The sequence below is a fragment of the Bactrocera tryoni genome, chromosome 5 (assembly GCF_016617805.1).
Source record: "Bactrocera tryoni isolate S06 chromosome 5, CSIRO_BtryS06_freeze2, whole genome shotgun sequence".
In the NCBI taxonomy this organism is placed as follows: Eukaryota; Metazoa; Arthropoda; class Insecta; order Diptera; family Tephritidae; genus Bactrocera; species Bactrocera tryoni.
The window spans coordinates 59,308,450-59,360,204 of record NC_052503.1 but is presented as its reverse complement, the minus strand read 5'-3'; the positions used below and the strand labels follow the sequence as shown (position 1 = coordinate 59,360,204).

Here is a 51,755-nt window from a genome sequence, read left to right as displayed (position 1 = left end):
GTGAGGATACCATCTAGACGAGAATGGAGAAGAGGTTCAATAGTAGAGGAAGATACCACCTCAGTCTATACCGACGGGTCCAAAATGGACTGCGGAGTGGGCACGGGGTATTCTCCGCTGATCTAGGCATATCTCTCTCTATACGTCTACCGAACTCGGCTAGCATCTTCCAAGCAGAAGTACTAGGCATAGAAAAAGCCTGCGAGGTTCTATTAGAAAACTACGGAAATATACATAAAGCAACTATATTTACGGACAGCCAGGCGGCCCTCCTGGCATTGTCTTCACCCATGACAAATTCCAGTATAGTTCACAGCTGCAAGAGAGCACTAAGCTCAATAAAAGACAAGCTCCAGCTAAACTTGATCTGGGTTCCCGGATACAGGAACTTTTTCGGTAACGAAAAAGCAGACGAGTTGGCAAAGGCAGGAGCTTTCCTCAATGAATCCGAGGCGGAGCTAATACCAAGCCCGCTAGGATCGATAAAAGGTGAGATCAATAGACAATTTCAGCAAATTGCAAACAACAGGTGGAAAAACATTACAAAATGCGTCATAACTAAACAATTATGGCCAACATATGACAGGAAAAGAACAAATGATTTATTAAATAGGTCAAGAAAAAGTATTTACAGAATAACAGCTACCACAACAGGGCACTGGCCATTTGGGGAACATGCGTCCAAAATGGGATTGCCCTACAACGATATCTGCCGTGGCTGCGGAGTAGCAGGGAACAAGGAAACAATTTTCCACTTTCTCTGCGAATGCCCAGCTCTAGCACAGATCCGACACAAAACACTCGGAATCCACCAAGCACCAAATCTTGAATGGATTTCCACCAAAAGCATATCGGACATAAGTAGTTTCATCGAAACCTCAAAATGGTTTGAGAGAGAAGGTGAAACGTAATAGCAGATACAGGTGGTTCTACGAATAGTGTATCAAAATGGCACATCAAGTGCTAATTGAGCCCGATAGGGCTGCACTCCTACCTACCTACCTAACACTTTACTAATTCGTTTCTAATCGTTTACTTTATATCTAATAGTGCAAAAATAACTTTTATTCAACATTTAACTTTTGTTCATTTAGTTTTGTTCATACAATAACAAAAGGGTTGCATTCTAACTAAAAATCAGTGCTACCTTACGTTCATATTTTACAGAAGAACCAAAAGAAATAAAGAAAACAAATAATACCCCAATGACAGGAAATATATAACACATTAGTTTTCCGCATAGAATTCCTTTCTGCATTGGCGACCTTCGTCCGCGCTTCAAAAAAATAACCCTCGGTCGGACAAACACCTGGGCGTGCTCAGTTTTTTGCGTCCTTTCTGCCCGATCCAAAACCGGGATTTATCAAGATAATGAGAATTCTGAAAGATTTTACATTACTCATCACACGATAATGAATTTATAGCCCTGACAGACGACGGCGCTAATATGCATTAGCGGGTTTAATTTACATTTACTTTCGCATTTGACCCATGTTAATGCAACTTTGTAATGCACAAGAATTTCGTACATTTATCTGAATTTACCAAATTTGAGTACGCAACACTGCTCAAAAATGGCCGATTTTTGCCATTTTTTGATGTCGCTTGAAGTCTGCTAATCAAATTATGTGCAAGTATATTAACAAAAAAAATTTTAATATTTTTAAATGGCAGAAAATAACGCACAGTTTGCTACCCATTTTTCCAATATTCTCAACTTTTTCGCACACTTTTTCCGCATTACAATCAATTATTGCTTTTAATTTCACTCTATTGTCTTTTAACGTAGCTAATAATAAAGGAGGATGGAGTCATGTGTAGAAGTTCACGCAAGTGAGGAAAGTTCTCCGATCGCCATTCACTTGGGAGTGGCCAGAAACGATTCTTTTACATATGACTCAAGGAGCTCACGACTTCCGGTCTTTGACCAAGTATCCTCTGGGTATCCTAATAACATCCGTTTGAAGGCGAGCTCAGGTGAGATGGCGAAACATCCCCTCCGCAGTGTTTGGGACCCGCCACGTAAAAAAAACACCCCCAGTGAATAGGTATGACTAGCCTCGTATGAGAGACCCCCCTTTTGATGACGACCATGGCAAATGAAATAAGGACTACGAATTGAGGGCATGCACCTGGAATGTCCGGTCCCTTAATTGGGAAGGTGCCACTGCCCAGCTGGTTGATGTCCTCAAGAAAATAAAGGCTGACATCACCGCCGTCCAAGAAATGCGATGGACGGGACAAGGACAGAGACGAGTAGGTCCTTAAGGCATTTACTACAGTGGCCATATAAAGGAACGCAAGTTTGGTGTTGGATTCGTGGTGGGAGAGAGACTTCGTCGCCGAGTACTATCATTCACTCCGGTGAATGAACGTCTAGCCACAATCCGCATCAAAGCGAGGTTCTTTAACATATCGCTGATTTGTGTCCACGCCCCGACGGAAAAGAATGATGATGTGAACAAAGATGCCTTCTATGAGCGCTTGGGCAAAGGGTGGGCAAAGAAGGTATATTTGGCACTACGGTCAGTAAATTCAGCCTCCACGACGAAACATGCCCAAATGGGTTGAGGCTGATTGACTTCGCCGGGGCCCGAAATATGGTTTTCTGTGGTACTAGATTCCAGCACAAGAAGATACATCAAGCTACCTGGCTGTCTCCGAATCGAAAAGCCACCAACCAGATCTATCATGTTGCGATAGACGGAAGACACGTCATCATCCGGGAGTGCAGGCAGAAGTGCAAACTTGAACTTATATTTTTATTGTGTTCTCTGTATCACATACCCAAGAATATGAAGACATAAATATACATATGTATGCATGCCCATGATGATACTCCCAACCACAGCATTGTGATATTTTCATGCTTCAATATTTTTGCTTTGAACCAGGCAATCGCAATGTATGCAAATATTTACATATACTTTTGCGTTTGCCGTCGGCATTTCCATATTGGCATGTAAACATATGTATGTAATTATGATATGAGTACAATTTTTTATGAATGCATGAATAGTAATATTTATAGCCAATTTGGACTTGCATATTTAATAATTTTATTTGATTTTTACATAATATACTATACTAATAAATATTTTTGTATTATGTTTCTTAGTAATAGAAATTGAATTTATCACAACAATATATAAATATATCGTCTATCATATTAATCTTATTATCTGCTCATATGATTGCATGTATACGCATGTGCGCATTCAGAAATTTAAATCATGATTTTATCACTTATCAATATATTACATGTGCGCGGATTGGTCTGCATGTTCATATACATTCATTTATACTTATATGTACATATATTTGTATACACTTCCGAACAAATAATGCACAAGCATACAAACATACATACATATGCGTACACATGTGAATATGTCACCAAAAAAACTTTAAACATTGTTCCACAAAAACAATTGTTTCAAACAACAGAAGCATCACAAGTCAATATGGCAGCCAAATTGGCGAAAGACAAATGTAGTAAATTTTACAATAAAAACGATTTCATTCATAAACACAGGCGCAAATTCCACAAGCGACCTCGCTTCATTCAAACGCCGTAACATCTCCCCGAGCATACCTTTGCCAACAAGCGTCTCATAAATTGAACAACTTTCTGATGCTTCTTCACAGAAAGAAGTGAGAAAAGTGGCAACAACGCAGTTGTCGATTTATAATATTTATCTACTCTAAAATATTTTTCCGCGACTCGCAAAAATTTGCGTCAATATGTATTCACGCTCATACGTATACATACATACATATTTACGCACGTTTGTAGGCAAAGCTGTTACAGCGGCAAGGGAAGCGTTGACAATCGGCGGCCATTCGTTTATTTTTTTCGGCACAGCTTGGATTTTCTATCATCACACAAGTGCTGAACACAATGAGCGAGTTAAGGATTGTATCCCTTATAATAGTAACAAAATCAAAACAACCTTTTGTTTCAGTAAACAGAATGCAGAAACAACCTTGAGTTTCAACAATTGAAATGCACTATCACTACAACAATCAATCCTAAACAAACAAGTATCAAAACAACATTGAGTTTGAGTACCGCAACAACCTTATCTTAAAACAAAGCAAATGTTTTTAAGCAAACAATATATACAAGTATGTAAACAAACCGAAACATATAAAACAATCTGTATTTAAACAAACTATCAACTAGTAATAAGTAAACATACTAGTTAGTATAAATAGAAGTAAGAAACATGTAATAAGTTAGTCTTAAGAGTATAAATAAAGAGTACACATTTCGGTGCAGCTCAAAATATATTCTTTTGACTCATTTTTACTTAATGTAAAAATTAACTAGCGCGACAGACTGCAAACGACATCTGTCAAATATTAGGGACACAGTTATTGAGGCAGCTGCACAACTACATAAATGTGTCCATAAGAACGTGTGTATTTTAATATTTGACAGATGTCGCTTGCAGTCTGTCGCGCTCAATGTGTTCAGCACTTGACTCTTTGACAAAACGCCAGTTTCGGCCATTGGTTGACCGACAACGGAGATGCGTGCGACACTTGTTATTATGAACGTATGTACATACTTATACTTATACTTATATGCCATAGAAATTCTATTGGTGCAAACATGGAAATGATAACGAAATAATGCGAATATGCATATTTCATGAAGCTCATCAATTTTCTTTGAAGAAATCTATATATTAGGCCGGGTCGATTTGTGGGGAGGCAAAAAAATCGCCCATTGCTCTATGAAAATCATATTCTAGGGATCAAAATAAGAAACTTTGCCGAAGGAACCATACCTCTAAAACGAATTTTGATTTCCCCCAATTTGGGTCGAACTTTTGGGTAGGGGCAAATTTTGAAAAATCCCACTTTGACCCATTTAGAGTGCTCCAATCGAGTCGAAATGTATGACCGACCCCCACTAACTTTGGACGGCCGATCCACCCATGCCAGTGGCACACCCCCTGGAACTCCCCTGGGGGGTTCCCCATACAATCATTTAAAAAAATCACCATTTTTGGTGATTTACATGAAAATATCAGCTAAATTGCAATGTTTTTTCTTTATTTATTTATAATAATATCTATTTTTTCTCTTAAGAAATATATTTAGTCAGAACATATGTAAATGAAAAAATTAATTTAAGTGAGTAATAGAAAAGAAACTAAAAAAAAATTATTGTTTGAAGTCTTTTTTACTTTCAAGTCTGGGCAATTTCGCACGGCTCTCTAATGTCGTCGCCATAACAGCCTCTATATTTTCCGGTATAACCCGTTTGGAAACGCTAGCTAGCAATTGAACATGTCGTTCCGTTCCTTGTATGTGTGATGGAATTTTTGGATCATTAAACGGTGGATCATCTTGATTTAAATATTCTTTCAATGTATCGTACGGAATGCTTCGCGTGAATAGTGGTTCAAATACGATATTTATATCATTCAAATTGATCATTTCCGTATAACTTGTGCAATTAAAGTTTATATCTGGTTTTTTATAAACTCTAAGTTCCATTGGCTCGTCAGTCGCGCTTTTCTTTCCTATCATCAAACAACATTGATAACAAGATATTATCCGAATGCGCATAATATGAATTATCTTTAATTACTTGATTGACAATTTTGCGTAAACGAGGTTCTAGAAATCGTGACCAACCAATGAACTTGAAAAATAATGCACTGCCGTACACGACAGAGCTGTAATACTTGATATTGAAGTACATTGGCACATAACATTTAATTATAAATTCAACCAGAATTCTTAAATTTGCATCTGGATTTTCCGTTGTTCCGTTCCATATAATCGCAATAATCTAGCGGCCTTGGTGAGCCACCGAGAATGTACAATTTTACCTGGTTTGATGTTAGCCAGATCCACCGGAACCACACCGCTAGAAATTGCATGGGCCATGTCGTATAAGTACTTCGAATCAGTGGAAAATTCTTTTTTTTCTGGAGCAGGGGGCATATTTTGCAACTAAATTTTCTGGAAGCCGTCCACCACCTAAAAATATATAATAATAAAATAATTAAAAATGGTTGACAATTATAATAAATGAGTAAATGATAGCAATAACTTACCGGAAGAGTTTCACAAGTTTCGATTTGACGGCTCAGTTTTCCGTTTGTCGATCTTGGTCCAGTGCTGGTTGGTTTATCCAAAGCTTCAAACAAATGCCGAAACGGAAGTTCGTTGAAGTGTAGAAGGCAAACAAACCAATGCAATGGTCTTTTTAACAGCAATTCGAATCGTCGTATAATTCCACCGTGTGGGCCAGTGTTTGTTGGCTCACCGTCAGTGCATATTCCAATTAATGTATCCAGTGATATATTTTTATCGTTAAAAAAACCATTTAATTTGGTTGTTTTGTATTCAGCGGTTTCATGTTCCAGTCTTACGTAACCAATCAATTCAGAATTGGGTTCTCTCAAAATAACAAGATGAGGTTCTTTTACCATCCTAGCATGATACTTCTCATCAATTTTATCTATCGTTAAAGTATAATCTTTTCTGCCATCGAATGAAAACGCTAACAAATTGGTATCATCTAACCGTTTGCGAAGCACTTCTTGTCTGCATTTCTCTTTTTCTCTGCGAACTTTCGATTTATCCATGATGAGAGGTTTCCCATGCTTATCTTTAATTTTAAAATCTTGCAAAAGAGCGGTTCCCAATGCTGATGCTACTCTGTCAGGCACACCAAATCTGTCACATACCAAGGCAAAGTTAAAACAATCGTATCTCTCTATGTATTGTGAACTTGTGCTTCTATCCATATCTTCTTGAACCGGTGGCGGTGCGTATGTTGAATCATCGGGATCTTGGTATGTTGGAATTGATGACATAGACGTTGCTCTTTGCTCTTCAGTTTCCATCATAAATGCATTCATTGTTAGTCTTCTCTGATTATGTTGATCGTGCATGAACTCTTTGAGGCGTTCGGGAACCCAGCCGCATGCACATGGAGCTGCCATCAAATCGCATTTACATGTTCCAATGTAAAAAATTGTTTCCAGAGATTTTACATACTCTGTAAATTGTTGGGTGTTGTTTCTTCTCTTGATTTGCTCTTGATACTTGTCAAGCAATTTATTCAATTTATTACATACACTTTTTTCAGCATTATTTCCATACCTAGTTTTTCCCAAATTCCAATCAACTTATCTTGTACTTGAATAGTGAATGATTTATGGGAGAGGTAATAAGAATGAAATGGTAATTGTAAAGTAAGACGCGTAGGGTTTCGGTTGTTAAATAGAACTCAGCTCTGGTTGGCCAGAGCTCCTTTATTTATAGCATTCCTCAGAGCCGTAACTAGGGCGTGGCGAAGGTGGCACCCGCCACCTGCGCAACAGTCGCAGAGGCGCAACGTAGGTTGAGCCTACATACGCCTGACGAAATATCGGTTGCTGAGCGTCTGAAAGAGCTACCGTCTGAAACTGGCGCGTCACCCACGGCGGGCGAAACAAGAGACATAGGGCGCGAACGGACCGAAAAAACTGCAGCGCCAGAGCCAGTGCAGTGGGCAGCAATGCGGAGTACCACACGTGCCAGTGCGAATGTAATCGTCGCGAGGCGCGCACAAAGCAAGGGCACCCGTGGACGTGTTATTCTAGAAATCGGGGGCGCCACGCTATTAGTGCGAGTCTGTCAGTCCTGTTTCTGTGCCCACTGCCGGCCGTGCCGTGTGTTGTGCTATAGGCCAGTCAGCCACAATCTGTGTTCATCTGTGATCCAGGTGACAAAACGCATGCTTTTTTCAATAAAATATGATGCAATGATGTAAAATTGTGCAAATTGTAGATTTTGTTTTCCATAGACAATGAGGACTGTCGGAAGGTGCTTTCTGATTTTCGGTATAACTTCCGGTTTAGCCGGAAATACTATCAATTTTTGTCTTTCAAACGACACATACATGTTTTTTCTTCAGTTTTGGAATAAACATTCATTCCCCTCTAGAATAACATACAATGTGCATAAATTCCAAGAAAATAGTATTTGAAAATTGTATCCTAATCTAGCAATATCAACTACACATCAAGGTTCCTATTTATAATATCCATGGAAACTTGCCATTAGTCGTTTTACGTTATTGTATAGGATAATTAGTTTCTATTCCAAAATCAAGAAAAAAATATGTAGGTGCCATTTGAAAAACAAAAATTGGTAGTATTCCGGTCAAAGCGCAATTCACTCAGGTCGAGTACAGATGACTAGTGACGGAGAGATTGCAAAATGTAAATGCAATTCTTTAGAAACACTGGGTTGATTCCTAATATACGGTATGTTTTCCCGGCTCGACTCATAGCCGAGCGAACGTGAGTGGAAAGTGCGCGGCGCGTGATTGATCTCCGCTCCCCACACTTGCGTATTCCACAAGCCGCAGGGTGTAATGGCAAAGCGCTTGCTTACGGATCCAGAGGTCATGGATTCGAACCCTACCCCTCGCATTCTTTCTACTTTTTTCCTTGATTTATGATTTTTTAATCGTTTCACTGCCTTTTTTCTAGTTCTATTTTTCATTTTACTCTAGATCTCAAGATTGAATTTCTAGTCTGATAAGTATTGCAGTGGATTCATCACCATACCATATTAGTACTGCCAGGAAACATTTGGATACTTAACGGAAGAAAATTGCGAGTGAGTATACCTACTGTAACTAATAAAACATACATAGTTATTAAAATTTTCTCAACTGTATTTTGAACAATTATTTTTTATAAATATTTACTTTTTTATAGAGATGCCACTAAAGAAGAAATTGTCGGGTGCTCAATTCAAGCAGATTCGCGAAGAGAAAAAGGCTGCAGCAGTAAAAAATAGTGGTAATATCCAGCAATTCTTCGCGAGGGAATTGCCATCAACGCAGACTGCACAATCGCAATCAGAAGACGAAAATGATGAATTGAATAGAGAACAAAACATGGAAGTGGAATTCAACGATACGCTTTCTGAGACGGATTCCTCAAATCAGCACAGAACGGCTTCAACGACTGGCAACATCTCAATCCCTATTTACCGAGACACGAAAACTCGACGTCTCATAGATCCAATTATATAAAAATGAAAACATTTGAGAATAAGTTGAAATGTGGCGGTTTCATCGATGACCATCTTCTCAAAGAATTTGATAAGGAAAGAGCAAAGTGGCGACATATTTTAAAAGTGATACTCGATGCAACTTTCCACTGCGTCAAAACCAACGACGCCTTTAGAGGTAGCAGTGAAGTAATTGGGCGACCAGACTGTGGAAAGTTTTTGAACACTATTGAATTGATTAGCCACTATGATGCCACAATAAAAAAACATATCGAGACACACAATAAAGGCACAATCTCATATTTTTCACCGGCGATTCAGAACGAATTGATCAATTTGGCTGCCCAGCAAGTGCAATCACATATAATTAGCGACATAAAAGCAGCTAAATATTTCTCAATCCTCTTCGATTGTACGACCGACATTTCTCACAAAGAACAGATGGTTCAAATAATTCGGTACGTTAAAATCGAAAACAAGAAATGTACAATTGAAGAAAGCTTCATCACGTTTATTAACACCGAAGAAAAAACCGGTGAAGGTCTTTCGGGAGAAATTCTTGATAAATTAAGAAAAGATGGGCTAGACATTGCAAATGTACGAGGACAGTCTTATGACAACGGAGCTAATATGGCAGGCAAATATAAAGGTGTGCAGTCGAGAATATTAGCTTTGAACGTGAATGCTCGGTTTATTCCATGTACTACTCATAGCCTAAATTTGATTGGGGTCAATGCTGCCAACGTGATACCGCAAATGCAAACTTTTTTGGTATCATCCAACAAACGTATAATTTTTTTTTTGGATCGGCAACTCGTTGGAAATTTTTGCAAGCAGAACTAAAAATAACGTTGAGTAAGCTAAAACTCATCAAATCTTATCTTCGTTCCTCTTTAGGCCAGGAACGGTTGGCGAATATCTCCATTTTGTCGATTGAGAAGGATACTACAACACGTCTCAATTTCGATAAAATAATCCATTTATTTGCAGAGGCGAAATCCAGAAAAGTATTATTCTGAATGATATAAGCGATCCTTGTATAAATTATTATTGAAAATAAGATGTACGTTCTTTCACTTGTAAATATATGATTTTTGATTTGGACAACATCGGTTTCCATTATACTATATGGTAAGGGCGCAAGCAAGGTTGTTGCCACAGGCGCTGAAGCAGCTAGTTCCGGCTCTGGCATTCCCTATCCTAATTTATGTATGCACCACATGCTGAGTGCATACACACATCTTAACACTAATCTACTGTACATACCGACAGTATGTACACATATCTTAAGCATACATAAGTGTTTTCAAGGGCAAACACAATTGTCTATTGTTAGTTTAAGATCATCACTTAAATTAATTTTTTTCATTTGCATATGTTCTGACTAAATAAATTTCTTAAGAGAAAAAATAGATATTATTATAAATCTATATAAGTAAAAATGAATCGCCAAAATGTATGTACGCTCATAACTCAATAACGCCTGTACCAATTTGGCCAATTCTTTTTCTTAAATGTTCGTTGAAGTTCAAAGATGGTTTTTACGGCTAGAAAAATTCGAATAATTTCCGGAAAACCCCTAAAAACAGCCTTTTTCTTTTCCCCATACAAACGTTACATACATACATATGTATGTACATACATATGTATATAAAAATGAATGTTTGTTTGTTAGTAACACTAAGAGAACTGTTGATGAAATTTTTAAAGGTTGTTTGTTGTGGATCGGGAAAGGTTTAGAAACAAATATCTACCTTATACTTTTCATGAGGAGAAGTCGGAAAATTGGACAATTCCAAAAATTAACATTTTTCATACAAATTTTTTTCAATTTTTGTTTGTTTTGTTTTTCAATATTTTGATTTGTAAATTATTTGAATCGTTCAATTGCGGTCGCTTGCTTTTTTATTCCGGCTATTCAAAGGAAAAATTATTGAAAATTATTCAGTGAAAACTTTATGTGTGTTTCAGACGAAGTGATCAATTACTGATTGAAACTTTGTTACGAAGCTACGAAGAGGTCGTGCTAATATTTGTCGGCGTTCTTTTTGCCATCAACGTATGGCAGCCCAAAGAAAGGCAAGAAGTACTCCCAAAATGCGATGACATATGTACGTGCGGAATTATGGATCGCGGTAAATCAGCTAGCGATCGTAACGATATCACAGCACGACTTATTAAACAATAGCTGCGATGTTTGACGGTCTTTATCTTGAAGCAACCTATGGTATATATGGTGCTGTTAGATGCTGAATGTATTCTGTTGCGTGTTGCCGCACGCACACATTCTTCTTTGGATGCGGATGGTGATTACACCAGATCAAATTGATTAAATCATTTCAGCGGAAATTCCAGATATGTAAATTCAGAGATATGTAGATCCAGAATTATACGAAGTGGTGAAAACCAATATGGTTCATAGACTTTGGGAACCTTACAATCCCACTTTGGTTTGTATGTCTGACAATAAATGCACGAAACACTACTCATGTGCTTTTCTTTCGGAAACGGAAATGGGAAATGACGGATATTCACTGAATCGGCGGCGCTCACCCGACGACAATGGCAGAACATTTAGCATGTAGAGGTGTGAATATCGACGCTAACAACACATCGACGTTGAAAACATATGGATCGTACCATATTCGCCACTTTTGTCTAATTCACATTCAAAACTCATGTCAATGTTGAATATTGTAGATTGGTGAAATCGATCAAATACGTTTGCAAGTACGTCACCAAAGAAAGCAACATAGCGGTTATTGGCCTAGAACAATATGAGATCAGCAGTATCAAATGGGTCAATATGTGAACCGCAGTAAAGCGCTTTGTAAGATGTTTACTTTTGCAATTCATGAAAGTTTTCCGACTGTTGTGCGTCTCGCGGTTCAACTTCATTTAAGTCATTGCGTATTGTGAATGGTACAGTGTGTGCAACTTTTTGAGAAGCATGCCAGCAGTTGCATTTGCTGGAACATGATAATCACTGGAAACAGACGAAGGACAATGCGATAGTTACTTCGCATGCCACTGAAGTTCGCATACTTTTCGCGAAGATCATTTCGACATATCAGCCTTCGAATTCGCGTTAATTATGGGATACGAAAAAATGACATTGCCGATGACATTTTACATTGTATTCGCTAAGAATTGGAATTGGGCAAATTTCGGTTGATACTTCCAGTGGTTTGATATCAATTTCACATCCCTTTTGTCAATTCATTTCAACGGAAGATGAACTCATCACGAATGTTTATCCGCACATTGGCAAAATTATCGTAAATGCTATTGCTTGAGTGCACGCGCAATTTTAGTTGCCAAAAATACCGATGTTAATGACTTAAACTGGAAGATTCAAAGTCAAATTTCGGGAGGTTTGCGCTCATATAAATCGATCGATCGTCTTGACAAGAAAGACGAAACCGTAAATTATCCAGTGGAATTTTCAAATTCTTTGGAATGCCTTGGTATGCCCCAGTATCATTTGCGTCTCAAAGTTGGATCTGTCATTATTATGTTTCACAATCTTCATGCGCCGAAACTGTGTAATGGAACCCGACTGATTATGACGCAGTTATCGAATACAAGGGGCATCCATGTCATTTCAAACGTATTTAATTTCCAGGGAAAATTGCCTTTGCGTTGACAATCAACTGGACACAAGGAAATCGGGAAATGCTTTGTTTTTCGCACGGCCAGTTATATGTGGCGTGTTGACGAGTTGGAAACCGATCTTTTCTGTATATTTACGCACCAGAACAGAAATTAAAAAAATTATGTTTATTAAGCGGCGCTACATTAAAAAAATGTAGAAAAATCGAAAATAAATCATTTTCGACACAATATAATTTCAACTTTTTTCATTTCAAAGCATATAATTTCACGCAGGACAACGGCTGCGGGGTCAGCTAGTAAATAAATAAAAATAAAGAAAAAACATAGCAATTTAGCTGATATTTTCATGTAAATCACCAAAAATGGTGATTTTTTGAAATGATTGTATGGGGAACCCCCCAGGGGAGTTCCAGGGGGTGTGCCACTAGCATGGGTGGATCGGCCGTCCAAAGTTAGTGGAGGTCAGTCATACATTTGGACTCGATTGGAGCACCCTAAATGGGTCAAAGTGGGATTTTTCAAAATTTGCTCCTACCCAAAGGTTCGACCCAAATTGGGGGACATCAAAATTCGTTTTAGAGGTATGGTTTCTTCGGCAAAGTATCTTATTTTGATCCCTAGAATATGATTTTTATCGACCGTCCTACTATATATATAAAAGAAAGTGACGTTAGTTACTACGCTTATAACTGGAGAACGCCTGGACCGATTTCGGTGATTACCACCAATTCGGACAGGTCTCCGCCCAAACAAGGAGAATATTTAAGAAAATTCTGGAAAATTTTCCGGAAAAAAAAATTATGAAGAAATTAAATTTTCAAATACGATTTTAAAAAGGAAATAAAAACGAACATGATTTTAAATGCTGGCGCATAACTCAAAAACGCCTGGACCAATTTTGCCAATTCTTTTTTTAAAATGTTCGCTGAGGCTCAAGAATGGTTTTTATGGCGAAAAAAATTCAAATAATTGCCGGAAACCCCTAAAAAGAGCCCTTTTCTTTTTGCCATACAAACGAATGAATGCTGTTAGTAACGCTAATGCTCGAGAACAGCTGAACCAATCTTGATGAAATTTTCAGAGGTTGTTCGCTGTGGATCGAGGAAAGTTTAGAAATAAAAAAACCGTATGCTTTTCGTGAGGAAAAGTCGGAGAGTTGGACAATTCCAAAAAAATAACTTTTTTTCATACAAACATTTTTTTTCAACTTTTTTCCTTTGGACAGTCCATGGCACATGACCGAGTATTCCCAGGATGCGATGACATACGAATGAAATTATGGATCGCGGGCAATCAGCAAGCGATCGTCACGATGGCAGAGGACAACTTTTCAAACAACAGTTGCGATGTTTTGTAAACTTTATCTTAAAGCAACGTATATGTGGTGCTGTTAGATGCTGGATGTACTCTGTTGAGTGGCAAAAGAGAGGTTTGCCGCACGCACATATTCTTCTTTGGATGGTGAATGGTGGTTACACCAAATCAATTTGATGAAATCATTTCTGCGGAAATTCCTGATCCAGAGATAGAAGCAGAATTATGTATACGAAACCAATATGGTTGATGTACCTTACGGACATCACAATACCACTTCGGTTTGTATTTTTTTTTTTTATAGTAGGAGGAAGCATCGAAAGCCGGAGTGCGGGACTTTAATCCGCTAAACCTAGCCTACTCCCAACTCAAGACTCTCCCACGGAACCACCAGATAAGGTATTACTTCATGGGAGTGACAAGACATTTTACGTCTCCTCTATATCACAGACGGACTGACGCCTATTCTGCTGTATCTGTCTTAATATTGTCATGATGGAAGTTGCCGCTTCGCGAACAGCTTTCCACTTCTCAGAGGACTGACACATAAGTGCATTCAAACTCTCCACCTTTAAACTACCACCTAGTGCTGTTTCTAACTTTTCCCTTATGTTTAGAAACCGAGGACAATGGAAGAACACGTGCTCAGAGTCTTCTATTGACTCCGTACTCCGTTGGCGCTGATAGCTCATATAATCTCGCGAGCTCGTCACCCTGGATGTCTATAGGCGGCATACCAGCTAGTACTTCAGATGCTTCGCTGGAAATAGTTGGAAAGCACTTGTTACACTTATTGCTGTGAGTCTGTGCACCGCATTTATTGGTTTGGCATACGCTTTTATGTTTAGTGCCTGTATCCATACTGGAGCTGCATGTAGTATAACTGAGCTCAGAGCTTTTGCGATTAGAAGTCGGCGGCTGGAGCGCATACAGCCTCTATTTGCCATCATTCTTGATAACGCATTATAAATCCTATTTGCTTTATTTGCTATGTTTGCCAAGTGCTGCTTGAATTTCAGTTTGGAGTCCAATATTACCCCTAAATACTTCAACTGTGGTTGTGAAGTAATCATACACTCTCCTATAGTGAAGAGTTATTTTTTCCTCAATTTTTCTGGTGCTTATGAGCAGTACCTCTGTTTTGTGCTCAGCCAGTTCCAAACTCTTGGAAGAAAACCATTGGCGTAGACTATTTATGCATTCATTACATTTATTTTGTAGGTCTTCAAGTTGTTTACCTACTGCTACCACTATAAGGTCGTCCGCGTATGCGATTAGCTTAACGTCTTTAGGCTGTGGAATTCTTAGCACCCCATCATAAACTAGATTCCATAAGAGATGGCCTAAAACAGATCCTTGTGGTACTCCGCTTGTAATAGGGTAGCTCTTGAAGCCTTCGGTGGTGTCGTAGATCAGCCTTCTATTTTTAAAATAACTCATAATGATATTTATGAGGTACTGAAGGGCGCGTATTCCATATAAGGCTTCGAATATATTTTCCCATTTAGAAGAGTTGAATGCATTCTTCACATCCAGGGTGATCAGCGCACAATATTTTTTTGTACCACCTTTCCATCTTTTGCCACTTGTTGCTCTGTTCGCCGTGTCGACAACTTCTTTCAGTGCATCGATAGTAGACCTCTGTTTTCTGAAGCCGTATTGTCTTTCTGATAGTCCGCCGGCCTCCTGGATTGCAATCTCCAAGCGGTTTCTTATTATGCTTTCGTACACTTTGCCCATTGTGTCGAGCATACACAGAGGTCGATACGAAGAAGGTTCATCTGGTGATTTTTTTTTGTTTTGGGATTAAAACCAGGCGCTGGATTTTCCAGGGATCGGGGAACATCCCTTCTTTTATACATGCGTTGTACATTTTTGCGAAAAGAGTGGGCTTTGAGATTATGGCTACCTTTAGAGCTCTGTTTGGTATGCCATCGATACCAGGCGCTTTGTTGTTTTTGATTCTTTTCCGTAACCAGTGGGGGTGATTCAGCAGCTTCGTTTCGTCGCACAGCGCTAGTAATCGGGGCGTGCGTCGGAAATAATGCCTCGACGACTTTCTTCATAAACGGAGCGCATTTGGGTTGCTGCCGCTTATTTTGGAATTTGGACATACAGATTTTATAAGCCGTCCCCCAGGGGTCTATATTTGCTTCTTTACAGATCTTTTCAAAACAGTTTCTCTTGCTACGGATTACAGCTGACTTTAGAAGCTTCTTATGGTTTTTAAAGGCTTCTTTGAGACGGTTTTCGTTTTCACCACTTTGATTGCGTTGTAGGCGACGTCGGGCTGAGTGACAGAGCTTTCTCAGCGTGGCAATTTCTTCATTCCACCAGTATACAGGTCTTCGCTTATTGTGACATTTTGTCCTTCGCATTGTGGCGTCGCATGCTGCTATCAGTTCCTTTTGCAATGCGGTTACTAAGTGGACGCCGTCTTCGCCTGGTGCTATTGCTGCACTCCAGACTGTCTCAAAAACGTCAGTGTCAAAATAAGTTTGCTTCCAGCTTCGTTTATGTGTAGTGTTACTGCGTGGGGGTTCCTGCTCCCCAGAGAATAAGACTTCTACGATGATTGCCATATGGTCACTATTTGTGAACATGTCTGACACCTTCCACTTAATGTGTCTGCTTAGTGCGTCATTTGAAAACAGCAGGTCTATTACAGAGCCTTTATTTCCTTTTTGGTAAGTATTTTTTGTGCCACTGTTCATTATTGTGAGGTTGGTTTGGCTCAGGAATTCCAAAACTAGGCGCCCACAATGCTTTGAACATCTGCTTCCCCAGGCAATAGACCATGCGTTAAAATCGCCTGCCATTATTATCGGCGATTTTCCTCGGCTTTCTAAGGATAATTCCAGGAGGAAGTCTTCAAATTCTCTAACGGACGCACTGGGACGAGCATAGCAGCTTACGTAATAAATTCCCCCTATTTACGCCCATGTAAAGCCATTTTTTGCTTCTCTACAGCAAGATGTGAATGTTTGTCCATTACAGGACCATATTGCTGCTTTGCCACTTCTGTCTGTAATCCAAGTGCTTTCCGAACGTTGGGAATATTGCTCACTCAGTGAGGCGACATCAATGTTGCTTTCTATTACGGTTTGTTGCAGCAGGGCTTGTGCTGCAGCGCAGTGGTTTAGGTTCAGCTGCAATATTCTCATTTTTCCATTGTCTTAAGCAACTCCACGTATTTGGTGCAAGTCGTACTTAGAACCGAATGTTCTCCTTTGCAGAGCATGCAACTCGGTGTGTTAGTGCATACTTTTGCAACATGTCTTGCGCTTTCACAACGTGTGTAAAGAGAGGACCTGTCGATAACACTGCAACATTTACGCGCCATGTGGCCTGGATGGAAACATCTGTAACAGCGGGAAACAGGCGAGTACTCCCGGAGGCGACAGATCGACCACCCGATCTTTACTTTGTCTTACTGTCTAGTGTCTTGAACACGCAGGCATATAAGGACTATTTGAGTGCCGCTTCTTGTCTTCCGCATATCTTTGATATTTGCTGGCCCTATATTCTAAAGACCGCACTCCTTTTGGAGGGGGGTGGTTATCTCGTCCAGGTCCTTGCACATTATCGTGACGTTGTGCGTTTTTGGCTGTATTACAGCCATTTCTCCAATCACTCCCTATAGAGCGCTCTCGAACGAGTCGGCTCTCTTGTCTGTTTGGTGTTTTAATTCTAGCAGGAGGTCTCCTTTGAGCGTTTTCCTAATGTGCCTTACGTTTGTGCCCAGTTCCTCAAGGCCACTATCACACTTAATTTTCTTGAGAATGTCCGCATATGATCCTTCGTCCTTTTTGGTTATAATAATAGCGTCCGGTTTCGTACGAATTCTTTTTTCAACCGGCTTTCTCTTTTTTACCACGTCCACCCATTTCTCGGATGCGGGCTTATCGACAGAATTGTCTTTCGGTACAATCTTAATGACCTCACTATATAACCCCAGCGCTTTATCGCTCGCGTTTCTAGGTTTTTTGGTTGGTGGTAAGTAACCTGTTAATTCTCGTATCCTCTTCGGCGTATGCTTTTCTCTGGGGATAGGAGATACTTGCGACGCTTTCCCCACCATAGTTCTTTTCAGTGGATTCTCTGTGTTTTCAGCCTTGTCGTACAGGCTTGTTATGAAGCTTACAAGGTCACGCATAGCTTGGTTAATATGCCTCTGACCAGACATCATAGTTTCCAGCTCCTTGATTTACAAAAAATATTACCAGCTTCTTTGTTCTGCATTTGCTCAGATTTTTCGCCTTTGTTATGTTGGGCGGCATTTTCACAATTTTGTATAGGTCCAGCAGCGGTGGTCTCCTCATTTTTGCCTCTTGGAGGCGTTCTCGAAATCTTAGAATTTCTCCGAAAAGGATTCTCTGGGGTACTTCCCAAACAATTTTCAGAGGCCATATCTCTGCCTGAAAATAGTTGGGAACACCTGTCAATGTTCAGTCCTTTGTCCTAAAACCTTAGTGCCATAACCAAAGGCAAACGAAAAAGGAGAAACAGCTGATCGAACAAAACAAAACGGCAGATTAAAATTAAGTGCATGTTTTGTTTCGCTGTTATATGGGGAATATATAATTTCAGTTTTATTTTGTTTAATTTCCCACGAAAAGGAGCAAGTAAGTAAAGAATAAAGTTTTTAATACAAATCAGATTTTACTTATCTGTTTGCTAGGTTCAGTATTCAAATTGAAAGGTCCAGTCTCCCGGTGAGTCGTTACCTAAACTATGGCACTTTCACTAATTATTGTTTAGAGATTTCGCAAAATATTTAGGGACTGCAAAGAAACCCGTCTACTCACTACAAAACACTCTAAACGTATGCACTTCGGTTTGTATGTCTGACAATAAATGTACGAAACACTATCCAGGTGTTTTTCTTTCGGAAACACAAACTAGAAATGATGGATATCCAATGTATCAGCGTCGCTCACCAGATGACGATGGCAGAACATTTAGCATTCAATTTAGAGGCGTGAATATCGAAGTTAACAACACATCGAAGTCGACAACATATAGATCGTACCATATTCGCCACTGTTGTCTAATTCATATTCAAAAGTCATGTCAATGTTGCGTATTGCAGTTTGGTGTAATCGATAAAATACGTGTGTAAATACGTCACCAAAGGAAGCAACATGGCGGTTACTGATCTTGAACGATACGGTCGATACGTGAACTGCAATAAAGCGCTTTGTATGATATTTACTTTTGCGATTTATGAACGTTTTCCGACTGTTGTGCGTCTCGCAGTTAATTTGGAGAATGACCAAATAGTCTATTTCAATACAGAGAATACAGTACAGACAGAGAAAACACCCCCAGCAACAAAATTAACATTTACGAGTTTTTTCTCAACTTTTGTCAGTGAACCGTTTGCGAGAACTTGCTCTATTCGGAAATATCTTGATATTATACATACAATTACAATTGCTGGAACATGATAATCACTGGAATGAAGTTAGCATACTTTTCGCGATGATCAGCCATCAAATTAGCGTCAATTATGGAATACGAACAAAAATGACATTGCCGAAGACATTTTACATCGTATTGGCTAAGAATTGGAAATGGGTAAATTCCGGTTGATACTTCCGGTGGTTTGATATCAATTCCATCTTCCATTTACCAATTCACCAAAGATGAACTCATCACGAATATTCGAACATTGGACAAATTATCGTAACTACAGTTCCTTAAGTGTACGCGCAATGTTAGCTGCCAAAAATACCGATGTTGTTGACTTAAACTGGAAGATTCAAAGTCAAATTCCGGGAGACTTGCGCTCATACAAATTGATTGGTCGTGGAATTTCTAAATTCTTTGAATAGGCTTGGTATGCCACCGCATCATTTGCGTCTCAAAGTTGGATCTGTCGTTATTATGTTCTACAATCTTCAGGCGCCGAAACTGTGTAATGGAACCTGACTGATTGTGAAGTAGCTATCGAATACAAAGGGGCGGAATGCTTGATTCTACGAATTCCTCTGAGTTCTAACGATTTGCCATTTCAGTTCAAACGTATTCAGTTTCCAGTGCAAATTGCATTTGAGACGCAAGGATAGTCGCATAGTGTATGGTATACATTTGGAAATGCTATGTTTTTCACTCGGCCAGATATACGTGGCCTGTTCACGAGTTGGAAAACCATCTTTTCTATACACCGGAACAGAAACCAAAAAATGTTGTTTATCAAGCTGCGATACATTGAAGAAAAGTGAAATGATAAATTCAACTTTTTCATTTCTAAACACATAATTTCACGCACGACAACGACTGCGGGGTCAGCTAGTTATATATAAATATAACTTTTTTGAAATAATTAAAAAATTAAAAAGTATAATTAAATAATTTTTTACCTAATTTTTCACGATTTTGTAAAAAAATTAAAATTTTTATCATTTTTCTGAAAAAAATGGTTCATATGATACAAGATAAATCACGCATATGTGACTCAGAGAATGCTTCTTTACATTCTTTGTGTGACTTTGTATATTTTTCATTCTCGCATGAATTCAGTCGTTTTACATACATATATTTCTGCTAAATAGCAGCGAGAATGGTGAAATTCTGCATCGCAATCTTATAAGTTCTGTTAGCCGTCCAATCGAACATCATACAGAATTCTCTATGTCTTTATTTTCTCTGTCTGAGTATACATATAGGTATGTAATCTCGTCTGTCGCGAGAGCACGAACGAATGCCCATGCAAAGAGCGCGTATAGTATACATATATTATAAGAATACACGCGGAGTATATCTGTGTAAAATCTCATCTGTCGCGAGAATGGCTGAAAATGCTCACCCACAAAAGTGCCCAACGCGCCATAAGAAGTTTTCACTTCAAAAACGCACGTCAACAAACACAAGGAAGGTTCGACATCAAGAAGCTGCAATCACAATAGACAGCCGAACGATTTGCTACTCGGCTTGCACTCCTGCTCTTTGAGAGCACTCATCAACAACTCGGTATAAGGGAACTGTGGGACGAGATTTCAAACTCCTTACATACAGCTGCAACCGAAACCATTGGTTTTCGGAAAGTGCAAAAGAACAGCTGGTACGACGAGGAGTGCCGTGTCGCAGCGGAGAGAAAACATACTGCCTACCTCGCAACGTTACAATCGACCACAACACGTGAGGGATGGGATAGATACCGAGAGTTGAAGAAGGAAGCGAGATGCATTTGCAGACAGAAGAAGAAAGAGGCCGAAATGCGTGAGTACGAAGAGCTTGATAAGCTGGCTGACAGGGGTAATGCTCGAAAATTCTACGAAAAAATGCGGCGGCTTACAGAAGGTTTCAAGACCGGAGCATACTCTTGTAAAACCCTCAAAGGTGATCTAGTCACCGATGCTCATAGCATACTTAGATTATGGAGGGAACACTTCTCCAGCCTGCTGAATGGCAGTGAACGCACAACATCAGGAGAAGGCGAACCCGATTCCCCAATAGATCACGATGGAGCAGACGTTCCATTACACGACCATGAAGAAGTTCGAATAGCAATTGCCCGCCTGAAGAACAACAAAGCGGCAGGGGCCGATGGATTCCCGGCCGAGCTATTCAAACACGGCGGCGAAGAACTGATAAGGAGCATGCATCAACTTCTTTGTAAAATATGGTCGGACGAAAGCATGCCCAACGATTGGAATTTAAGTGTGCTATGCTCAATGCATAAAAAAGGATACCCCAGAATCTGCGCCAACTACCGTGGGATTAGCCTCCTCAACATGGCATATAAGGTTCTATCGAGCGTATTGTGTGAAAGATTAAAACCCACCGTCAACAAACTGATTGGACCTTATCAGTGTGGCTTTAGACCTGGCAAATCAACAACCGACCAGATATTCACAATGCGCCAAATCTTAGAAAAGACTCGTGGAAGGAGAATCGACACACACCACCTCTTCGTCGATTTCAAAGATGCTTTCTACAGCACGAAAAGGAGCTGCCTTTATGCCACGATATCTAAATTTGGTATCCCCGCAAAACTCATACGGCTGTGTAAACTGACATTGAGCAACACCAAAAGCTCCGCCAGGATCGGGAAGGACCTCTCCGAGCCGTTCGATACCAAACGAGGTTTCAGACAAGGCGACTCCCTATCGTGCGACTTCTTCAACCTGCTGCTGGAGAAAATAATTCGTGCTGCAGAACTTAATCGAGCGGGTACAATCTTTTATAAGAGTGTACAGCTGCTGGCGAAGGCCGATGACACTGATATCATTGGCCTCAACACCCGCGCCGTTAGTTCTGCTTTCTTCAGACTGGACAAGAAAGCAAAGCCATTTGCAGTCTAGCAGTGAACGAGGGCAAGACGAAATATCTCTTGTCTTCAAACAAACAGTCGTCGCACTCGCGACTTGGCTCTCACGTCACTGTTGAAAGTCATAACTTTGAAGTCGTAGATAATTTCGTCTATCTTGGAACCAGTGTAAGCACCACCAAAAATGTCCGCCTGGAAATCCAAAGCCGGATAACTCTTGCCAACATGTGCTACTTCGGACTGAGTAGGCAATTGAGAAATAAAGTCCTCTCTCGACGAACAAAAACCAAACCAAAAGCAAAGAGGCTTGGACGAAAGATTAATGCTCCTTTGCGCGTTGGCCACGGCGAATATCGCACTTGATGGAACTATGAGCAGCGGTTACGCTGGCTAGGTCATGTGGTGCGAATGGACGAAAACACTCCAGTTCTTAAAGTATTCGACGCAGTACCCGCCGGTGGAAGCAGAGGAAGAGGAAGACCTCCACTCCGTGGGAGGACCAGGTGTAGAAGGACCTGGCTTCGCTTGGAATATCCAATTGGCGCCACGTAGCGAAAGGAAGAATAAAGAAGAAGAAGATATAATAACAATGTTATCCGTGTAGTTAATAGGTCGCCCACGATCGGGCTCCATAACAGGGGGGATAGCACAGAGCAGTATTGGTTGATCTTCCTGCTGTAAACATGCTGGTTTGCCTGCAGTAGAAAAGAAGTTAGACTAATTCGCTCGAAGGATTTTACCAGTGAATAGTCCTTCCTTCCTACCTTGGGTATAAAGATCACCTTCGCGGTCCTCTATATTTCAGGGATATACGCCTCATCAGTCAAACAAGGTGCGACAGTAGAATATGCTCTTCGTGTTGCAATAGGAAAGATACCGTCCACCCCCGGAGACTTGAATTTATCGAACGAAGCCAAAGCTTGAGTCCGCAGTAAACAGTTGCGTTGCGACTACCCAGTTTAAGTGAGATAGCATGTGTTCAACTACGAGAAAACGATGATTTTCCGGGAAGTACGCCCGCAGATGTGACGTGGCACTTTCTTCCATGCTAGTCGTACAAGTCTCGTCGCCTGGTTTGATCGCCAGTACCGCCTCTGGCCTGAGCCTTGCGCAGCCTAGCTGCCTCGGGTGTAGAGGTGACGTTTTCATAGACTTCCTAAAGCTTGCCTGTTTTGCAGTCCTAATCTCCTTGTTATATGAGGTTAGGTTACATTTATATTCCTCCCTGATCCCCGTACGTTTCGCCTTATTGAAGAGCTGGTGTACTTTTTTTTTCCTGAGGTCTGAGAGTCTGCTTGACCACCAGGGACAGTAGCGCCTGTCGGTGGTCGCTTTTAAGGGTCAGCTGCAGTGGTACGCGTCTGTGGGGAACTGGCTTAGCGCAGATAGTTTGCTTTCTAGTCCTAAAACAGTACCGCTTCTATCAGGCTGCCCTCCTCGCTCACATTTGTTCTTAGCGTATCCCGGAAGACATATTAGTTTGCTTGGCACCCACTTTTAGCGTGAACCTTATGATTCTATGATCCGACAAGGGGGGTTCCGATGACACCTTCCATTGTGAAATCATTCCATTCATTTGCTCATTACTCAGTGTTATGTCGAGTACCTCCTTCCTACTTAGAGTGACGAATTTTACAATCCACATTATCTATAGCTCGGTTACTACTGATTATCAGCCCTATCACGCAATCCACCGTAGCGAAGCTACGAATACGCATAATTTGCTATCATTGAATCCATGTGAATTCGGAACTTTTGTTGCCAGACTTAACTTTGAATTTTGACATTTCGAAATCAGCTGTGTAGAAGAAAAAATTTAAATTTTGATTAATAAAAATAAAATCGTTTGTATTCAAATTGATTTTACGAACAAAATATGTATTCGCTAACGTTTTTATTTATGTTGCTTGAGGAAGAACGTGAGAGAAGTCGGCGTGATCTAAAAATTCACCGAAAATCACTGAGGGACAAGAGCAACCCTTTCGATGTGGACGAAACAATGTACAGTTCAAAAATCCACAAACACTCATTGTTAAATTTTATTAATTATTTTTCTAAAACAGGTTTATTAAAAACTATCGGTTAAATAAGGCGGCCTTTACGTATGTCCTCGATGTTCTAGAGAGGAATGCAAGTTCTTCAATATCGTCATCTATGTCTTTACTTCATCGATTGTCTTCGGTTTTACGGTTTTTCGCTGAAGGAGGCTATCAGCAACCTGCTTCTGGAGAAAATAGTTCGAGCTGCAGAACTAAACAGAGAAGGTACCATCTTCTATAAGAGTGTACAGCTGCTGGCGTATGCCGACGATATTGATATCATCGGCCTCAACACCCGCGCCGTTAGTTCTGCTTTCTCCAGGCTGGACAAGGAAGCAGAGAAAATGGGTCTGGCAGCGAACGAGGGCAAAACGAAATATCTCCTGTCATCAAACAAACAGTAGTCGCACTCGCGACTTGGTTCTCACGTCACTGTTGACAGTCATAATTTTGAAGTTGTAGATAATTTAGTCTATTTAGGAAACAGCATTAACACCACCAACAATGTCAGCCTGGAAATCCAACGCAGGATTGCTCTTGCCAACAGGTGCTACTTCGGACTGAGTAGGCAATTGAAAAGTAAAGTCTTCTCTCGTCGAACAAAAGCTAAACTCTATAAGTCGCTCATAATTCCCGTCCTGCTATATGGTGCAGAGGCTTGGGCGATGACAGCAACCGACATTGACATAGTTCAGCGAATTAAAAGACAGCGGCTACGCTGGCTAGGTCATGTTGTCCGGATGGATGAAAACACTCCAGCTCTGAAAGTATTCGACGCAATACCCGCCGGGGGAAGCAGAGGAAGACCTCCACTCCGTTGGAAGGACCAAGTGGAGAAATACCTGGCTTCGCTTGGAATATCCAATTGGCGCCACGTAGCGAAAAGAAGAAACGACTGGCGCGCTGTTGTTAACTCGGCTATAATCGCGTAAGCGGTGTCTACGCCAATTAAGAAGAAGGCTATCAGCATAGAGTGGGTAAAGACTTTGATATTCCAATGGCTCAGTCAACATTTTGTTGCATCTTAAAAGAGGTATTGGGATTGCTTCAGTCCCATTTGTGCCCTCAGTGGATAAACCTTGAGTTAAGTAACGTTGAAAAAAGTGAAGCGAAAAAGGATTTTTTTTTCAGAAATACGGATTTCCAGGCGCGATTTTGTGTGTAGATGGTACACATATTAAAACCGTTGCTCCAACTAAAGATAAGTTTCTCTATTATAACCGCAAAGGATACTTTAGTATCAATGCCATGATTGTAAGTTTGGTGACAAATTCGCATTTCAAACATCTTAATCAATGTTTTGCAGATATGTGACAATAAAATGAAAATACGTTATGTGAATGCTTAGTTTCCTGGCAGCAATCATGACTCCCACATATGGAATGTCAGCAATGCTCGTTATTTTCATGAGAAAAAGTACCTCAATGGTGAACGAAACAGTTGGCTTTTGGGTATTTTACATACAAACATATATATTACAAAAATTCCCAAAATTTTATATTTGTACAGGAGATGCTGCATATGCCTTAGAACCATAGTTAATGACACCATTCCGTACCCCTCCCTCAGGAAGCCCAGAAGAGAAATATAATAAAATACATGCAAAAGCGAGAAATATCGTTGAAAAAATTGGAGTTTTTAAAAATCGATTTAGATGTCTTCTGGGTGCTCGTGAGCTTCACTTCGAGCCATGGAAGGCATCTCAAATCGTTAATGTTGCGGCAGCGTTACACAACGTTTGCATTCACTATCGCGTGAATGACGATAGTTTAGAAAATAATTCGGAACCAAATATTTTTACTGAAATTAATGAAATTCTTTCATCAACTTATAATGATGCAGCTTCACAAATCAGAGAAGCTATATGTGCAACACTTACCCGAGTATAATATCCTAAATAAATATTAACACAAAATATTTATAGTTTTAATTAAGTATTTATTTAATTAATTTAATTATTTTTTGTCATGGCTTGCAATTTTTTCTCCTCTACCTCTAACATTTGCTGTTTAATGGAATTTTTAGCAGCTATCAAATTCTCCATGGCTATGTTGTGCCTTTTAATTTCTTCCACTTCCGCTTTTTTTAAATCATTTTGCATTTCCAATGCTCTGCCTACTCGTCGCATACGTAATGAGAGATCGTCCAACTTATCAATAATCTTTTCTTGAAATTCTTTTTGAATATTAAATTGTTCTTTAATTAAATCGGCTGTACATGTTTCCGGTGGCCTAGTAGTACGTCTAGGCAGTGCTGGACTGCAGGTCACTGATGGCATTGATACGTCAGCCTCTGTCTCATTGCCCACGTCGGCTACAATAGGTAAGCCGATGCTCACTGTATTCTCAATACTACTTGTACTTGTTTACAATGCCGTTAGTGTTATCACCGCTTCCTCCAATTCATTGAAATGGTGCTGCCTATTTCTGGCGCCACCAGTAGCTGACTGCTCCTTTTTGTTTTCAACCAATTTTCTTTTTATATAGGCCTTCCAGTCAAGCCATACCTAATAAAAAATAAGTCAAACAAGCTTTAAATTATCCTGTTACAACAATAAAATCTACAATTCTATTATATTACCTTCTTCCAGCTGGAAATATCCTTGATAGGCGGACCAACACTATTGAGTTCTTGGGCCATATTGTCCCAAAAAGCTGCCACTTCTTCTTTAGGGCACTTGGTAAAACCCTGCGCCATTTCAGGTTTTTGCTGTAACAGCTCAACCATTAGTGCATATTGTTGCTTGGTGGTAATTACTTTGGACCTGCAGAAATCGCATTAAAGATTATTTTACTGGTAACAAATATGTTGTTACCATATATAATATAATATTTAATATTATCAATTAAAACTTTTAATTGAATTCAAACTATAACATATTTATTTTTAATTTAAAACTTACATTTTTCTTTTTCAAATTTTTTTCTCCGTTAGCACAAACCTGTCGTACAAAAATTCCGCTAAACTTAAAAATTTTCCGTTCCGAGTGAATTCAGTGAATGCAACTCTACGAATTTCGAACTTACTTTCGGAACTGTTCGAATTGCATGATAGCAGTTCCGTAACTTTCCCGAAAAAACAGTCTACGATAGATTGCGTGATAGGGCTGTATATACTCGAAGATAGACTCACCTATTGTTGTTGTTGTTCTAAAGGATGTCTAATCGCCGTCATCTAGCGGGAGGCCCAGGAAAGGTGCTGTTTCGGCGGGGTCGAACCAAAGGGAAAAGGGTGTTTGATGAGTGGGGTTGGCGAGGCATGTAAAGAGGTGGCCAGTGTCATGCGGAGACTCATTACATGCAGGACATATGTTGGATATGTTGGGGTCTATTCTGGACAAGTAGGAGTTCAACCTGCTACAATATCCAGAACGAAGCTGCGCAAGAGTTACTCGCGTTTCTCGCGGCAACTCTAGCTCTTCGTCTGCAATGGGTGGTAATTTGATTCCAAGGACGCCATTCACAGGAGGGGTATCGGTGAAGGTTTTGATAGCTCCACTGTGAATGGCGTCCGAATTACGGTCGGCGTATTGTTCGATGTCGTCGACGTAATTGAGGAAAGACCTTTCGATGTTCCTAGGAGACGGCTCCGCTCCAAGCAGAGGGCGGCATGGGTGATTTCTGCTAAAACATCCTGCCGCGAACTATTTGGAGAGGAGTTCATTATGTTCCTTAACTGGGAGCATAAGCGTCTCACTATAGATGTTCGATGGGAGACTTCAATAGGCATCCTGTCATGGTCCGGAGTGCAGTGTTCTGGCAGGTCTGAAACTTCTTCATCTGCGTTCCACTGCATCCAGGCAACCATATTGGTGCGGCGTAGTTGAGGACCGGCCGGCCGATTGCCTTGTAAGTTGCCAACAACGTTTCTTTGTCATTTCTGCATGTGCTGCTGGCTAGCGATTTGAGGATTTTGTTGCAGCTCTGTACCTTGGCAATAATCGCCGTCGTATGAGGAGCGAAGGAACATAGACTATCAAATGTTACACCTAAAATCTTAGGATTATTGACAGTCGGAATCCTGGCACCATCGACTGCAATATTAAGCTCAAGTCTATACTCCTTCGTCCAGTTTGTGATATGGCCGCTGTGGATTTGGTGGGGGAAAGAGTTAGGCTCCGTGCAGAGAAGAAGCGAAGAAGGTCGGGAGATAACTGTTTAGCTTTGAACACATGCCATCGATTCCATTGCCTGACGTCAATATCGTGTAATCATCAGCGTACGAGGTTATGGAAACTCCCTCTGGTGACTGTGTGTTTCAAGATGTAGAAGTTAAACAGTAGCGGGGAGAGGACCACACCCTGCGGAACCCCATGTTTAATTCTTGTCAGTTTAGATTTTTCTCCTCGAAACAGTACGGATGATTGCCGACAGCTCAGATAGTTCATGTTCCACCTCTTCAGTCCTGGAGGGAGCGTAGTATGTTCGATGTCCTGCAGTAGCGTTGTGTGATAGACAGTGTCAAAAGCTTTTGTTAAAAAAAGACAGTGTCAATGTTACGAGGATCGTTCTCTCACAGGTTTCTGGTTTTAGAGCTGTGGTGCTGTGCACTTTTCGGAATCCATGCTGGTGTTTGGCTAGGCTCAAGTGGTGAGTGAAGGGAGTAGCAATTCCTCAAGTGTCTTCACTACTGGGGAGAGGAGAATTATCTGGCGATAGGACTCCCCTTTGTTGGTGGGTACGGTCGTCTATAGAAACAAAAGGTTTCTCGATCGAGATATTTATGGGCAGATAGCCTGATGCGACCGTTAGCATAAGCCGCCAGGTGATGCTATTTATCAGACGACCACTAGCAATGGTAATACCGGCCGAGTTATTAAGGGTGGCCATAACTCTGGTGGGGGCTTCGTCATTCATTGTGCAGAATGCAGAATCGTCAATCTGTTCCGCCAACTTCATCACCCTATGATCGTTTGGCTGGCAGGAAAGGAAGATCGTGATGCGCGTTAAATTTGCTTAGTACCATACGGTTTTCACCACGAAGTAGCGCACCTATATTCGGGTGATATCATGTAGGGCAACAAGTAACTGGGGGGATGTATATATTAAATATTTCGAGCTCGATATCGCCTGACCGGATAGCAATACCCTTACATTCTAGGGTAGTATCCCTGCGGACGATGCCTTCATTAGTCAGAGTGGGAGCTATGTTGCATGTTTGATATCCTGGGTACCGTGGAGGCCCTCTGTTGGTCACTAGGGGTGAGTTGCGGCGCAGCGTGCGAACTGTGTACAGATTTCACAGCCGTAGAGGCTAGCGTCGCTATATTGCGTTGGCAACATGGGGCCAGGTAACTCGTGTTCCACTTCCTATGAGTCTTAAGGCCTGAGCAGGTCTTAAGATGGCTAAGATGCTGACCGAGGTGGAATTGGATGGAGCCATTTGGCGCAAACGCAGCAGAAAAATTCCTCAGGGCCTGGGATGGAGTCAATGCCAGTCAGGAGCTCTAGTTGCTCTAATGGCGACAAACTTAGACTAATACTCACCGATAATGGGCGTTCGCATCACATCCTAGGCTCACGGGCAGCCTATGTCGCCTGCAGTGTCTTACTTACTACTGGAGGTACAGTGGATGCTTCTCCCGGGAAGTAAGCTGCAGCCAGGACGAAGTCTGCTCTTTCACTATCCCTGGCTTTCACAGCCACTAGGTCCTGTCCGGCACTCTGAAATACAAAAGAAATCAATGTTGTTCTTGACTACTATACAAGTTCTAGGTCTCTCGCTGGGGAAGTACCATCTTACCTGGTTGGTGTCCATATTAAGGCTCCGAGGCTCTGACCTCCCCTTTGGTCTATAGGTCCTCCCCTTGGATCAGCAGGATGCTCAGCTTATCTGGTGTGAACCTGTTCGCAAATGACCACCTTTTTACACCTCTTCAATGCGGAGATCTCCGGCACTAAACTCTCCGAGGGATAGTTAAGAATAAACACAGCCAACGTAATCCGCTCTTTGTGTGAAATCCACGTATGAATTACACCAGACCCATAAAATACAATATGTTCTCAGGCAATTTTTTTTTTAATTGGCCAAAAGTTAAAGAAATTCATCTATAAATTTTTCTATCCCTAATATACACAATATAGTTATTACTATATATTAGTTCAATTAATTAAATTATTTTGAAAAAATATTCTTATTCCAAAAAAAATGAAGTGAATTTATTTTAATGCTATATGGTTTTGTGTTTATTTAATTTTTTTTAGTGTAAGATGCCATTTAGTCATGGAAACTTTAGGAAATAATCTGAAATTCTATAAGCTAATGACATACATATTTATAATATTATTATGAAAAAACACATAAATGTTTACGACGTCAATTTGGAATGAAACCTTGTTGCCGGATTCACTCACTGCACACATCCGAATGTTTATCCCAAGCAGTAACCTGTGGAAGACAAGTGAAAACATATTATAGCCCTGAAAAACGAGCAAAATTAATGCGCCTTAAGCAACGCTAATGCGTATTGAAATTTTATGGTGACAGACGGCAGACTTGTGCATTTAGACAGCTGATAGTGAAATTTGTTTATTTATTAAAAAAAAAAAAGTGAAATAAAAATGAATAAGATAAATTATTAATAGAAATTTTTTATATTTTTGGAAAATCAATATAAATTTAACGAAAAAATTCGCTTATTATTAACTACGTCAAAAGATAATAGAGTGAAATTAAAAGCAATAATTGATTGTAATGCGGAAAAAGTTAAGAATATTGGAAAAATGGATAGCAAACTGTGCGTTGTTTATTTTCTGCCATCTAAAAATATTAAAATTAGTTTTTGTTAATATACTTGCACATAATTTAATTAGCAATATAAAACTGCTTACCTCTGATGCTGTAAACGCAAAGGAGGCAGCAGACTTCAAGTGATATCTGTCAAAAAATAGCAAAAAAAACGGCCATTTTTGAGCAGTGTTGCCTACTCAAATTTGGTAAATTCAGCTAAATGCACGAAATTCTTGTGCATTACAAACTTGCATTAACATGGGCAAAATGGGCAAGTAAATGTATTATAAATTAAGCCCGCTAATGCATATTAGCGCTGTCGTCTGTCATTGCTATTAGTTCAGCCACTCATTGGATTGAAAAATTGAATTTGTATATATTTTAAATAAACTTACCTGACACTCTCTGCTACAATACCATTGATTGCCACAACCAGCACAAACAAAGCGCGCCTCATGCATTTTACACTCTTGACACAATTGTAAATCACTGTTGTGCATATTGCGCATAGCTTTGTGTGATGATTTTACATAATCCGACACATCATAGTAAGCGTTATGCTGCGAATTCTGAAGATGGCATAAAAGGGAAGATTTGTTATATATGTATATAATATGCAAAACTTTAAATGGTATTACATTTAGCGTAAATCACAAATAAATTATGTATTACGTTTTATATTATAGATATTTAAAGCAAAAGAGCAAGTACTTTAATAAAAATTATACTTTTAACTGATACTCACCACATCTAGTGCCGTTCTTAGTAGTCCCGATTTGGAATTTTGTATTCTTTGTTGGTAGCGGTTAATGCAATTCACCGGCGTTATAGAAATTTCATTACAACCACTATCACTCTGCAGACGATAGTAACTTTTTTGGCTTTCTGAATTAAATTTAAAACCTTGGGTTGCTGGAGCATTCGGTTTGCTGTGTAAAGAGCTGTTATTGCGTGACGATGTACTCAGCAATTTTTCTAACGTCGGTGTATAATTGGAGCCATTGCAGTTATATGACGACTCTATATACATATTATTGGCGTCAATACACTGTAAATACATACCTTAGATTCACATCTGCGTATTATAAAATAAAAAAAAAAACTCACATTTGGCGGCGTACTTAAAGCTCTAACGCTGTAATTACCATCGATGGTTTTAATACGTTTACCAACGCGAGGAAATACAACGGGATTTTGTTGCCGGAAGTCAGCAACCATACTCTTTACGTCGACAAAAGGGCCCTGTCGTCCGATTTTCGATTTCATTTTCTGTTCTAAATACTGATACTTTTGAAGCTCCGGACTATCCTCATTAAAAGCGGTTTGATGTATCGCCGATACATAATTTTTCGTGTTCTCAATATCATAGGTTGGCGTTTCCGCACGCTGTAGAATGTTGTTCGAAATTAAAATGCTGCAATTTAATAATACATATATATTAATTTGTATAGAGGTATTATTCAATAGTTAATACGAAATTTTGTAAGCGATTTGTATTGTTGCGCTCCCTTTGCAACTCTTCTGTTTTCATGCTTGCACGATTTTCGATGAGCTGATGTGTAGTTGAGATACCAACATTGACTGACGTCGACGGGTGCGACTTGGATAAATACGTTTCCAGCTCTTTCAAGGCTTGTAAATTATATTTGTGTTCTTCATATTTCCCCTCTTTTATTCCCAGTATATGCTTCTTTCGTTCTAATCGAGCAAGTATTTCTTCTTTAACCTTTTTCAAATTCTGTAACCGATTCCACTCTGTCTCTTTTGCTTCAAGTATTTCATTCAAAGTTTGTATGTCTAACATTAAACGTGTCATATTCTCATCGATGGCATCCAATGTAGTACCATTGTGTTTCACATGGTTTCCAAGTACCCCATCGTATTTGGGAAACAGCTCATTGATTTGTCTATACAATTGTGTGGATGTTGGTCGCTCTGGTTGATGTTTTTTATTTTCATTGCAATTACTTTTTCTCATTGGCGAAGGGGAGCGTGATCTTTTTTTGGTAGTATGTTGCTGCGTATGCGCTGGCAATTCCTAAAAAAAATGTATATACAAATATTTGAAAAAAACCTAATCGCAATATTTAATTTTTCTGCAACGTTTATTACCTGTATTGTTGGTTTTTCCAGTAGAGGACTTTGTACTTCATCTGAATCGTTTTGTTTATCTACAAACTCCTTTTCCGGCTTTTCAAAAAACTGCGGTTTTGTAACTACATCTTCTTTTGGTATTTCTCTGATTTCCTCTTCGAGCTCTTTTTCACTTTCCTCTTTATTTTTGTGTGGAGAAATATCCTCTACATCCGATTCATCTAAATCAATAGTTTCTGATACGTTATTTGTCAATTTAACTTCCTTATTATTATTAGTCGGGTTATATTCTCTTTCACGCGTAAGAGATTCAATGCTGGTGATGTTTTTCCTTTTTAAACATAGTAAATACTCCTTAGTCTTTTCCCGTTTCGCTTTTCCACTTAGCCTGTTAAAATATATATATATATTATTATAAAATATATAGCTTATACGAATGATTACGTTATATACCATTTCAAGGCTCTAGCTTTGTATTTGCTACACAGTTTTCTTTTAAACGGCAGTCTCTGCTCTTTTCTTAAGGATCGTATGGAAGGTGGGATATCATATATCCGATTAGAACTTTCTCGCTTGATTTTTTGCTGCGAACTTATGGCGACATTCATAAGTTCATCATCATCCTCTTCGCTATATTCATCACTGCTTATAAGGTTCTCCGTGTCGTCGTATATATCCAGATTCGACATATTAAAGAGCCTAAAATAGTATAACAAATAAGTTCTTGCCTTCATCTCATCAAATAAAAAAATATATAGTACATAAATAATTTAAAAAAAAAATACATTTTTACACTTGTTCAATTATCCTAATTTGCTACTAATCATACACGGATACATCGAACCTTATTAACGCTTGGCATTGATGCTTCGTTTTCCAGCCGGCTTTACGTGAAAAACTATCAACAATTGTTAATTTATCATGAAATTCCACCGATTGTTAATAGCTGGAATCCAAAATACTTACCTAGTTTGTTGTCTACGTAGCAGCAATTCTTTATAATATTTCCCACTCTAATACGCTACTTTAGCACCAAATTTTACTACTATAATAAAATTTGCAATAGCAATCAAATGTCATAGCGATGGTAATCACAATTTAAAACAATCGATTGCTTCCAATAAGAGTTGCCTGCATTTCTATTGGTTTCGAAAATTGGCAATTTCAATTATAAATTTACCGTACGATTCTGAACTGTGATACAGTGTCAAGTCTCTAAAATTGAGATTTTAAGTTAGAGACAATTCTTGAGACGACTTTGCTATTCTGTAAGTTACAGTCACAAAATCTATTACATTTCATTATTCAGAGATGTTTTTACACTTGAATGAAAATAAATATGTCGATAACAAGTATTAAATTTCCTATAACATAGTCAAAAGACATAATTATTAATAAAACAAAAATATATGTTCACTTTGTTTTATAGTACATATTTACGAAGTTTATGTAAAATTGGAGGATGGAGTCATGTGTAGAAGTTCACGCAAGTGAGGAAAGTTCTCTGATCGCCATTCACTTGGGAGTGGCCAGAAACGATTCTTTTACACATGGCTCAAGCAGCTCACTACTTCCGGTCTTTGACCAAGTATCCTCTGGGTAGCCTAAGAACATCCGTTCGAAGGCGAGCTAAAGTGAGAAGGCGAAACGTTCCCTACAAGGGTTGTGCGCTGGGTTTGGGACCCGCCACATAAAAAACACCCCCAGTGAAGAGCTACAACCAGCCTCGGATGAGAGACCCCCCTTTTGATGACGATCATGGCAAACGAAATAAGGACTACGAATTTATGGTCCTTTGCGCGTTAGCCACGGCGAATACCGCATTCGATGGAACGATGAGCTGTACGAGATATACGACGACATTGACATAGTTCAGCGAATTAAAAGACAGCGGCTACGCTGGCTAGGTCATGTTGTCCGGATGGACGAAAACACTCCAGCTCTGAAAATATTCGACGCAGTACCCGCCGGGGGAAGCAGAGGAAGAGGAAGACCTCCACTCCGTTGGAAGGACCAAGTGGAGAAGGACCTGGCTTCGCTTGGAATATCCAATTGGCGCCACGTAGCGAGAAGAAGAAACGACTGGCGCGCTGTTGTTAACTCGGCTATAATCGCTTAAGCGGTTTCTACGCCAATTAAGAAGAAGAAGATGTAAAATTTATTTATTTTTAACCTTTTCGTGCTTGAGTTGCTTACAAAATATAAAAAAACGACTGTCGATTAATATCTATGATGATCTCTATTCAGTACATTCAAAATGACAAAATGAGTTCTTTCAGATTTGTGACCTGCTAACTATCAGTTCTCGAATTTGAGGCAATATTTTGAGACTAACTCACAAATTGAGACTTTACCTCAAAATGTCTCAAATAGAGACTAGAGACTGGTTACAGAATCCCGCTATTAGTATATTAATTTTGTAAGCAAATTATTCGGTCACTTATAGCGGGATTCTGTAACCAGTCTCTAGTCTTTATTTGAGACATTTTGAGGCAAAGTCTCAATTTGAGACAAGTTACTATTCACTGAACAGTCTCCAGCGTTAGTCTCAAAATATTGAGACCTGGTAGTTAGCAGGTCACAAAACTAAAAAGAACTCTTGTCTGCCATTTTGAATATACTGAATAGAGATCATCATAGATATTAATCGATTTTCGTTTCTTTATATTTTGTAAGTAACTCAAACACGAAAAGGTCCAAAATAAATCAATTTTACATAAATTTCGTAAATATTATGAAACAAAGTCAACATATATTTTTATTTTCATTGATAATTATGTTTTTTGACTATGTTATAGAAAATTTAATATTTGTTATCGACATATTTGTTTTCATTCAAGTGTAAAAACATCTCTGAATAATGAAATGTAATAGATTTTGTGACTGTCACTTACAGAATAGCAATATCATCTCAAGTCTCAAAAATTGTCTCTAACTTAAAATCTGAAATTTAGAGACTTGAGACTGTCTCAAGTTACAGAATCGCACGGTTAGTTGTATATTTTGGTTAATTATTTGTATTTTATTATTTATTGTGTTTTTCATTAAAAATACGTACAATATTGTGACGAACACAGATGGTAGAACAAAATTGAATCGACAATAAATTGCCAGAATTAACTAGATACCGAAATTCGTAGCTGCCAGAATATTCGAGTAGCAAAGTTTAGGCAGAGAATGTATATCATAGAGGTTCATGGGGCGGACAACAGGGCACGAAAATAACAGAATCGAGCAATTTCAGTCTTAATTGGGAAAAATTATGCTAATTTCAATGTCTAGAAATGTACTCTTACAAATTCGCAAGTTTATAATGCTCAAACCAGAGAACATAAAACAATAAAATTAAATATGGTGAATTCCTAGGTTGAAGTTTTTCAGCTCTGTTAGCCGTCCAATCGAGCATTATATTTTCCGGGGAAAAGCTGGTTTTCGCACGAAAACTTGTGTTTTCGTCTATGTAAAATCTGTCAAACGAAAACACACTTTTCGCTGAAAACTGCTTGAAAACTTACATTCCACTCATTGTAATCGGTGCCTGCTCTAGTTTAATCGATGCTTGTGGAAGACATATTTTGCCGGCCCTAAATTGTAACTTCATTTTTGTTTACATTCCATATACAAAAACAGCTGTCGCTTGATATTCTCATATTGAGGGGATTCTCTTGCTCTTGCTAAACCTTGCACGGTGCAGAATTTGCAGAATTTTCCTCTTGGTGTAACGAGACAATAACAAAAACACGCAGAAAATGTTTTGCAATGGCTGTAAAATATGTCAGACCAAAACCCATGTTTATTTTCGTGCAATGCAATCGGTGCTCTCTTCGCCTTGCATATTTCGGTATAGGATTTTTGCATTTTGTGCCATCGTGCAATCTTGCAAGAGCAAGATAATGTCGCTATTGATACATACTGACACATTGTCGATCGAACGACTTAGTTTACACAACATACAAATGTGTTTTCAAAATGTTTTCAATGTCGGTCCGAACATAGTATTATACAAAATTCGATTTGCACCTTCTCATTGTTATATGTTCTTTGGCTCAGCTCTGTTAAGGCGCCACTGTTAAATTTTCTCCTTCTGAGTTAGCTGTGGTGAACACGCTCATTGCATTTTGTTAGAGTGCAACTAGTGAATTCCGTTCCGCCCTTCCGTTGTGATTCTCTCTTGATCACATTTGAGTAATGTTGCCAAATGCTCAATAGGGGTATTCTCTTGCTCTTGCAAACCCCTTGCACGGTGCAAGAATTGCATATATTTCCTCTTGGTGCACCAGCGCAACAACAAACACACGCAGAAAATTATTTGCAATGGCTGTAAAATATGTCAGACCTAAACCCATGTATATTTGCGAGCAATGTCACGGTTTGAGGAAGGTAAGTTTTAAATAGATTTTATAATTTTTATTTAAATTATAAAGTTTTGTTACAGTTTTTTTATTGAAAATGTATGCAGAAGGTGCGTCAATTCACAATAGCCATGCCCGAATCAGCCGTTCATATATCACTAGATTCTGCAATGGGTGCTCTCGTGTCCTTGTATATTTCGGTATAGTATTTTTGCAATCTGCAATCTTGCAAGAGGAAGAGAATACGCCTAATATGTATACATCAAAACTAACAGCCCTATTCTCATGTCCTCACAAAAATCACCACCCTCTCTATTGTGAGGTGTTTGTTATTTGTGAGGTTTTCCGTATGCGGAGGTGATTTCAAAAGCTCAAAACCTCATAATTCACAAGCTTGTCCATAGTTGGACCTTTTCTATTCTCAACTGATTTGTGAGGTTTATTTTGTAACCTCACAAGAAAAAAGCACAAAAAACTCACCACATGAGGTGAAAAGCACTTTGCTGTGAAACTACTTTTTTACAAAACCAAACAAGACAACAGAAGACATCCAAAGCAAATGAGTAATTTTGCATACATTTAACGGGTTTTTCAATAAGAGCGGTACAAAAGTTTTTGTTTAAATAAAACAAAAGCGGTTTGGGATATAAATGAAACTCTTTATTCCTGTGAAAGTACATTCGATACCATTATGTATTCAACTCGACTTCGTTTGCATGGCACGGGCACGCTTGCAGAAGTCCAGACACTGAATCCAATTTTCTACGGTTTTCAAGCATAAATAACCGATACTGCTGCAATTTCACTTTCGATATTCGTACGAAGTTCATAAATCGTCGCAGGCTTATTGGCATTGACCACCAACTACTACTTGACGTAGCCCCACAGGAAATAGTCTAACGGCGTCAAATTGTACGACCTAGGTGGCCTATGGACTGGGTCATTTCGTGAGATAACACATTCACCAAACTGGGCTTTCAATAAATCGATTGTGACATTCGCTGTGTGGCTTGTGGCGCCATCCTGTTGGAACCATGTTTTGTATAAGTCCATATTATCCAATTTGGTTATCATTGAGCGGTAGCAATTCCCACTCACAGTAACGTTAAAAAAAAAAGATTTTGCATCGCTCTTATTGAGAAACTCGCTCTTAAAATTGAGGCCACTGACATTGGATTTCTGTAGTAATTTTTTATAATTTCGACACGTTGTTGGATCCTATATCTTTCCATTATGAATGAAGTCAACCGTTCCACTGCAACATCTATCCCCGTAGCTTGAAGGAGTTGGTTGGCTACAGTTAAGAACTTGTATGGACCACCGCCAGTCCTTTGCTTCGAAGCTTTGTTTTATGAAATTGCCTTTTTATATTGTGCTTTTGAATAGCAAATATCTATTTGTGTATTTAATTATTATTTTTAATAATTTAAATTTTATTTTTTCAACTATTGTTAATTATTGATCTTAATTTTCGCCAAGTTTTCGCATCTTTCATCGGTTGCACGGCAGCGCTAAGTTTTATCATCAATGGCTTAGAAAAATAACTTTCATTTTGCTTCCGAATATTTGTAACTGATTTATTTAGAACTTTTTGTTTTTAATTCGCACTTTAACGTTTCTCAAATAGCTATCGAATAGCATTTCGATTCTTTCGTACAAACGAGAATACGTTATCGAATGAGGAAATAACAAATTTCGAAAATGCGTATTCGATAGCGAGTAAAACGATCCGAAAACAAAAAAAACATGAATTTCACTCGTTAACGAGTGACTCGATTCGGGCATAGATTTATAATTTTACATTGTGAGGTTTGCATTCAGACATCAACCATTTATGAGGAAATTGCGAGGATTTGAGCTTCTGTAATCAACTCAGCATATGGAAAACTTCACAAATAACAAAAACATAACAATAGTGAGGGTGGTGACTTATGTGAGGGCATGAGAATGTTATTACACATATTAAGCTTTTCAGTTATAATTTTTCATAATGAAAATATCAAAACTAAAATTATTTTATATAATGTTAAACGATAAGTATGTGTTGACTTCTGCGATAGTTCTTTCAATGTTTTGGAGATTCGGCCCCTTTACGATGTATCGGTCGGGACATATTGATTAATTTACTCTTTTATTAATCATTCTTGAACCGGTTACATGCTAAGTACTTTATCACTAAATCGATTCGATTGTTTATATAAAATTGCAACTCTGTGTAAACCACTTAATCATTTTGAAGATTACGACTTTCGAACAACACCTATTTGTCATTGCTAGATTGGTCATTTATTTTTATATGAGAATTGCTTAAAAACTCATATTATTAATTTATTTTATAATGACATCATATGTGCGAGCAATGTACGATTTCTCTGGCGAGCCAGGATCGTCGGAGATTTCAATTAAAGTTGGTGAAATCCTGGCAGTGACTCGAACAGACGTTGGAGAAGGTTGGTGGGAGGGGAAGAATAGTCAAGGAAAAGTTGGTCTCTTTCCAGCGGCATATGTGGAGGTAATGTCGGCGGCGGAAGCACAGAAACACAATCAGCATGCTAGTGCTAGTAGCCCAGTTGCATTGCCTGCTGCGACCACAACTGACCCATCGAATCGATATGATCAAACTGCTGATGAATATGACGACTGGGAGGATGATTGGGATGATGACAACGAGACTTACTCGGAAATAGGGCCTAGTGGTGGGACAAAAACTAGTAATCACACAGGTCTTGCTAATCAACTATCACATTCCGCTAGCAATTATGATAACAAAAATCTGCCAGCTGCCCCAATGGACGACACTATCTCATTAGCATCTATAGCTGCGCCGAACAACACAGCAACTTTAAAGAAGTCTGGAATGTTCGGTAAAAGCTCAGATTCGTATATACTGGGATTGGGAAATAAGGAAAAACTTTCTGAACACGAAATTGTACATATTGCATATGTGGAAAGTTTTTGTTATTGGCAAACTAATCACCAACGTTACACTGTAATAGTAGCCAGTCCCAAAAAAGAGTCTAAATTTAAAGGAATGAAAACTTTTATTGCATACCAACTGACACCCAGTTTTAACAATATATCTGTAAGTTTAAAATTCATTCGCACTAGTTTTTCCCTGCGTCAATTTGAACATAATTCTGTTGCAGGTATCAAGACGGTACAAACATTTTGATTGGCTACATGAACGTTTGGTGGAAAAATTTTGCCTCATCCCCATACCACCGCTGCCAGATAAGCAAATTTCTGGACGTTATGAAGAACAATTTGTGGAACATCGGCGGGTTCAATTGCAAGAATTCGTAGATTGGGTTTGTCGCCATCCTGTACTGTCACAATGTGAGGTTTGGCATCATTTCTTGACCTGCAACGATGACAAGATGTGGAAATCGGGCAAAAGGAAAGCCGAACGTGACACTTATGTGGGAGTCTCCTATTGTTGGGCCATATCACCGCCGGAAAAGACATTGTTGCCATCGCTTGTAGATGCTCAAATAGAAAGTTGTTTACAGTTCACGCATGCAATGGATATTTCGGTACGAAATCTCTTGGCATTATCTAATGATACGGCGAAACGTTATCAAACACAATGTAAAAAAGAATTCCAACGTATTGGGGATGGTATGTCGGACTTGGCAAAGGCCTTAAATATAGACGAGCGTCGTGCACCTTCAAAAACAACACCGCTATCAGAAAGTGTTGGGCGCGTTGGTGGTATTTTCATTGGTATTGGGCAACTATTTGGTGACCAACCTAAATTGGACTGGATACCACTTTCGGACCGTTTACATATCTACAGGTAATACGATAGTTAGGTTTAGTAGAGGTATATATGCATAAGAAATTTTTTGCAGAGATTTTGTGTCAGTATCTTCTGACTGGTATAACAGTAATTCCTCTACTGTGTCTCGTGTTTGCATATAAAAGCTTATCTATTGTCATATGTGCTTGTTTTCTCACTTTCTAGCTCACTTATCAATCTTGTTCATTACTGAAAAATATATACATACATACATAAGTATAATAAGTATTTATATATATTTTTTTTCAGAGGCGTCCTCAACAGTTTTCCTGACATTCTTTCAACACATAAGGGTGCAATGCAAAAACGCAAAGAATGCGAACGTTTAACCTCTGAGCAAAAGATGAGCAATGCCCAAATGACCGATGTGAATCGTCGCACCGATGTCATTTCTTACGCTGTAATGGCAGAAATGTCACATTTTAAAGAAGAACGTGATACGCATATGAAACAGGCGCTAAAATCTTTTATAGAAGAGCAAATTAAGTTCTATTCGAATGTCGTTAATAGGCTGCAAGAAGCTTATCGCCAGTTTGAATAAATTCGGTAACTACAAACGTTGATCCCTAAGCCACGGCCGCTTTTATATAATTGCTTTATTGTATGTGTGTGTGAGATTACAACAATAGAAACAATAGAGAAGCAGCACTGCACAAGAAAATATCCAAAACAAATTTCATATCTTCATAATTCTAATTGCATCGGCAAAAACGTCAGTGCCCAAGCTGCAAAACGGCAAATGTTTGTGCTATTTTATGTGGTGGTAGTGACAGAGAAATCAGAAGAATAATTAATGTATTTCCTATGCATAATGAGTTTTATTTTTTTATATATGTATATACCTACATGTATTGAATGCAAACGCAGCATGTCTTGCAAATGAAATTATTCAAAATTGTAAAGAAAATGTGATTATGTCCGTGTATTTAAAATATTCAATAGTGCAATCTTTTGATGTAGAATTATGTATAGCAATTTTATTTCATACATGCATTTACAACTTGGGTACTTTTGTTCTTGTACGATTCGATTAATTTGTATTTGTTCATTTATAGTATTTTATATATTGTGAATATTATCTAATTTGAGCATACTACTAAAGTGTTAAATATATATTATATATTTTATATGCAAATATACACGTACCTTTACACAAAAACAATGAACTTATGCAGCCATCCACGAATTGAGAATTATGAGTCATTGCTTTGTAACTGCAGGTCTCACAGACTTTAGAAGTGTCGTTTAATGTCATGTAATATATTGTTGTTTTCTTCGTGCTTGTTAAATAGGTTCCTTCGCCATGTGAACAGTAGTTTATGTTGCAGGAAGAAACTAGAACTTTTGAAGTATTACTTTTCAGTTCAAAAGAACACATTTGCAAACTAGGTCGAATAATTAGTATAATTATTAGTCTTGCTATAAAGTGTAGAACTAATATTCAAATTGTGTTATACCTACAACATTTAGCGGTTGGCTTCCATTGCCACGACAGGCGGGTGCACGTAACCGGCCCGGATTTGCATAAGGTTAAGGACTGTCAACTCGGCAGAATTCCTCCAAATGAATTTAGCGATGTTTACTTTTGTTACAAAACACAGGTGTTTTTTTTCAACTTGGTTTGAATGTGTTCAGGGTCGGGTGGTGTTATTTGCTTGGCATGCAAAGAGGTGGTTAGAGTCATGCGGCGACTTGTTGCAATGCCGCTCGACGTGTGTTTAGTATGTCGTCCTCGATTTTGGATAAGTAGGAGCTTAACCTACTATAGTATCTTGAACGGATCTGCGCAAGGGTCTCTAAATTCTCGGTAACTCGAGCTATAGTCTGTAATGGGTGAAGTTGGAGGTGGAGTCGGTGAAGGTGTTAATGGCTTCACTGTGAATGGTGGTCAGTGTGTGTCTAACAGCCCTATTTTGAGAAAACCTGACAAGTAATTTGTGAGGTTTGTTGCAACGTTTATTTTATGAGGTTATTCTTGCCCAAAGCTCACAAGAAAGAAGCACAAAAAACTGACCAGATGAGGTGAAGTAATGGACAACCAAGAAGTGAGTAATTTTGCACATCTATAAAATTTGGTGCATATATTTTTAAGATTTCAAACTGTGAAAGAACAACTCAGGAGCAGCTACAGCATTACAGCGTAGTACCTAAACATAAATACTTGTATAAAATTGTGAACTTTTCCCAGATGTACTGCCATTGTGGCTTTTTGACAACCCCAATATCATGCAGAAGGTTAATTGTGTATATAAGTACATATTACAAGAAACTCGACTTTAAACCTTAATATAAGATTGTGGAAATTTTTCAAATTCATTGTCGTTATGGCTTTATGATAACTCCAATAACATGAAGAAGCTTGATTAGTTCGAATATCGATATTAATTGCTAAATGTGTATACACTATAAAATCGATTTTAAACCCAAATATAAGGTTGAGAAATTTTTCCAAATGCACTGCCGTTATGGCTTTATGACAACTCCAATAACATGAATAAGTTGATTAGTTTAAATATGTGAAACTAATGTTTTCACGCAACTCAATATCGACTGCTAATTGTTTATATACTAGAAAATTTGTTTTACACCTAAATATGTATGAGATTGCTGAATTTTTCCAAATGCACTGCCGTTATGGAGTTGCTTTATGACAACTCCAATAACATGAACAAGGTTAATTACACTGAATATGTGAAGTTAATGTTTTCATGCAATTCGATATCAATCGCTAAATGTATATATTATAGAAAATCGATTTTACGCCTCAACATAAGATTGCGGAATTTTTCCAAATGCACTGCCCTTATGGCTTTATGACAGCTCCAATAACATGAAGAATATGTGAAACTAATGTTTTCACGCAACTCGATATCGATTCTAGTCTTAAGCCAGACTTGAAAATAAGCCCATAGTGCTTAATAAAAATTATTTGATTGGAAAAGTTAACTGTGATTTTATTTCCTGGACAACAGCACATAGAGCTGGAAAAGTTAACATTTCGAAACACTACCAAGCGGTAGCAATAAAAAGAAATAAAATTGTCGGTTCGGCCGACCAAGTATTATCGTCATTCAATACAGTGCTGAATTTTAAAGCGATCATCGCGCGGTTAGACTTTACTTATGGCTTTATGTCAACTTCGGTAAAATGAAGAAGGTTAATTAACTTTAATATTTGAAGCTAATGATTTGAAGCAACTCGATACGGATTGCTAAATGTGTATATACAAGACAAACGATTTTATATCTAAAATAGCTGACCCGGCAGCCGTTGTCTTGCCTGAAATTATGTGTTTTGAAATGAAAAGAAAGTTGAATTTATATTATGTCGAAAATCATTTATTTTCGATTTTTCCAAATTTTTTCAATGTAACGAAGCTTGATAAACAATATTTTTTGGTTTCTGTTTCGGTGCGTAAATGTACAGAGAAGATGGTTTTCCAACTCATGAGCACGCCACGTATATCCGGCCGTGTGAAAAACATAGCATTTCCAAATTTATGCCACACACTTCTAGCGACTATCCTTGTGTCCTATTGATTCTCATCTCAAATGCAATGTTCACTGGAAACGGAATGCGTTGGAACTGATATGGAAAATTGTAGAACTCTTTGAAAACTGAAAAGGTTTGAACTGAAATGGCAAATCGTTGGAGCTCAGAGGAATTCCTAGAGTCAAGGATTCTGCCCCATTCTATAAGATAGCTACGTTACAATCAGTCGGGTTGCATTACACAGTTTCGGTGCTTGAAGATTGCGAAACATAATAACCACAAATCCAACTTTGAGACGCAAATAATGCGGTGTCATACCAAGCCTCTCCAAAGCACTTAGAAATTCTACTTGATAATTCGCGGCTTCGTCTCATTGTCAAGACGATCGATCGATTTGTATGAACGCAAATCTCCCGGAATTTGACTTTAAATCTTCCAGTTTAAGTCAACAACATCGGTATTTTTGGCAGCTAAAATTGTGCGTGCACTCAAGAAATCGTAGTTACGATAATTTGGCCAATGTCCGAACATTCGTGATGAGTTCATCTTTCGCGAATTGATAAACGACAGATGGAATTGATATCGAACCACCGGAATTGATCCATTTCCAAATTTTAGACGCGGATTTGAAGGCTGATTTGTCTAAATGTTTATAAGGAAAAGTGTGCGTACTTCATTTTCATTCCAGTGATTAACATGTTCCAGAAATTGTAATTGCTGGCTTACTTCTCCAAAATTTGCACACACCGTACCATTCACAGTACGCAATGACTCAAATAAAGTTGAACGGCGTACATTAATCAATAGCAACCTAAGGTAGAAACAATCGTCGTTTATCGGGTGGATTGTGTAAATTTGTCCTAATGCATTAGTTGATAACACACCTGGATGTTAATCTACTGGTTGGAATTGCTTTCTGCGCAACTATTTCTTTGACGATGCATTCCAGGTATAATATCAAGGTATTTCCGAATAGAGCAAGGTTCTCGCAAACGGGTCACTGACGAAAGTTGAGAAAAAACTCGTCAATGTTAATTTTGTTGCTGGTGGTGTTTCCACTGGCTGTTCTGTATTCTCTGGGTTGAAATACACTCTCCAAATTAACTGCGAGACGCACAACAGTCGGAAAACGTTCATGAATTGCAAAAGTAAATATCCTACAAAGCGCTTTATTGCAGTTCACGTATCGACCGTATCGTTCAAGACCAATAACCGCCATGTTGCTTCCTTTGGTGACGTAATTACAAACGTATTTTATCGATTACACCAAACTGCAATACTCAACATTGATATGAGTTTTGAATGTGAATTACACAATAATGGCGAATATGATACGATCCATTTGTTGTCACCTTTAATATTCATTCTTCTAAATTGAATGCTGAATGTTCTGCCATTGTCGTCTGGTGAGCCACGCCTATACAGTGGATATCAATCATTTCAAGTTTGAGTTTCCGAAAGAAAAGCACTTGGATAGTGTTTCGTGCATTTATTGTCAGACATACAACCCGAAGTGGGATTGTGGTGTCCGCAAGGTCCATGAACCATATTGGTTTTCATCATTTGGTATAATACTGTATCTTTCTCTGCATCAGGAATTTCCGCAGAAATGAGTTCATCAGTTTGATCTGGTGGTGACGATCGCTTGCTGATTGACCGCGTTCCATACGTTGATGGCAAACGGAACGCCGACCGATATTATCGCGACCTCTTCGTGGCTTCGTAAGAAATTTCAATCTGTAATTGACCACTTTATGTGAAAAATAACGTTTTCACTGAATAATTTTCAATAATTTTTCTTTTGAATAGCCGGAATAAAAGAAGCATGCGACCGAAATTAAATGATTCAAATATTTGACAAATAAAAATATTGAAAAACAAAACAAACAAAAATTGAAAAAAAAAATTTTATGGAAAAATGTTACTTTTTGGGAATTTTCCAATTTCCAATTTCCCTTAACATTTAGGAGGATGAAAAATAGATGTTGCCCGATTCTCCACCCTAGCCCATATGCACGCTAAGATTCACGAAAATCGGTCGAGCGGTTTCAGAGGAGTTCAATAACGTACACCGTGACACGAGAATTTTATATATTAGATTTTCTAGTTTTCATTTTGTATTTCTTTTCTCCTCGAAATAAAACCTTATGAGGTCTGTCTTATGGTTTCGAAAGTGATGGGCGCACTGACTCATTTCTGACGAAAACGTTTTTGCACGTAGCAAGATCGGGATGTACAAATACTTTCCTTGGACCATGCCATGATTTAGTGAATGACCTGATGGTGTCACAATCGGTATATGCGCTGTTGCAAAAGCTTTTTGGCCCAAGATCGATGATAAAAGATCATATGATCTGTTTGCCCTCAGTAAGGTTAGCCTCTCCCTAGTAGTGTGGCATTTAACGGGACATTGCCCATTGGCGTCCACGCAGTAAGGCGGGAAATCCTGCCGGACGCTGCCTGCCGAAGTTGTGTGGATGAAGATGAGAGGGAAGGAACTCAATACTTCCTTCTTGACTGTCCCGTGTTTGGGCGGTTAAGACTTAAGCACTTGGGTGCGCATTCTTTCGGGCATCCCATCGAGCTGGCGAGAGTGGAAATAAAACGCGTGTTCAGGTTTGCGTTGTCCACCAAGCGTTTTGCAAATCTATAGCTCGAACACAGGAGTTCTGACTTTTAATGACATCACAAAGGACTACACATAGCAGTCCACGTGCTATCTTCTGATCAGCCATCTAACCTAACCTAACCTATGCTAAGGGTTCCAGGTTTCTCTCGGCGTTCTTCGAAAAATGTGCTAAAAGGGAGGGTTTGAAAGCTGAGTTTTACATTCTTCGAAAGCTGCTCTCGTAATTTCCGTCCAGTGGAGCCTAGAGCGACCCCTCTTTTTGTCTCCAGGAGATATGGCTAACAGAGGTATTTACGCTTCGATTGCAAGTGTAGAAATTTATTGCGGCTAAGAATCGTTTGAGACCATTGACTGTGTGGGTTTTTCGAGTTCTTTGATAGCTTGTACGAGTTGTTTTAGAGGTCGTATTTCTTTTGCCTTAACGGTTATGTTTTTGTAGAAAGTGAGATAGATGTTCCTCTAAGGATGATGATGCTACACAGATGTCATCCATGTATAGTAATAAAAAAAATTTAGTTCTCGTAGGGTATCGTGTATAAGTCTTTGTAGTGTATGCGCTACGTTGCGAAGACTGAAGGTCATAAACATAAATACGAAGACGCGAAATGGCGTAATGAAAGCTGGTTTCGTAGCATCCTCTGGATTTACAATAACTTGATGGAAAGTTTTTGCAGATAGATCTTGGAAAAGATCTTCTTACCTTTCAAATTACAAGTGAAGTCCTGTAGAATGGAATTGAATATCGGTCTGAGCCCCACTGTTGAGGGCGCTGAAGTCCACACATGGTCGCAAGGTATCGTCTGCTTTCATTACCATGTAAGTGGGCTGGCACAACTACTGTTCGATGGAGGGCAGATGCCCAATTTGATTAGACTTTCGAATTTTGCTTTAGCCGCTGCCAGTCTATCTGGTGGAAGGCGCCTTGGTCGATGTGATGAACGACTGAGGATACGGTTGGGTTTTCGAGTTGTGCTAAACTCTTTGAGTAGGCTTGCATATGCGCATGACGTGTCGAATGTTTTTGTTGATAAATTATTGTTACTTACAATATTTCCAGGCGATGTCGCTGAAGTTAGGATGTCGACTAATCGTTTCTTTTTTAAGTCAACCAACACTCCATTGTGATTTATAAAGTCAGCTCCAATAATTCTGCTCGTAACGTCGACGATGAGGAAGTTCCAAGGGAATTCCCGCCTTAACGCCGTATTTATTTTAAGAAGCACTTCGCCGTATACGGGGTAATTGGAGTACCGTTTGCTGCAAAGGGTTTATCGGTTGACGGTTTAATGTTTTTGATTCGAGTGATCCGATGGCCTGCAGAAGCTACACGCTCGAAACAAGGTGCTCAAGATAGCTCTGAATCGGTGCTATAAATCAAAAATCAAAATATTGACAATTTCTGGACACAATTTCTGTGGACATATGACGCAATAGTAGAAACTGACGACCCAGATTGACCAGAAAATTTCAAATCCTCGGCTTACGCCAAATATGAAAATTGCCTCGACCAATATGAAGACACAAAAACCATGATCTCTGCATTAAAATTAACAAAGTCAAATGCACCTTCTCCACAACTGAGAGCCACAACCACAAGCCCAAGAGGCAAGTTCAGGCATTCACCTCAAAGTGCCAGCATGCGATACAGAAATGTTTCATGCAGGTTATGAACAATGGCCGTCATTCCGGGATGTGTTTACGGCCGTGTACATAAATCATAATTATAAATTATCACAAGTGCAAAAATTTTAGCACCTCCGATACAAAACAAAAAGTCAAGCAGGCGTCATAGTAAAAAAGTTCGCTCTTAATGACAATAATTTCAATTTGGTTTGGGAAGCTTTAAAAGAACGATACAAGAATGAAAGAACATTGGTTGACAAACAAGTGACCATATTAATGAATTTACGAAAAATCCAGAAAGAAACAAATAAGGAATTCATAAAACTTCAATCCACTGTTTAAAACTGTTTGTCGGTTCTACCGACACAGAATATTCCCACGGACATTTGGGACCCCATACTAGTAAACATATGCTGCGTGGCATTACCAGAAAAATCATTGCTTTTGTGGGAGCAATCGCTCTCATCACGATGAAAGTGCCCAACGTCGCAACATATGAAATATTTCTTAACTACCCAATATAAAATTGCGGAAAGGGTAGGTAAAAAAATGGTCAGAACTAAAAACGTTCAACACGACCTAAATCGAAGCTTCAAGCTAATAACAACAACAGCTCAAATCGTAGTTTTTTCAAAATGAAATCGTTCACATCCGAACAAAGCAAACATACGTCAAGCGAACTATGTACAAGAGGGCATAAACTTAAATCTTACGATAAGTTTAAAAATTGAGTATTAACCCTTCTGTTATGTTAATAAAAAGTTGCATATGTGATGTTAAGGTCCCGGAATGACCTAGTCGGAGTTTTGTAACGGTATCCTATGAAAACCATATGATTTTAGTTTTTTTAAATATTTCTTAATTTTACTGACTACAAAGTAAGCTGGAATTTAACATTTCATAGTTGTAGTGATTATAATTTTATTTTGTTCTTAACATTTCTTAGATCTTTTGAATATAAATGAATGTGCAGATGGCTCGCTTAATTGTTTTTCTCTTTTTTAGAGCAACATCCGCCGAAGCACTTGTCTATTGTGCTTCTGCCCAGACATTCCTGACAATAATAGCCTAATACTGTTTTTTAGGTACGCGTTTTCTACGAGTTATTTTACCCTGAACAAGGTGTTGGCCACGTTTTTCGAGAAAATCTTGCGCTTATATGTTTTTGAGGCATTCAAATTAGAGTGAAATTCTGGCCATAAAACCTAGGCATTTAGCGCCGAAACATTCATAGTATTCGAGAAGACAACGATTAGTTTGTCTCTTGCACGTATATGTTTCTACTAATTTGTCAATTGTGTCTACTTCAGATTTTGTAGAATTATAAAAATCTTTTATTTCCGGCAACTTCTTGGAATGGTTTTCAATAAGATTTTTGTTATGATGAAGAGTGCTCAATTCATTAACCATTTTACAAGTATACTTTATAGGAGCGTATTGAACAATGATGATATCTATCAAAGAAGAAACAACCGTTTAGTAGTGGCAATTGTCTTATTATTTCTCATAGCGCCCATCAATGTCATATTATTATTCAGTAAAAGTAATGCCAAATCTCGAGTTGTAAAAACGTTATATGTTTTTTATATTCCGTCATTCATACCCACTTACTAGATCCAACCCTACCCGTTGGTATTGATTTCGTTCCGATTCTGCTGAATCTTTTTCCAAAAATATTTTAAAATTTAGGCAAAATTTTGTTCACATATCTGCAGCTACCCATGCCTTTACCCCGTATTTACTTGGCTAGCTTAGCATGTAAGCTAAGAATGGGCATCTGACTCTAAAAGAAATTAATCGCTCATCGACTGTTACGTTTTCATAGTGAACAAGCAGTAGTGGTACGTTAGCTACTCTTTTCTCATAAAAGTCCCGAATTGGAGCAAGATTATCATATACTCTCGCTGTGGGTTATCTTGTTAACGAACCTCAGCACACAAGTTACTTCCAAAAACCTTGTAAGTGACATTAAAACGCGAAGACTGCGAAGACTTTCTCCGTACGACCGATAAACGCCTGTTTCTAAATTATATGTATTATTGCAAGTACATATTTTATAAATATGCCATTTGCAAAATACCCAAAAATCTATTAAATTCTATTTCATCAATTGATTTATATTTTTCTCCAACTTCGATGTTGGTGAACTCTAGCACTTTTATATTTAAATTATATTTTCTGCTCTAGTGCTATTGGTTGCTGTCGGTTAAAAGTACACGGGAATGTTACTTATACCAGCTTCAGCAATACTGTCTTCTTCTTCACTAGCAATGTACCATACTTTTCAGAAGATTCGCCATCTGGCAATTCTTCCAATACATTCTCATCGTCCTCAAAATCGCTATGCTTATCAATATCCACAATGTCTTCCAAATTCCAAAGTTGTTGAATCAGATAATACTCCATCGAAATCAATCAAAATACTCACCGATGCTCGGTTACGTTTCATTTTATAAAATACATATCTACAATTTATGTCGTTTTACACAAAAATTAATTGGCAAAAATGGCGCGAAACTTCCTCTTGTTACTTTGAACAGCAGATGGTCACTGAATGACCTTATGCTGCCCACACGTTACTTTTGATTCAGCCATGTTTTTTATCAAATTGTAAAAAATATTTTGCACTTTTTCAAAGCGATTTCACTCAATGCAGGAATTCGTGAAAGGAAATCCCGAAATTTTGTATCTTTTATGAAATATAAGCAAAAATAACATAAAAAGGTCACGAGAAGACCTTAAGGTAACAGAAGGGTTA

At 38.7% G+C, this 51,755-nt stretch overlaps 3 protein-coding genes and 1 pseudogene across 7 annotated transcripts; 2 read left to right on the top strand and 2 right to left on the bottom strand.

The window, feature by feature from the left end:
• Positions 1 to 8,498: 8,498 nt before the first annotated feature.
• On the top strand, positions 8,499 to 10,065 carry LOC120777989. The gene is made up of 2 exons (XM_040109633.1): positions 8,499 to 8,637; positions 8,739 to 10,065. The coding sequence occupies exon 2, from the start codon at positions 8,741 to 8,743 to the stop codon at positions 9,056 to 9,058; it is 318 nt and encodes a 105-aa protein (XP_039965567.1). The 5' UTR covers positions 8,499 to 8,637; positions 8,739 to 8,740; the 3' UTR covers positions 9,059 to 10,065.
• Positions 10,066 to 26,119: 16,054 nt separating this feature from the next.
• On the bottom strand, positions 26,120 to 30,418 carry LOC120777319 (annotated as a pseudogene).
• Positions 30,419 to 30,436: 18 nt separating this feature from the next.
• LOC120777318 lies at positions 30,437 to 34,178 on the bottom strand. 5 transcript variants are annotated; one of them, XM_040108558.1, is made up of 10 exons: positions 34,069 to 34,173; positions 33,896 to 34,000; positions 33,556 to 33,801; positions 33,121 to 33,490; positions 32,487 to 33,046; positions 32,116 to 32,422; positions 31,754 to 32,056; positions 31,404 to 31,577; positions 31,110 to 31,155; positions 30,437 to 30,666 (listed from the first exon to the last, which is right to left on the bottom strand). In XM_040108558.1, the coding sequence occupies exons 3-10, from the start codon at positions 33,789 to 33,791 to the stop codon at positions 30,650 to 30,652; spliced, it is 2,013 nt and encodes a 670-aa protein (XP_039964492.1). In that variant the 5' UTR covers positions 33,792 to 33,801; positions 33,896 to 34,000; positions 34,069 to 34,173; the 3' UTR covers positions 30,437 to 30,649. The 5 variants fall into 5 exon arrangements, with proteins under 5 accessions (XP_039964492.1, XP_039964490.1, XP_039964489.1 ...); XM_040108556.1 differs by having other exon boundaries at positions 33,947 to 34,000; XM_040108555.1 differs by lacking the exon at positions 33,896 to 34,000 and having other exon boundaries at positions 34,069 to 34,178.
• A 5,511-nt stretch (positions 34,179 to 39,689) lies between these two features.
• Positions 39,690 to 41,927, top strand: LOC120777938 (sorting nexin lst-4). The gene is made up of 3 exons (XM_040109537.1): positions 39,690 to 40,536; positions 40,601 to 41,250; positions 41,503 to 41,927. The coding sequence occupies exons 1-3, from the start codon at positions 39,793 to 39,795 to the stop codon at positions 41,792 to 41,794; spliced, it is 1,686 nt and encodes a 561-aa protein (XP_039965471.1). The 5' UTR covers positions 39,690 to 39,792; the 3' UTR covers positions 41,795 to 41,927.
• The last annotated feature ends 9,828 nt before the right edge of the window (positions 41,928 to 51,755 follow it).

Coding starts and splice junctions, on each gene's coding strand:
- LOC120777989 (XM_040109633.1), top strand. CDS start 8,741: ATGCCACTAAAGAAGAAATTGTCGGGTGCTCAATTCAAGCAGATTCGC.
- LOC120777318 (XM_040108555.1), bottom strand. CDS start 33,791: ATGTCGAATCTGGATATATACGACGACACGGAGAACCTTATAAGCAGT. Junction 32,423..32,486: donor AATACAAATCGCTTACAAAA/TTTCGTATTAAC, acceptor ATTAAATTGCAG/CATTTTAATTTCGAACAACA. Junction 31,578..31,753: donor TAAGAACGGCACTAGATGTG/GTGAGTATCAGT, acceptor TGCCATCTTCAG/AATTCGCAGCATAACGCTTA.
- LOC120777938 (XM_040109537.1), top strand. CDS start 39,793: ATGACATCATATGTGCGAGCAATGTACGATTTCTCTGGCGAGCCAGGA. Junction 40,537..40,600: donor CCAGTTTTAACAATATATCT/GTAAGTTTAAAA, acceptor ATTCTGTTGCAG/GTATCAAGACGGTACAAACA. Junction 41,251..41,502: donor GACCGTTTACATATCTACAG/GTAATACGATAG, acceptor ATTTTTTTTCAG/AGGCGTCCTCAACAGTTTTC.